Genomic DNA, 72,089 nt, shown 5'->3' with positions numbered 1-72,089 from the left:
CGCCGATGAGGATCTTGCACCTATCATCGCGCTAGCAGCCTAGTGCACTGAAGGAGTCCAGTTCAACTGGTCGGACTATCTTTGTGGAGAGTTCCTAGAAAACTGTCGCGAAGCATAGGACCTTAGCAAGATGTTCCACTATGCATGGCTTTTGTTGTCGATTGTGCTGGTAACATGGGAGCTGCCAAAGGACAGCCAATTCCCTTTGGTCACATCAGACCTATTAGAAGCAACAAAATATGCTTCACTGTGGGTGACCAAGGATGTGCAGTGAATCAAGGATAGCAAGATCTTTTGGATCTTGATGGAGATGAACATCTGCGTGGCCATCAATTGCAAACCATAGTTGTCGCCTATAATGTTTGCCAACCTGCAGGGCTACGTAGAGTTCAAAGCAGATTTTCACCATGTGGCCATCAGGGCGTGGAAGGACCTTATGTAGAAATGGTATGACTTGCCTTACCTGGCAACAAATGATGCCATTGATGCAGTACTTGATTTATGGCCAGTAGAGTGGCGCACCACAACAGACTTGGCAGTGGGAGGGAGCAAGTCCACTACACAGAGAAAGAAGGAGGAGACCAAGCTAAAGATGACGCGACTGGCTGAAAAGAGAAAGAAGGAGGCCGCTAACAAGGCCCGGGCGGAGCGTGATGTTTCTCAGCAAACAGAAAATCAAACAGGAGGAACAGAGCATGGCTCTGAAAAAGGCACAAGGTCGCCTTCACATGAGACAAAGGAGGAGATAGACGAGCAGACAGAATAGCACGACGCAGACCCACATGCAACGTCTGCCCATATCAAGCATCCAAGGGAGCAAGAGAAAGGAGGGTCTAGGAAGAAACCAAAGGCTACCAAAACATCACTAGACCCAATCACCCTCACCAAGGGTGATTTGCATGACATCGGTGACACGGTGCAGGATGTCACCACAGAGGCGCTACAACAGGTTGAGAAGCAGCAACAACTAGTATTGTGGGCTATCTAGACATGCCTGCAGGAGCTGTAGACTTGCGTGTCATAGGCTGGCATGGTGTCCACCAACCTTCCTATCGGCACTTCGGAAGTTGCTAAGATGCTACGTGTGAAGGCCTCCACCGCAATAGTGCTGCCTGATGGAGCACTGACCACAAAGAACGAAGCTGACAGGCCTAGTGTCAGCACCCTAAAGGGAGTAGGGCTGAATCTGGAAGTGCTCCCTGGTGAAGCACTCCACCTATTGCAGGATGGGGTGATTGCAAAATTGAGGGCCTTGGAGCACCATGCCTTACAGGTGATCAGCGAGTAGCGGATTAACAATGAGCAAATGGCACTATAGCGAGACTCTGCCATCGTCGTTGTGACCGAGGTGACTAACCAGAACAAGAGTATAACATAGGTTGTTGAGGAAGCATGTTGAATGGTCCTAGAGCTAGCCATTTCTAAGGAAGAACCAGTCGAGGTGCGCATCCACAAGCTAGCCATGGGGGTGTGTGACGCTCATACAAAAATGGAGAGGGTTCAGTTGGAGTTGAACTTGCAGATCACAGAGTTACAGTTGAAGGCCAAGTCTTCAACTCCACCAGAAGTAAAGGAGTAGTGGGCAACTGCTATCATAGAAGCAGTAGTGGCAGTTGACAGTGCAGTAGTAGACTACACGCAACTTCTTAAGCTATCGTTCATGGTCCTAACAAGCTTGCATGAGGACCCTAATGTACAACAGATGGAGACAGAAGCGTGTGAGCTACAAAAATGCTATGATGAGGCCAAAGACATAACACGAATTGTCGTGCTCACACAGAGATTGGCGAAGTTGCAGGAGGCCAAGTAGCTGAAGGAACATGTGGATGGAGCGTTGCATAAGGAAGCAGTACTGAAGGCTGACAGTTCTAGAGCAATGAATGAGATAATGGTGGAAGACATGAAGTAGGCGGCCGCACAATGCACGACCGAGATTGCGGTATAAGAGTTGAGCTGGGAAGTCTTCGTGCTAATATCTCCATTCTTGTCGAGTGAATCGAGGGCGAGTCACGATGTTTGTGTTGTGGGGATTTTGGGAACAAGATCCCCCAAGGATAGTTTTGGGGCTAAAAGCCCATGTTTTGAGTCGAATTTTGTAATAAAATTTTAAAGTCTCCGAATTTTGTGGTCGCAGAGCGTGAAGGTGTCATGAGTCATAAAGGTTTGTCCACCCTTAATTTTGTAAAGAAAATTCAGCTCTAAAGATCTAGCCATGGTCCATGGACCATGGGATTCTATAAAAAGAGCTAAGTAAACTCTAAGTAGTTCATATGAGTCATAAGTTGTAACGAGTCTTGAGCGATAAGGAGGAAAGTCTAAGTTTCGGGTCTTAGTGTAGGTAGAGGCTCAGCAACTGAGTGTGTGGAGGCCTAGGGTAGATGTCCACAGCTGAGTGTGCGGACCCCTGCAGCTATGTGCGTAGGGTGGATAGAGTCTGTAATGAACTGAAGATATCAATAAAGAGAAGTATTCTACAAATTCTGTGTCTTTGTTTCCTGTTAATTCACCTTGTCATACTGTGTATAAATTTCAATTATAATTCTTATGCGATGCGCGAATGTATGTAATTACGTTGGATAATTAAACACAATTAAGGATATCTGTTTATGTGGGGCTAACTGTGATTGTTTAATAAGATAAGTAAGACACTTAAGCTAGTTTGGGAATCTGTTCTATACGTTTCTTTAGCAGTGCAAAAGTGCCTAAACCACAGGTCAGGGCTGCGTGAAGGCCGATCGTACCACTTCGCGGAGGTATTGAAGGGCATAATAAAGGGTTAGACTGATAGAGCCCTAAAAATAAACAACCTGCATGAGAGAAGTAATAGAAGGAATAAACCCACATCATGACCATATCAGGGTGTGGAAACTTGTCTCCATCATCCCCCCATACTGCTTCGAGTGAGAATTCGGTTTGTGCTCCGTGGGCTGATGCCGAGAGGGCCAATAGTGTAGGGATTTTTTTGGCTAACTAATGCTGAACCTGAGTCAGGCCCCACCAAGCCAACACTAAATTAGACTAAGCTAGAGTAGTCTAAAGTATTCTAGACTAGAGTAGGCTAGGCAATAGTAGGGTCGGTTAGAGTAGGCTAGCCTATGTTAGAGTAGGCTAAACTAATGTAAGCTAGGCTAGGATAGAGCTGAAACTACAATAGCCTAGGTGCATACTAGGGTAGTATAAGGTAGTCTATATGTTGCAAGCCTAACTTACAATGCTTTTACAAGAATGAGCTACATCATGAAAAAACAAAAATCAAACATGAATAATGAGCAATAATGTTTTGGTAAGGAATTTCAATCGTTCGCTACAATGATTGGAGTGATTTTACTTTCTCTAATGAATCACTCATGCATTCACCTTTTAACCTTTATTACATACATTTACTCATATGAATATGATTACTTACATAGGCCTAAGAGGCCCCTCAACATATCCCCCACCCTCAACTCCTTTCTCATCCTAAGCAAGGATGCAACAATGTCTTGGACCTCTACTTGATGTAGAAGTATGCTATAGGGATTAATGCATGGGTGTTTGGTGATGTAGAAACCCTCAAGGATCTTCCTGGGATCCTCGGTAAATAGTCAGGTTAGCTACAACTATCACAAAGATGCATTCATATCTATGCTTAAAAAATTAATATCAAAGCGAGAAGGAATTATTACCTCAAGTCTTATTGTGGTTTTGCTGGAGAGTGCAATGTAGCTAGATGGAAGACCCCTGAGCCAGCTCTAGATCAAAACTACACATAGCAAAGACAAGCGTAATATCACAACATAAAACCTTGATAAACAATGCATGAACATATAAATATATCTAGTTGCATATATCTAAGCCACTCATTATAACAATGTTGCATAAACATATAAACAAGTTATACTACCAACATCGCGAAGTGGACAACACAATTGTAGTTCTATATTGATGTAGAAAAATCGATTACAGCCATAGGTTGTATCAGCCTTCCCTTACCCCTCTAGCTGCTCTCTCTCCCTCCCTTCTTAACCTCTTCTGATGCTTTAGTTTGAGACTTTGATCGACAGTCAAATAGGCAATCCTTTCAAATGGTTCGACCCTTTTCACAATGGCCCTAGCTTTGCATATATAGCATGTGATCATATGGTTGCCAAGTCCTTCATGAGCTCCATTAGGCAAAAGCAGTGATGTTTCCATGCCTTGTGCTCTTTCTCGTTTGCATACTCCATTAGGAATTAGTAATTACCCCAAACAGGTCGAGTTTTGATGTTTTCCTGCTTTTGTGAGCTAACATAGGAGAGAATCTTGCAATATTTCTCGGTCAACTCGTTCCCTTGACCCATAGAAACTCATTAGGGTTCCCTAACGCTCTTATCGAGGTAATAGATAGAGTTACCCTAGGCACTAACGCACCCTTACCCTTGCTAGGAAGCTTTATAAAGTAGGTTTCTAGTGTTTAAACAACATTAGCTTGACAACTGGGCTTGTGAACTTGGTCAGTCCTTCAGTCATCATGCCTTTCTCCTCTGAGCTGGTGAGGAGGCCATTTTCCTATACAAAATATGCCCCCTATGGTGTGAGATCAGAGGCTACGACGATGGCCAAAATACTTTATATTTAACTGTCCTTTTATTTGGAAGAAAGAGAGAGAGGATTGGAGCTTTGGGCGATACGAGAAACTTGATACAACACATATATATAAAACAACCAAAATCATGTCTTAAGTCGGGCATTCCCATGCTCAATAGCTATGTCAGAGTGATTTTCTCAGAAAAGAGATATGACGATGCTGGCTGTTGATAAGAATAATGCGAAACCTATGTCATAATAGGATCATTCTGATGAGCTCTCTCCAAAAAACAATAAACACAACTTGGGAGAGGAAACAAGGATGAGTGATGAAAGCCTTTACCCAAGGTCTTGATTTTTGCTTCACCAGAATAGCATATATCGATAGATTTGAATATAGGAATTGAGGCCGAACATGCACGAAATCGTTCGATTACCAGTCAGTAATGGAGACCATTAACAGACACGGGGATGGCCACCAATAATGGTGATGATCTCCAAGATGCACAATATAATCTAGCAAGTGTGAATAATGTTTTTGTTCTTGAACACTCGTACAATTATTTAACTAGGAGACAATAATGAAAACCCTTGACGAAAAACAAGGTGACCTGCCACTGATGTTTGCAAGTACCAAGGCACTGAAGTGTTTCTGGGTCTTCTTCCTAGATAGAGTGTTGAAGTCGATAGGAAGAAAGATGTCTAAAGGTAGGCAATAAGGTGTCCTACATCAGTTGACATGAAACAGGACAAGAATGATTGTCTTTTGAGGAATCTTTTGAGCATTGGGTCAAAGCGACAGAGGGCATGATGATAGGATACGCTTGATGGTTTGATGGAGGAAACAGAAGATAAAGGTTTTCCCATGAACAATAGAAGGTACGATAATGGTTTTAACCATGCAACACTAGACTCACGAACACCAAAAATTGTTTGGATACAGAGATGCAAGAACATCAGGGTATATAGACTAAACTCATAGGATGGTAAGATTCATATCTAGAGGCTATCACAAGGAAGGTTTATCTGAGGGAGTGCCATGTTCAAGGGAGCGAGTGCTACCAAAAAACGCTTTTCACAATACGGAGCACAAAGAGTTGTATTGTCCACTTTCCCCGTCTCATTAGTTTAGTAATTCTAGATGGGTAAACTCATCGATATTTTCATGTTTTAAGAGTTTGAAAAGGACTATAAAAAGAGCGACTCTATGCCCTATCTGATTAGTTTAATGGGTCCAAACAAGCAAACTCGTCGATCTTTTCATGTTTTAAGAGTCTGAAAAGGATCGTAAAAGAGAGACTCTATTCCTTGTCTGTGTAATTTAATGAGTCCACACGAGAAAACTTGGTGGTCTTTTGATATTTCGAGAGTCTGAGAAGATCATAAAAAATGACTCCAAGGTGGTCCCTTTGTCATAGTTTTTAACTTAGTGTGACAAAGGTTTAATAGTATACTTGGAACGGTTCCATTTTCGTAAGTTAATCTATTGAGTCTGAATAAAGAGAAACCTATGCTCAATAGATGTTTGCCTCATTTTGTTACGAGTATGAGGAGATGAAGTAAACTTGATATTCATCATGAAATTTTAATGAGTCACACGATGACAAACTCAATAGACCTTCATCAAATTTTAACGAGTCAAATGAAGAAAACTCGAGGTATCCTTTTTAAACTAGTGAGTGAGGAAAAAGAGGCAAAAGAACTGCTCATTCCTTCTTCGTAGATTTAACGAGCTCGAAGAAGGGGAAAGCTCGGGGATTTTTCGATTGAAGAGAAAGAAATAGTCCCAAAAAAGAAAGCATTCATATCATCGTCGTAGGGTTTTAACGAGGCCGATGATGAAAACTCAGGGTATTTTCGATTTAATGAATGAGAAAAGTTGCTAAAGAGAATGCTTAGATATTATTCATAAGTTTTTAACGAGCCTGAAGAAGGAACTCGGGGTTTTCTTGATTTTATGAGTGAGACAAAAGTCCCAAAAATGAATGCTCTGTCGATCTTTTTCAGTTTAGTGAGCTAGAAAAGGAGAGAAAAAGAGTTGCTTGAACCATCGCCATAAGTGTTTAATTAGCCCAACGATGAAAAAATCGAGAATTTTTCAGTTTTAGAGGCACAAATAATCCCATAAAATAAAGCGCTTATAGAGAATCAAACATTGTCATTTCTGTCGTTCAATTCTAAAAGTTATTTCATCAAAACATGAGCAATTTCTGTCAATATGGGGTCATGGCACATGATAAATATCATTGGAAATGGACTACTTCTACTTTAATGACTTCAACTAAGATAAGTCATGTGTCCAAAGTGACTATAAGGGAGTTGTTGAGCCTCCACTTTCACTATTTGTATCATTTGAGAGCCATGAGAGAGTTTTGCAGCTAAAGAGGAGTAGATTTTCCATAGACAATTGCAGGAGATTCGGGCAACCATTCAACGTACCGTCAGTCCCAAGTAGATGCCAAAACCATGATCTTTCATTATTCAACCTTTTTTAGGTATTTTTTGGGTGATGTTTTGGGGATCTGGAGAGCCCTAGATCATTAATTGAGCCTAACGCCCCCTTCCAGGAATGTAGGGAGAGTTAAACGCCTTTTACGACCTAGGGGAGGGCATTAATCCTCCCTGTTTATCACTAGGGTGGGTGTTAGTGCATGAGGGCGCACCACAAAACCCCAAACAATGATTTAATGAGCTTTTTTGCCCCATTTTCACTAATTTTTGGGTTGATTTGTGCAGGTTTAGAGCCGTTATGACTAGTCTATGGAGAGAACGGGCCCATGGCCGACAACAATTACTAATGCGAAATGATCCAACTTGCATACTTGCATTGCACCATTGTGGGTTGATGAAGTATGCACAGTTGGACTTGATGAAAGGTCAGGAGGACCTTTTGAGCTGGATTATTCAGTGCTGGGATGAACATGAACAAGTGTTCCGGATTGGGGACCATGAGTTGGCCATTGACCGAGATGATATATATTTAATAACATGTTTGTCATGAAGAGGAGCACGAGAAAATCTTACCAGTGGTAGGCCTGATCCCCAATCCACCCCAGAGCTGGTCCGAGTTTACAATATCCTTGAGAGTGGACTCACTAGCAATAGAGTCCCTATAGAGAGGATTAGATCCAGATCTATGAGGGCCATTTTATGGATGATTATGCACTTGGTGGGGTCAAAAAGTCCCCATGTTGCGACAAAGGCCCAACTATTACTTGCAGTTGATTATGTCCAGCCACAGATATTCAACTGGTGCGAGGCAGTGCTTCGTTAGTTCAAGGTAGATTTGACCACATGTAAGACCCAGACCCAAGAGAGCTTTGGGTATGGCACTCTCATTGTATCCTTCATACTTGAGAGGGTGCCAGTTATGCACCCGTGGATGAGCTTAGATCCCCTCGATCTGAGGGAGCCTAGAAAGAAGAGATGGGAATCACTTGATCCTTGCATAGGAGGAGGACCCATATGACATTTTCTCAAAGAATATTTCTTCGAATGGCTTAGTGGCCAGGTTGATGATCGACAACTATGCCTACGAGGGCATGGACTTCACAAGTGACCCTGACTTTATTTTTCCACCTGGTACAAACTGGGGGCCTCAAGGTAAGAAGGATTTTGAGAGTAATTAAAGTATTTTTAAGATTTTGAATGTTTATGTTATGTTTTTGTTGATTTTATGGGTGAACAAGTACTGACATGAAGCTTTTTGCTTGACACAGATGTGGCACTAGTGTGACTTGTAGGCGAGCCTCACCAGGTGAGGTAAGGAGGCCAACTACCTGAAGGTGGGGATGATGTTGAGAGTCTTCGCGAGGTTCTGAGGAACCTGGAGGGCTTGAGAATGGGTGTTCCCCCCTTCCTATGAGGGAGATCTCCGCTCATATGCAGTGACACACAGTTGGTGTGCCTGAGCGGTTTCTAGTTCCTCTTCGGAGGATAGCTATAACAATGTTATCTTTTCATGAGTAGTAGGCTCTATTAAAAGATGCATGGTATAGCTAGCGAGAGTTTAAAGCTAGGCTTAGTAGCCATTTTTTACTTAAAAACCACAACTTTTGGGAAATTTTCTGATGTAAAAGACTAGATTCAAAATATATATCTACAGATATTTTGGTATTTTATGATGTAAATGTTTTTTAATTGTTTTTGTAGATTTTTAACTATGTAAATATTTACTTTTATACATGTATCTATAATGAATGAGACAGATGCCAATCTAACACATAGTTTTTCAATGAATCAACAATTGTACTAAATTCTCTAGGAATGTGTTCATATGTGGTAACCTCAAATTTACTTTCCAAGAGTTGTACCCTTAAATAATGACGTAACAAGATTGGATTACGAACGTGCTAATGATTTTTCAATTGTATAACAACAAGCTTAGAGTCTAAATTGACCACCAAATTGGATATGTCCCTTGATGACGCCTCAATGAGAAGTGAAATTACGGACATGTACTCAACAATATTGTTGGTGGCAGTACCAAGAAAGACTCCCCTAGAACAAAACAACTCCAACTCAGGTGTGTAAATGACCCAAGTAGCTAATGCAATGTGCCGTGTGTGATGACTGTCACCGTCTACATATCCTACGCATGTTAAGGGTAATGAAGACATCTGCACAGCCAAAATTATGTATGAGACAAATACTTCAAGAAATACCAAAAAATGTAGTCACATTAAAAAGAAGAAAAACCTATAAATACATAAAATTACAAAGCACATGCCTAGTGCAGTACTAGGCATAATACTTTTTTAGATAGAGCCCATTTCGAGGATCGTTAAGTGGGACTCCTTCCCAGTCCTGAAGTTCATATGCCCCTTTTTATCGTAGAGTAAAACAAGATCTCCCTCTCGTTAAGAATGAGGCTTGACCTTTTTGTTGTACTAGGCTTTGACTCGGCGCTTGTGGGCTTCGAGTGCCAATTCGGCATCTCGACGGGTTTCATCCAGTTGATTTAGGTATAGCAGGCACTCTTCTTCGGTAGTGGTGCCGAGCAAGATTTCAATAGTGATTTGTAAGGAATCTGACACTCGATTGGTAAAATTTCTTCTAGGCCATAAGCTAGTTGAAAAGGTGTGAAGCCTGTAGCAGTTTTAACTGAAGTTCGGTATGCCCACAATGCAGGATATAACATTCGATGCCAGTGGGTTTTATGATTCCCTACTAACCTATAGATCATGGTCTTTAAGATGCCATTGACAACCTCTACTTGACCATTATCTTGGGGCTAGTAGGAGGATGATTAATCCTGGAGAAAATCGAGCAACGATGTTAAGTCAGACATCATGTGATTCTGAAAATGAGACCCATGGTCCGTAACGATTGTGCAGGGCACACCAAAGTGATAGATGACCTGATTAAATAGGAATAGCATAGCGGTTTCTCCATCGGCCCATAAGGTAGGAAGTGTTTTGTCCCATTTCGTGAAATAGTCCACAACTACAATAATATAGTTGTGTCTAGCAGAAGAAGCGGGGTTGCAAGTTACGAAGTCTATCCCCCATCTAGAAAAGGGGTCAACAGATATAACCGGGTGAAGTAGGGCCGCAGAGCACACATTTTCTTTGTAAACACTTGAAAAGGGTGGCACTGCCAGATAACCTTTATACAATCTTTGAACAAGGTTGGCTAGTAGTAGCCTTTGCGCAAAATTTTCTTAGAAATAGATATGCCAGAAAGATGACTGCCACATGCCCCAACATGGAAATCATTTAAAATGTGTTCCACCTCCTCATGAGTGAGGCAATGTTGAAGAACTATATTAGCACCACAACAATATAATCTATCGTTAAGCACTGAATAGTGCCGTGCTTGGTGGCGGATATGATGATGGTCACCTGACAATAGTTCAGGGTGGAAACGTTGTGCTTGGAGGTAGACACGAATGTCACCATACCAAGGGTCAGTAGACTCGATAAGATAGACAACTTCATCCAGAAGAGGATCATGGGCTATCACATGAGGATTGATAATGGGAAGATCAGACAAAAGTTCGGTGAAGACTAAGGAATTTTTCACCTTGGCAGTAGTGAAAACCAAATCAGTGGAGGATCACTATCCATTTGGAATATTTCCCTCCAATGACTTGATGAGAAAAAATGTGTCTCATGGGATTCTCCAACGTGATGATAGTAGTTTGTTGTAGCAGTATGTAATGTCGGAAGCGATTGATAGCAAAGACAACTGCCAATGACAGCTTTTCCACATGTGAATATCGGAGTTTAGGCCCAGTCAGGCCTTTTGACAGATAGTATATCACATGCTCACTTAGGTCATTGTGAGTTTGAACCAAGACCATTCATAGAGGGAATGGCGAGGTTGCCCAGTATAGAAGAAAGTTGCACCCATAGTTCAGAGTGCTAAGGAGTGGGTATGATATAAGCACCTTTTTCAAGGCACCAAATGATTGTTGAGCTTGATCATCCCACAGATACGACACTCCCTTCTTAAGTAGGCACATAAAGCCTTTTGTTAACTCAGCATAATTTACAATGAACCATCATAAGAAGTTTTCTTTCCCCTGCAAACATTGGAGCTGCAAAATGGATTGTGGTTTGGGTAATTGAGTAATTTCCTTTACCTTATTGAGATCAAACCTAATCTTGTACTTGGAGACAATGAATCCAATTAAGCGTCGGGAATCGACAAAGAAAACACATTTATGCAGATTTAGGCATATGTTATAGAACCGACACCTAAGAAGGATAGATCTTAAATGATCTAGGTGTTGCGCTCACTTCTTGGAATAGGCTAGAAGGTCATCCAAGTAAGCTTGAATGATATGTCTGATATCATGAAACGCATAGCCCATGGCCCTTTGAAATGTTGCTCCAACATTCTTTAATCCAAATGGGAGTTTTCGATAAGTAAATATTCCCCATGGAAAAATGAAGGTGGTTTTGTGCTGGTCTATTGGTTTTAGGGAAATCTGGTTGTAACCTGAGAAACCATCCATGAATTAGAATGGTTCACAACTGATAGAGTAGTCGACGACTTGGTCGATGAATGGTGTCGGATAATTATCCTTTGGACATGCGATGTTCAAGTCCCGATAGTCAACACATACGTATATGGTCCCTTGTTTCTTATCGACAGAAGCCAGATTGGAAACCCATTTTGTTAAGGGAATGGGGTAGATGAAACCACCATGTAACAACTTTTCCACCTCAGTCTTGATGGCTGCTGTTTTGTGGGGGTGGATTAGTCAAAGCCTTTGGTAGATAGGTTTAGCATTGTCGTATATCTTGATCTCATGCTCGACAATAGATGGATCTATGCCGGGCATTTCCTTGTAAGACGAAGCGAATACATCATGGAATTCCTTAAAAAGGCAGGTGAATCTTGCAATTTCCTAAGGAGTGCAATCTGCGCCAACCTGGATGTTTTCTACGATGCTTGTCCTGAAAAAAATATCGATGAGCAATGTTTTTGAAATATTGTCCATGTTTCCCTTTGAGTCCAAAGTTTGGATAGTCGTATAAGGTGAGGAAATTATTTCAGGTGCATAAAATGATAGGATTTGAAGAGGCATCTTTTCTGAATCAGATATCGAAACATGATGGTAAGATTCCTCCCATGTTCGCTCTTCTAAACACATGATCTCTCTAATAGCTTCATCCGAAGGTAGGACTTGATTGAGGATGTCAAAAGAAGGAGTTGTTATGGGAGGGGAGGTGGTACCATTGGCCGTGACTAATGTGTCCAGAGATTCAGATGCATATTGAATGGCCTGGTAGGCCAATTCAGCCCGTGACAGTGGCATTTGTTCTCCGTAAGTATCAATGTCTGAAGGGGCCAGGAGGATCCAAGAATCGGTCAGTTCGTGAGGAATGGATGAAACCATAGAGACCATTTGTGGAACCACAAGCGATATAAGAGGGAAACAACCCATCAAGGAAAATCCCTTCAATAGACTGGTACTGATACTAATTTAAGAGTGAGGTACACCACCCACTAAGGGTACAAAGACGGTGGGTAACACAGAATAATCAGGGGTGAAAAAGGATAGCTGGTCCACTGTGACTATCTTTCCATCCAATGGAAATAAGATGATTCCAAAGATAGTAGACACAATGGCAGTCATGGAATAAGTCTAACTGTGACGCAACAATAGATTATAGTCAAGCTTTCGATCTATGACTTTGATGTCCACCATTACCATTTTCCCATTCAAGGTGATGTGGTAGCTAGCTAGGTAACCTTTTGCGATGAAAGTGTGGTCGTCGAAAGCTTTAAGGGAATTCAACGACGGGGATAGGGTTGGAGAACCCAAAGCGAGCCAACATGAAGTTGACATGACCCCGGTTGAAGCACTTTCATCAATGACAATTCTATTTATCCTCACCCTTTTGAAAATATCTTGACCTGAAATGAAAGTTGGTGTGAAAGGGGAGGTTTACATTTGTCAATGTCAAAAATTTGTCTCATGGGATTCTTGAAGGTGATGATAGTAGTCTGTCGTAGCAGTATGTAATGTCAGAATTGGTTGAAATCAAAGACAACTACAAAGGACAACTTTTCCACATGTGAATATCGGAGTTCAGGCCCATCCAGGCCTTTCAACAGATAGTATATCACATGCTCACTTAGGTCATCGTGAGTTTGAACCAAGATCATTCCTAGAGGGGATGGTGAGGCTACCAGGTATAGAAGAAAGTCGTGCCATAGTTGGGAGAGCTAAGGAGTGAGGCTGATATAAGAGCCTTTTTCAAGGCATAAAATGATCGTTGAGCTTGAACATCCCACAGGTATGACACTCCCTTCTTGAGTAGGTGCATAAAGCCTTTCATCAACTCAACATAATTTACAATGAACCGTCGTAAGAAGTTTTCTTTCTGCTACAAACGTTGGAGCTAAAAAATGGATTGTGGTTCAAGCAATTAAGTAATTGCCTTTACCTTATCAGGATCAACCCTAATCCCATACTTGGAGAAAATGAATCTAAGTAAGTGTCGAGACTCAACAAAGAAGATGCATTTATGTAGATTTAAACGTATGTTATAGAACCAACACCTAAGAAAGATAGCTCTTAAATGATCTAGGTGCTATGCTCGCTTCTTGGAATGGGCTGGAAGGTCATCCAAGTAAGCTTGAATGATATGTCTGATATCGTGAAATGTGTATTTCATGGCCCTTTGAAATGTTGCTCCAACATTCTTTAATCCGAATAGGAGTTTTCGATAGGAAATGATTCCCCATGGGAAAATGAAGGCGGTTTTGTGCTGGTGTATTGGTTTTATGGCAATCTAGTCATAACCTAAGAAACCATCCATGAATGAAAATGATCCACAACCAGTAGATTCATCGATGATTTGGTCAATGAACAGTGTTGGATAATTATCCTTCAGACATGTGGCGGTCAAGTCCCAATAGTTGACACATACGTGGATGGTTCCTTATTTCTTATCGATAGGAACCAAATTGGAAACCCATTCCATTAAGGGAGAAAGGTAGTCGAAACCAACACGTAACAACTTTTCCACCTCATTCTTGATGGTTGCCATTTTGCAGGGGTGGACTGGTCGAAGCCTTTGGCAGATAGGTTTAGCATTGTTGTATATCTCGATCTCATGCTTGACAATAGATGGATCTATGTCACGTATTTCCTTGTAAGACCAAGTGAATACATCATGGAATTCATTAAAAAGGTAGGTGAAGCTTGCAATTTCCTCAGGAGTGTAATCTGCTCCAACCTGGATGTTTTCTACGATGCCTGTCATGAAAAAAATATCGATGAGAAATGTTTTTGAAATATTGCCCATGTTTCCCTCTGAATCCAAAGTTTGGATAGTCGTATAAGGTGAGGAAATGATTTTAGGTGCATCAAATGACAAGATTTGAAAAGGCATCCTATCCAAATCAGATATCGAAACACGATGGTGAGAGTCTTCCCATGGTCTCTCTTCTAAACACATGATCTCTCTAATAGCTTCTTCTGAAGGTAGGACTTGATTGAGGATATCGAAAGAAGGAGTTTTTATGGGAGGGGAGGTGGTACCGTTGGCCGTGACCAAAGTGATGAGAGATTTAGATGCAGATTGTATGGTCTGGTAGGCTAATTCAGCTAGTGGCACTGGCATTTGTTCTCCGTAAGTGTCAGTATCTGAAGTGGCCGGGAGGATCCAAGGATCGGCCAGTTCGTGAGGAATGGATGAAACCATAGAGACCGTCTGTGGAACTGTGTGCATCAAAAGAGGGAAACAACCCATCAAGGAATAGCCCTTCAATAGACCAGTACTGATACTGATGTAAGAGTGAGGTACACCACCCACTAAGGGTACAAAGCCACTACGTAATGGGGAATAATCAGGGGTGCAAAGGGACAGTTGGTCCACTGCGACTATCTTTCCATCCAATGGAAATAGGATGATGCGAAAGATAGTAGACACAATGGAAGTCATGGCATAAGTCCAACTGCTGCCCAACAAATAGATTATAGTCGAGCTTTATATCTACGACTTCAATGTCCACCATCATCGTTTTCCCATTCAAGGTGATGGGGTAGCTAGCTAGGTAATCTTTTGGGATGAAAGTGTGGCCATTGAAATCTTGAAGGGAATTCGATGGGAGGGATAGCATTGGAGAACCAAAAGTGAGCCAACATGAAGCCGACATGACGCAGGTTGAAGCACCTTCATCAATGACAGTGCTATGTATTCCTCACCCTTTCAAAAATATTTGCACCTGAAATGCAAGCTGGTGTGAAAGGGTAGGATTACATTTGTCCATGTTGAAAATTGCAAGCATGGAATCCTGACGGTCGATACCACCAATTGTAGAAAGAAGAGCTTTCCTTTGTGCTGGACATGTATGTAATACTTCGAGCACTAACATAGATGATGTCGCTTGTGCCAAATCTTTTACAATACTGTAGTTCTGTGCATCACATGCAGATGTATTATGCATTGTGTGATGAAGTGCCCCTTTTGGGGGATGAATCACAAGATCAGCAATTGGCCTTCCGATATGAAGATTGCTAGGTAGCGGTGGGTTTTGACTCGAGGAGGGTTCCTTAGCAGTAATGACTCGAGCTCCATAAGATTTGGCCCTCGTTTGTAGGTCTACCATTTCAAAGGTGTAAACAGTATATAGTCCTTCACTAGCTAAAGGATGATGTGAACTTCCATTACCCCCTTGTGGGGGTTGGGGTTGGTTTGCAGCAAGGTGTTTCTATTACTAAGTGAGGAAAGGATTATTTAGCACTACAGGGGTCGTGTTGGTCTCCTTTTTAGCGATGAAATTCATGCATTCCTGAAGACGCAAACAACGATATGTACTGTGGTCATCAAAACAGATTTTTTAAGGGAGCCGAGTGGGTTTTTCCTTTCCATTGTCAAAAGGTGCAACAACCTTCTGCTTTGGGTTTTACTGCTTTATTGACTGTTCTTCAGAAGGAATGGTATTTTTCTTATTCTTCTTGTTCTTACCACTGGGTTTTTGTGTAGACTGCATAAATTTTATCGCGGTGGTAGGAAGAGTAGTTGATTTGGTAGAGGGGTCAACTAACAACTGGGCAATGTGACTGCTGAGATGTTTTACAGCAGCCCTGTAGGTAGAGTCAATAATCCAATAGGCGTGCGCTTTGGGGTGTTGAATAGCAGGAGCATTGGAGTTGTGAGGGGCATTGGGAATGAAATTGTATAAAGTTCTAGACTGTGAATATATCAAATCTAAGTGATGGGCACGACGAATGGATTGGTCTTTCATAACCGCACCACCTAAGGTGGCATCTTTAGCGATTTGGGGGAGTAGAGACTTGCAGAACCAATCCACTAAAAGATAGTTTGGGAGGGGAAGCCTAACTAGGCTCCACTTACGTCTCCATTCATGTATATGATCGGAGATGTGGGTGGCGGTGTCTTGACGTAATGAAGTTAGAAGTTTCGTCTCAGTTTCATAGCAGATGGGTAGCTAGAAATGTTTTAAGAATTCCATCGCTAAAGCACCAAAGGTATTGATTGATGCGCATGGTATCTCGATGTACCACTTCGTTTCATTTCCAGTAAGGGTGCAAGGAAAGAGCTGTAGCCGGATACTATCATCCACCATAGATTTAGAAACACACCATAAATGATAGGTGGTGATGTGTGTACGTGGATCCTCCCCTTGTTTCCCTTCGAACTTCAGGATTTCTGTCGAGATTTTATGTAGGATTGGTGGCAAAAGTAAGTTGTGATAGATGGGGTCATTTGTGAATTTGTACAAGTCGGGGATATCAAGTGTTTCCAAGGAAGGCAAGGTGTTTGATTCCCCCAAATCGGACCAAGGTGATGACATATTACTTGAGGATCCTTGTGGTCCTCCCATCATGTTGTTTCCAATATTATACACACACTGCATGTTAGAGTAAGTGCCCTGGGGTATAGTTGTGTATTTTGGGTTTCCATAGGGGTTGTTAGGCTAGGGGTTGGAAGTGTCCCTAGGATAACGAGTGCCCCCTCGCCTCATTTGAGGTTGTGAGTAGGTTTCCCATATGGATTGGTTGAGACCTTGTTGAGGGTTCCCGTTAGCCACATAACTAACTATAGGTCCTTCACTAACATAAGGAGGGTTCGTGTCAATCACTGACTGACCCTGTAGAACTATAAACAGAGGGGAAACTGTTACATTCCTGGCTAGTATATGCATATTGGGAACTGTGCCCCGTGCATCTGAACCTGGGGATTAGAACTAAACAATGGATGCCAACCATAGGGGTGGTTGAGGGGACTCGTGCTAACCATGCTATATTGAGCATTATAAGGAGCGCTATATGTAGCACTTGTCGAAGGTCCAGGGGCTAACACAAAAGGGGCAGAACCCGGAATGTACTGGGTTCCACTTGTGGTGGGTGTCATGATAGGTTTTGAACCTAGGACAGATGGGATAGCAGGGTTTTCCATCAGAGGTGTGGTACTAACTGTCGACTGGGGGGGTGGTGGTGGATCAAAAGTGTCCAAAAAAGCCCATGACCCATTAGTCATCATTGGGATGGGTGGAAATGTTCCAACAGAAGACAAAGGAGGTACAAATGCAACGGGAATCAAGAGTGGTCCCAACGGATTCATGGCCGGAGGATTGTATGGAGGAAGGAATCCTTCAGTAAAGAAATCTTCCAGTAAGCTTGAATTGTGGGATGTCCAAACTGATTCTATGTTAGATCTCGGAGACTGATTCCCCGAAGACGGGGAATCCAGTTCACTGGGGCTTGGTGGATCCTCCACAATGAGTGCAGGAAGATGTAAAAACTATCTAGGTTGACAATGAGGGCCAGATGTAGCCATGGTGATTGAAAACTTTTATCAGTAGATTATATAGTGATATTTATTAAAGTTTCAGTGATAACAGTTTGGAATTAAAAAATAAAAAATATGCTAAGGAAATCAATCAACAAGTAGAGGGAAATGACCCTATCTGATAAGCACCGATCACTGGAGATGAAACCCAGTATCACAATGAATAACAGAGAGAGTTGGCCAAATGTATAGTTACGATTACTCTTGAGCTTCACCTGAACCTCAGATTAAGGGGTCAAGTACTCTCGTGAAGACGAGCACCCTCCCAAAAACCGAAGATAGAGTAGGTTCGTCTGTGTTAGGTACTAGGGTAGCCCACCCCAGTCACCTTGTGTTCATCCCTAAAAGTATGGCCACTAAGGATACCTCAAATCATAGACACTACTGGGGGGGACATAGTCGCAGACAATACATTGTGTGGGCAGGATACCGGAGTCCCCGACTCAGCTCTGATATCCACGAAGGGATCCCTGACACACAGAATACCCAAAGGAGATGTACAAAAAGGAAAGCTACCTTCACTTATATTCTAATGTTGTCTTGTATTTAGCTCTCCTTTTATTGGAGTGGTCCTGGATAATATGAGTGCAGAAGGATTTCTCTCTTTAATGACACTAGTTTCGGTGTATGATCTTGGGCAGTTAACTCACACTGCCTATCCCAAGATCGTAGCCTAAACTAATGTGTGTTTACTCTAAAAAGAGTTGCTGATTGATTTTATTAGGTAGATTCTAATTGTACTTCGTTAGAGTCTTCGATAGGGGTGTTGACGTATGAAGTTATATGGGACTCTAACTCAAATCATGCAAAAACAATGCTTGTAAATTTTCACTTTCGATGAATAAGCTGCTTCTACAAAGGGAGAGTCATTCATACATCAATATATATACCATGCATCCTATTCAGTAAAACACTAGCATAATCGACAAAACTTCAATGCTCATTAACAAACTTTGAAACCAAATAATGCAAATATAACGAGCTAAGCAAAATACAGTAATTTTTTTTGTATTTTTTCTTTAATGAAAACAAAAACTTTAAGTAAAGCTATTTTCTTAAAAAAATATTGTTCAGGACATAGATCAGTTAAACAAGTACAGTTGCAGATCCCTAATCAATCTACAAGCAGATTTCCCAACCCATGAGGTCACAGAGCAAGTTGTTTATCAAGAAATGGTTGGCTAACGCTCGGTACTAGAGGCTACAAAGAGTTAGTTTGAACACTAACACACTATTTGTGAGGACATAGTGCTTTATACAGCACTGTTTACACTAGTAGACAACCTTAGTGAGGATAAAGGCTCAAAAAATAGGTTGTGGGGATCAGATCTAGGGCTGAGCACTAAGAGAAGGGTGTTGTATAGGCCTAAATGGTCGGAAAGGGAATGAATAAGTACACGAAGGCTTGGAAGAAGGAGAGATCTAGGAACTTTTTGGGAAAATCAGGAACTAAGTGTAGTACCCACTCGAGTCGCCATTCTACTGTAGGGATTAATGCATGGGTGTTTGGTGATGTATAAACCCTTAAGGATCTTCTCGAAATCCTCAGAAGACAGTGAGATTAGCTGTAGCTGTCACAAAGATGCATGCATATCTATGCTTAACAAATGAATATCAAAGCGAGAAGGAATTATTACCTTGAGTCTTAGTGTGGTGTTGTTGGAGAGCGCAATGTAGCTAGGTCGAAGACCCCTGAGCCATCTCCAAATCAAAACCCGCACATAGCAAAGACAAGCGTAATATCACAACATAAAACCTTGATAAACAATGCATGAACATATAAAGATATATAGTTGCATATATCTAAGCCACTCATGCTAACAATGTTGCATAAAGACATAAACAAGTTATACTACCAACATCTCGAAGTGGAAAACACAATTGCAGTTCTATATTGATGTAGAAAGAGTGATTACAACCATCAGTTGTATCAACCTTCCCTTACCCCTCTAGCTCCTCTCTCTCTCTCCCTTCTTAACCTCTTCTGATGCCTTAGTCTAAGAATCTGCTTGACAGTCAAATAGGCAATCCTTTCAAATGATTTGACCTTTTTCACAATGGCCCTAGCCTTGCATATATAGCATGTGAGGACAGGGTTTCCAAGTCCTTCATGAGTTCCATTAGGCAAAAGCAGTGATGTTTCCATGCCTTTGTGCTATTTCCTATTTTCATACTCCATTAGGAATTAGTAATTCCCCCAAATAGGTCCAATTCTGATGTTTCCCAGCTTTTGTGAGGTGACATAGGAGATAATCTTGGGATATTTCTTTGTCAACTCGTTCCCTTGACCCATAGAAACTCATTAGGGTTCACTAACGTTCTTCCTGAGCTAACATACGAAGTTACCCTAGGCACTAACGCACCCTTAGGCTTGCCAGGAAACTTTATAAAGGAGGTTTCTAGTGTTTAGACAACGTTAGCTTGAAAAATTGCTAATTGGATAGGAAGATGCACAATTATAATCCATACTGTGACTTATACTTAGTGGTTATATTGCATATCTCAACTCTCAATCATTCTTTACAGTCTCTCTACCATACAAACTGCTTCTCTAATGAGGAACTATCGTGCAACTCCTCTATAGATGAGTCTAGGTCATCATTATCATTGCTGGGAGTTCATTCATACATTAAATTAGTGAAAATTCACACATCAATCATCCTACTCTTTGCCATTGTCACATCCTAAGAACCATTATGCAACTTCATACTAGGGGGGCAATAAATATATTCTCCTGTTGTCATAATTTTTTAACTTAAAATTTTTATGTGTTCTATGGTTATTTAACTTCTTTTTCTTGAATTTTTTCTTTGTTACAAACAATTCTATCAAAAAAATTAAAATTCTTGGTTGCTCTAACAATTTAAGTGCAAAATTTTGTATGTTGCACATTTAATATTCTTCCTAGTTGTAATAGATGCTCCGATGTTCTTTTCTTTTTGTTAATAGCTTTATTTTTATGGATGCCAAGTTAATGTTGTTGTGTTGTTGCATTATCAGATGTGTTGTATAATGAGTGAAGGGGTTGATTGTCTATTCCTTAGTACTAATTTCTTGGAGTCTAGAATTAATAAGACATACTAATTTTTGTTGACAATTGACCTTTCCCTAATAAGTGTCAATTTGAAATCAATGAATGTGAGCAAGAGGATGATCTCATCAATGAGACATTGATTTCAATTACAATGGTGGAGAAGAAAACATGCCTTAAACAAGGATCATATTTCACCCTCCCTTGAATTATGACTCCAATGATTGACTAAAAGACTCAGTCCAAATATAACTTGACTTATTTATCCTTCATGCGATTTTTTTGTTTACAAACTCTACCATCAATTATAAATTCATGGACTTATTAAAATTATAATGCATTGAGAGGATCATATGTTGAATTAATATTAGAAAATAAATAAGATCAACTCTATAAGAGTCTCATACTAAACATCATTGTCACTACCAACAAGCATATCCATTATCTACATTAGAATAGTAGTCAAATCATGGTTTTGTAGGTTTTGCATCAATTAGGTTTGATACTTTTGTCAACTACTTCTTTACACAGGGCTTCATCCAAGCTGAAATTTTCATTAGTTATTCTCTAGTCAAGTTGAAGTCAAAGCTGATTTTCCATATGGTAATGTTTGACCGAAGTATAATTAAGTCAATAAGGTCAACTAAGCTTGTTGATGCCAATGTCTAGCAACTCTCTTCAAGTAGAATTTCTCCCATTTTGTCATTTCATTTTGTATTATTATATCCGCATATAATTTTGCAACTTGACCATGTCACGAAAGTGCATTAATCAACCAAATCTATGAGTTTTGAATTATCCTCACTTACATGTTGTCATAATAAACAATTAAATTTCATATCTATAGTGCAGGTTTATTTTTCAACAATATTTACCATAACAAGTCTACTCTATTTATATATTAACATTGAATATGTAGCTACTTGAATGTTGGTGAAAACATTTTATGCTCAAAGATTTGAAAATAAATTGCAGACTTAAAGTAAATACACAAAACTAATTTCTCATGTCCCAAAGGATCCTTCGTTCCACATTTGGCCTTTGACTTCCTATATGTAGTGGAAATCCCGTACTAGTATTCTCTGTGATGAAAGTGTTATCAATTCATAATATTGTCGTATGTGAAAGGAAAACTTGGAGGTAGCATTGAACCAACCTTGGATATCGAATGTTGTCACTTCCAATCCAAAGAGGGCTCTCTTTATGACTCAACTATCAAATGTCACTTCAACATCTGCTCATGTAATCAACATAGTGGCTAGATCTTTGATAGGGTAAGGGTTTTATAGAGTGGTTGGAAAGAGAAAAAATCCATTGGGCATGGAGTAAGAAAACGAGAGTATAATTAGGAGGGTTTCCAAGATCTTGGTTAATGAACACTAAACTTACAAAGGAAACATAGAGAATATTTTCTTAGAAAATTAATTCATGAGAGGTATGGTGGTAGAATTAAGAAAAACAATCCATTAAAAGAAAACACAAAATGATGAATTCTATCTTGATTTGAGAGAGAAAATATTGAAAATATTTGAATCTAATGAAGGATAGAGCATCTAATGAATTCTGAACTCATAATATTTCATTCAACTATGAATAAATAAGAATAGTGAAAAACACAAAAGGAAAACATGCACTAGGAAACTGACTTGAAAATGATGTCACATGAATATTTGGATAAAATTACCAAGTACTTCTTCTTTGGAAACTATAATATATATTAAAAGTATCTCCTATACATACAAATATTTTTTTCTCTCAAAGTGAAAACCCCTAGACTTTCAAAACATTGAATAAATAGGAAAATTACAAGGCCTATTTACATGGTATAAATGTTTTTTCTCACAACTGAATAAAAAACAAGTCATCAAATTGATAACAAAATGCTAGAAAATAAAATGAAATCATAAACTAAAAATAAATCAAAATATTGAATTGGTTGCAAAAGGTCTTGAATGTTGGAACTGATTCCCTCATCTTTGGAGTTTCATTTGACTAATAATGATCCTTGAAGTGTTCTACTATAAGTGTCCCTTGAATGGTAGTTTTCTCCTTGAAATTTGGCAGAAATATTATACATATCTAGGTTCTACCATTTTTTATTTGATTGTTGAATATGTTCACGAGATACATCATCTTCCAGCTTATCTCTTTGATTGATTATTCTTCTCCCTCAAAATTTTTAATTGTGATCCGAAGACGCGATATATACTCGTTAAAATCTTGTAACTGTTGATGTTTCTCGTACAAATCTTGGATCCCTACCAATTTGGATATTTTTCAACAATATTTATTTGTTGAATGATATTTTATCCAAAAATATGTCACCTTCTAATTACTTCTTTCAAATTTGTATCTTGGTATCGTTATGGAAATAACTCCATACATATCTGCAGTTTTTACTTGACACCAGAGCACCTTTCTAGATGAAAATAAAAAAGCAACAAAAAACCTCCCAGAAATTTGTTTAGCATTTTCAATGCTTGATTGAGACATTGATGAAAGGAGTATCTGTTTTGTTTGAGCAACATGAGTAGAGGCAAGCTTGATGACACCCTTTATTAATTTAGACTCCTCAAATATACCTCCAAGCGCAAAGGATTGAAACCCTTGATGTAAGACTTCAAGAATATTATTCTAATCTACCAATTTCACAATATCATTGACGCGTTGTGCAAAATCAATGCCCCTCGTGGCCTACTCCCTTGGTTCTAGCTTGACGCTAGAGTTGGGCGTTGATCATTGGTGTTGTGTGATGGGTATTTGGCAGGGCATGACCCATGGCTTGGAGACTTGGCATGAAACATAAGTCTTGGAGATTGGGCCGTGAGCCCAATAATTTTTTTCAAAAAATTATACAAACTCTGCATATTAACCTTAGCAGGACCGAGAGCATATAAAGCCTTTAAAACGAAAATTGTTGCCCCAGGGTACAAACTTTACAAAATAATATAAAAATTGTAAGTGTAGGCACCATTCATTGCCTTTTTATTTGGTGGCAATTTTCACTTATATTGTTATGATGCGAACTGCCAAATTAAAAGGAAACATTAACTAAACTGACTGAATGATATTGTCTTAGGACCCGAGACTAAAATGTAAAACATAGGAGAATTAATTTCAATGAAATCTTACATGTGATATCATCTGGCTACAATGGGGATGTTGTCCTCCATGGGAGGCATCAAAGAACCTGTAGACCAAGTGCCCATCCATAGGGATATTCCCACCTCCAAATCCTACAACCTATTTTAATCCTCAAACTGAAACCATTCCAAGTTGAAAACCGAAACTATACATTACTGCGAACTGAAATCTAAATAGGAAAACAAGCAATAATGAAATCTAAATATGAAAACAAGCAATAATGCAATCTAAAGCACCCATGATGAAAAGGATACTCAAATCTTTGAGATTATTCACAAACACCCCTACCTACTGAATTAAGCCATGAGTTGTTCAATCAAGTGAAGTCAGAAACCCAGTGCAACCATGCAAGAATCTTCTTCACTAGTTGAGCTTCTTGCATGTTATTTTTCATGGGAGAAAAGAAAACCATGCTTAATAGAAACTCATTTAAAAACATGAAAAAAAACATTCATTAGTACAAAATCCGAAAACTTGAGCTTTCTTACTGACTTCAAAAAGACTGCAAATGGATCCTTAAAATAATGAAAATTGATGTGACTTTGTATGATCCCCTAACTTCTCTCTTGATTTCACGAAATTCCAAACTGTTGGCTGTCATAAAAAGGCTGAAAATATTCAGGAAATTGTTACAATAGAACAACATGTAATAAAAAATAAATAGTTGATTGTGACAATAATTCATCATCATCTTCATTTTCATACACATATTTGACCTATGGCTGAAAATTTTGATTGATAAAACCCTTCATATAACTAGTTACAAGATCAAAAAATTCATAGAAGACTGTAGTTGATTTATGATGTTGTCATGTTTTTCCTGTGACTTTCCTTATTTTCTGTGTTGTAACTGTGATATTTGGGCTTACTGATTTCAGTAGATTGTTGAAACTGAACACTTTTTTATGAAGAAAAAGTTGCTAATTATTCTGGGAAATTAGCATCATTATATTCATCAGGTGAATCAAAAAGCTCTTGAATATCTTCAGCAATGAAATTTGAGACAACGAGTTGCTCTTCAACAAGCTAATTATTGCTCTAGGCAAAAACATTATCATTCAGATTTTCAAGAAAATGTATGATATTATCACTCCTCTGCTCATAATGAAATGGATCACGATACAAATCAACTCTCTCTTGAACGCGCTCATTCTCTTGTTTATATGCAGGTGAATATTCATCCAAAACCTGATATGAGAGCTTTTCACATGCTTAAATATTATCATCTATTCCCTAAGCATTAATGAACATTTGTTGCAAGGTCACAAACCTCCTCTCCGTGAGAAGGAAAGTTGGATATGGACGAAAGGTTGTGGCATAATGCAACATGGTTGAAGCTTGAGAAGGTTGAATGAATCTAGGAATCTTGTGATAAAAACTCAAAAAAGTCCTATTGAATATAGAGACAGTTTCATCCTCCTGTTTTTTTTATGACATGAAATTTTTTAATGTTTCATGTCGACCCAAAATTTCAAAAAGAGATCACTTAGGTCCTATCATGAACCAACTGATTTAGGATCCAAATGCCTAAACCACTCCTTAGCATCCCCTTGCAAATAGTGAGAAAAAGCTCTCATGTAAACATCATCATGCTCAAGTTTCAAAAGCTCTGTGAAATGCTTAAAGGCCTCTATGTCTTTTTTAGTTGTAAGGTTATCAAGTTCCCCATCAAACTTGGGAAGGTATTTGTAATTCTTTAGAGGTAAATCATAGAAGGTATTTGGAAATATTAAGGGTCTATATCTCTCTTGAATCTTGGAGGGAATAAGATTATGTAAATGAGGTGTAACATCAACCTTATCACATGAGGCTCACAATATTGGTCATGGACATCATATGAAAAATACTGGTCAAGATAAACAATGCAAGAATAAGGTATATCTACAATTTTTAAAGAAGGATATACACCTGTAGATTTATGGTAATGATTTAAATGGAGAAAGTAATAGAATATTCTTTTGATATGTTCTAGAAAGGACAAGAATTAATTGACAGTAAATAATATTACATCTCGGAGAAAACTGGAGTTTTGATACATGGTTTTCCATAGTCTCCTTTCATGTCTCTATCAATAAGGCTCATCCTCTAATGGATTCTTTTAATTTTAATTGAAGCTTAATTGGAGTCGCTAGGTGAATCATGGAGAGACTGATTAAGTTTGATCCTTCATGAGCAATGACGAGATATGTACCTTTGTAGTTTCTCTTAAGGAAAAAATCACCTTTGTTCCCTAGAAACCGTGCCAAAATGTTATCACCCTATAATTTTCTGAGCTATGAAAGGAAAACTACGAGGTAACATTGAACCAATAATGGAGATCAGAAGTTAGCCCTTCCAATCTAGAGAGGGATCTCTCTTTGACTCAACTATAAGGTGTCACTTCAATAGTTAGTCATGCAATAGACACATTGACCACATCTTTGGTAGGGTAAGGGTTTTACAGAGTGGTTGGATAGAGTGAACATCCATTGGGAATGGAGTGCGAAAATGGGAGTATAAATCAAAGGGTTTCTAAGATCATGGTTAATGACTACTAAAATGAAGAACTATGAAGAACTAACAATAGTGAAAAAACTAGAAGGAAAACATGCACTAGGAAACTAACTGGAAAATGTTGTCACGTGAATCTTTGGATAAAATGACCAAGTACTTCTACCTTGGAAACACTAGAGACTATATTAAAAATATATCATGTACACACAAATGGTTTTTTCTCTCAAATTATGAACCCCTAGACTATTACAAAACATTGAATAAATAGGAAAATTAAAAGGCTTATTTACACAGTGTAAATGTTTTTTCTTAGAAATAAATAGAAAACATAAGTTATCAAAATGATAACAAAATGATAACAAAATGATAGGAAATAAAATTATATCCTAAACAAAAAATAAATCAAAATCTAGATTTGCTTGCAAAAGGTCTTGAATGTTGGAATTGATTCCTTCATATCTAGAAGTTCATTTGACTGCTAGAGGGAACATCCATTGGGAATGGAGTCATAAAATGGGATTATAAATTAGAGGGTTTCTAAGATCATGGTTAATAAACACTAAAATGAAGAACTATGGAGAGCTAACAATAGTGAAAAACATAGAAGGAAGAGATGCACTTGGAAACTAACTGGAAAATGTTATCACATGAATCTTTGGATAAAATGACCAAGTACTTCTACCTTTCTAACTGGAAAATGTTATCACATGAATCTTTGGATAAAATGACCAAGTACTTCTACCTTGGAAACTCTAGAAACTATATTAAAAATATATCATGTACATACAAATGGTTATTTCTCTCAAATTATGAACCCTTGGACTATTACAAAATATTGAATAAATAGGCAAATTACAAGGCTTATTTACATACTGTAAATGTTTTTTCTCATAAATAAATAGGAAACATAAGTCATCAAAATGAGAACAAAATGATAGGAAATAAAATTAAATCATAAACTAAAAATAAATAAAAATCTAGAATTGGTTGCAAAAGGTCTCGAATGTTTGAATTGATTCCTTCATATCTAGAAGGTCTCGAATGTTTGAATTGATTCCTTCATATCTAGAAGTTCATTTGACTGATAATCATTCCTTGAACTATTCTGCTACAAGTGTTCCTGGAATGATAATTTTTCCTCTTTGAAATTTGGAAGAAATCTTCTAAATATTGAGCTTTCGCCATTTTGTATTTTACTCTTGAATATGTTGATGAGATGCCTAATCTTCCAGCTAATCTCTTTGAGTGTTGATTCTTCTCCATTAAAATCTTCAATTGTGATCTAAAGACCTGACATATACTCCTAAAATCCTGTAACTGCTGATATCTCTCCCACAAATCTTGGATCCTTACCAATTTAGATATTTGTCAACAATATTTATTTGTTGATTGATATTTTGTCGAAGAATCTGTCACCCTCTAATTCTTATTCGCAAATTTGTAACTTGGTATCGTTACGGAAATAGCTAAATGCATCTCTGTAGTTTATACTTGCACCATAACACCTTTCCATCTGAAAATGATAAAGGAACCAAACTAATTCCTCAATTTTTTTTAGAATTGTTAGGACCCTTCTTGACTGACACATTGATGAAATGAGTAGATTTTTTTGGTTGAGCAATATGAGCAGAGGCAAGCTTGATGACGCCCTTTATTAATTTTTGACTCCGCAAACACACCTCTAAGCGCAAAGGATTTAAACCCTTGATATAAGGCATCAAGAAGATTATTTTAATTTGTCAGAGACAATATCATTAACGTGTTGTGCAAAATAAATGCCCCTCGTCGGCTCCTCCCTTGGTCATAGCTTGACTCTAGAGCTGGGCACATTATATTTGGTGTTGTGTGATGGTTTTTTGGTAATGCATGGCTATTGGTTGGGATGTTTGGCATGAAACATAAGACTCGCAGATTTGAATGTGAGCCCAGTAACTTTTTGGAAAAAAAATATAAAAAGTCAACATATTAATATGAGCAGTACCTAGAGCATACAGAGCCTTTAAAACCAAAAGCTTTTCCCCAGCATACAATTCTTACAATTTTTTTTTTTATAAAAACTTATAAAAACATTATAAGTGAAGGCACCATTCACTTCCTTTTGATTTGGCAACAATTTTTACTTATATCGTTACGATGAGTGATACCAAATTAAAAGGAATTGATAACTAAACTGTTTGAATGGTGCTGTTTTAGGACCTTAGACTGAAATGTAAAACTTAGGAGAACCGTTCTCAAAAAAATCTCACATTTAATAAAAGAAAGCACATATCATGTCTTTCTAAGTGGAAATCATTTTTTCCCATAGAAGTTTTAAAATGTACATGTAGTCAATTTAATTGACAAGTGACCAATATCAACTACTGAGGCATAGTGAACCAACTCCATAGTAAATTTGAGGTAGGTCCATCAACACTCATATTATGCACATGGGGGTGGATTTATTTTCACATGCATGAATAATATTCGCTTAACCATTATGTACTTGATTGTTTTGATAGATTCAGGTATTTCTTTCATGGATACACCTTCATATTAATATTTAGGATCAATAATGAGTTTAATAAATTATTACATCCCTAAACTAAGAAATTAATCATACATTCATTACACCCTTGGATTTCAATGGTTCCTTCACAACCTTGTTATTTATATTTTGTCTATCCTTTACCTCTTCTTGATTAATATCCATATGAAAGAAAAATGCATGGAATTTTTTTTTATAACACTTAAGAAAACCATTGCATCTAAATGATTTCTCATACAATATCCATTATCAAATATACTCATTGAATGATGTATTATTACTACCCATATATATCTATCCTTGCTTTAGATGAGGAGTACATTTATGATACCAAGATTATTAATTGGCATCACATTTGTCCAATTATTTAAAATAGAGTCCCCTTACCTTAGATTATTAGTCATGTAATAAATACTTATTTCATTGATGTATTTAGTTGATATGGTCTATGAAAAAAAAAGATGATTTGTAATGATCCATAATCATGCTCACCCTATCATCCACTTTATCAACCTTTCATTATAAAGATTCAACTCTATATGTCATGGTATTGAATTGTGGAATATGCAGTAAGAAAGTCTCAATTTTGATTTTTCCTTCGTCAAATTGAGTAAATTTGAAATCCCACATCCATAGATAGCTTGGATGAGTTAACTAAGGTGACATGATTGTTGTCACTTAGCTAGCTTAGTTAATTCTAGTTATGGGCATGAAGTTCAGTTGTGTGTAGTGATTGCTACATTTGAGGAGCCTAACTTGACTTAATTTCAATTGTAGAAATTTAATTGAGTTAAATTGAGTTATAGTGAGTTAAACTAGTTCTAACTATTGGAGGAACTAGTGGAAGTTCAAGTTGTGGAAGTCTGAAGTCAATATTCGATGAATGGGAGGGAGAAACTATCGATTTGGGAGCGCTTATTGTCTTATCTAGTACTGGAGAAAATAAGGTGGAATACCATAGATGGGACCTCATCCAAAGAAGACGAAGAAGAATTTGTATTAGTCAGCAAGGAAATGAAGGTCAAGAGAAAGAAGTCCCAAGGTGAGGTTGAATCTATCCAGGGAGTAAGAATAAATACTTGTCCAAAATTAAGTGTTTCAATTGTCATGAATATGGGCACTATGCCATGAAGTATCCACATAAGAAGGAAAGCAAGAAGGAGCATGCAGTAGCAGCAATGGGTGAAGCCTTAGATTCACATTTTGAGCTTGAATTCACTCTCATCACATGCATGAAAAGCACAGTGATGGGGAGTGTGTGGTACTTGCACAGTGGTGCCTTGTTCCACATGACGAGGAATAGAAAAAATTTCATTGACTTGGAGGAGAAAGATCTTCAGATGAACATTGAGTTTGGAGATGATAGAAGGTATAACTAGACCATAATTGGTACAGTCACGTTTCAGAGGGAGTTGAGCTCCCCTCTCAGACTCAAGGATGTCATATTCATTCCAGGACTAAAGAAAAATATCATCTTTGTTGCAGTTTTGGCAGACTATGGTTATGATGTGATCTTCGGGAAAGGAAAGGAATTCCTGAGACAAATAGCCATAGGGCAGGTGAAATAGATCGGTGGTCTAATCAAGAACATGTATGCACTTGAGGTAGAAGATGCATGCAAATCCTTGAGGAGCAAGGCAAGGGTTAGAGATATGGTGGTTGAGAGGGAGCATGTTAGACCTCTCAACATGCATCCTTAGAAGGAGCCTCCGGAAGTTGTGGAGCAACCATAAATGGAAAGGTAGAGAGGAGGAAATGTGGAAAAATCCACTAAAGAAAATACCTCTAGTAAGGGGAAAGTTTGAGCAAATAGGGAATAAGGAGCTCAAGCAACTATACCTCCAAGAGTGAGGTGGTGCAATGTATATCCTTATTCCAAGAGTTGGAGAAATTTGGGCAAGGTCCATGGAGGCATTCTCCTCATGGATTCTTACCTTGTTACAGGGGCCCACAGTATTCAAGAGTAGGAGGATCATTTTTAGTCAAATACTGAGGAGTGTAGAGGAGTGTTGACAATAGAGCAGGATGCTTAGTAGCAGAGTTAGCAGTAGCATAGTTTTCCTAGTAGACAATTGTAGAAACAATTGATTTTCTTTTTTGGGTGCTTCCCAGTTGTAGGTATTGTAGGAGTGAGAAAAACAGTGAGAGGTGTTGCATGAAGTGCATTCCACAGTTGTGGGATAGGGGTGGTTGATAGTCCCTTTCTTGCTAAGAGGGAGTGTTGAAAATGCAACAAGAAATTCTCAATTTTGATTTTGCCTTAGTCAAATTGAGAAAATTTGAAATTCCACATAAACAGAGAACTTGGATGAGTTAAATGAGGTGACATGGATGTTGTCACTTAGTTAGATTAGTTAATTTGGTTTAGGGGCATGAATTTTAGTTGCGTGCAATGATTACTAAATTTGAGGAGCCTAGGTTGATTTAATTTTAGTTGTAGCAATTTAATTAAGTTAAATAGAGTTATGGTCAGTTATACTAGTTCTAACTGTTGGAGGAACTAGTGGAAGGTCAATTTGTGGAAGTGTGACTTCAACCGCACTCAATGATCATCCAAATAACTAATCAATCATCCTAAATCAGCTCATGCATGCAGATAATTTGTGTTACCCAGTTGAGATGGAGATTGTTGGGATGGGGTCCCCTAGAGTCAATTTTTGGTCAAAAGCCGAAGTTCTGTTGTATAAAATGTAAAGTCTCTACAAGTTGTGGTCGTGGAGTGCGTAGATAGTTAAAGTGTCATAAAGGGCTTTTCCCTTATTTTATGTAAGTTGAGTCAGCTTTTGAAGATCTACCGATGGTCCGCGGACCATGGGATTGTATAAATAGGTGTGTCTTAGGATGTCTAAGGCAAGTATTGATGATGAAGATGAATATAATGGGTCAGTGGAGTAAGAGCGAAGAAGTCTTAGAGTAGAAGGAAGGCTCTGCATCTGTGTGCACATAGGCCTAGAGTAGAGTCTGCAGTTGAGTGCGCAGACCCCTGCAGCTGAGTGCACAGGGAAGTCTTGAGTCTGTAAGATTGAATTGATTATCAATAGAGAAGATTGTTGCATATATACTTGTGTTATGTCTTTACTTTTGTTATATGAATGTGCCTTATCTTATAATGGGTTTATGAAATAATGATGTATTGATGCGCGTCTTTACCTGATTTATATTAATACATGAACATAATTACTGTTAACTATTTACGCGAAGAATATCTTGTTGTATGTTGAAGTTATTGAACACCTAAGCCGATCAGAGGAATTACTAGGCTATAAGTCATCTTTGATGTGCGTAAGTATTTGATCCACCTATTCAGGGTCTGTGAAGGACAATCATAATTGTTTGCGGAGGTATAGAAACTCATTAAAGGGTGTTACATCGATAAGACTTAAAGGCTTATCTATCTGTGCAAAATCAGATTTAGGGCATAGAATGATATCCCACTCATCTCTGGGTGCTCAAACATGGTTCCAGCATACCCCATCCTCCTTTGGGTGAGACTTAAGTTTGCGCTCTATGGATTGATGCTGAAAGGGCAAGTAGTGTAGGGATTTGTTTGGAAAAGCTAACTTTGAAAGTAGGTCAGGACCCACTAAGCCAACAAGTGGTTCAGTTGTGAGGACTGGGACCTGCATAAAGAGATGTGTGATATCGCATCACTAGAATCCAACAAAAAAAGAAATTGAGAAGTGGTTGTATAGAAACATCCACGAACTCGCGGCACAAGAAAAGAGAAATTCGCACCTGACGAAAGAATAGTTGTTGGACAGTTACCTATACATAGAGATACATGAAATATTCTTTTGCGCCTTCCCGATTGAAATATACGAGTGGATCACTAAATTGGCAGGCAGCCAAGGATGGTGGAGGCTTGACGGTCCGATAGTGTAGACCCCAGAGCTACTGCAAATATTGGAAGCTTCTGAAGATAAAATCGCACACGTTATTAATCAATGGCTTGATCGAGTCAGAGGAGGATTTGTGACAGAATTCGTGTTTAGTACATCGGTCAGCTACAGCGAAGTAGAGAGACGCTTCTTCAAGGGACCATGAGGTAAGTATTTATGATCTTTGAATACTTGGATTAAAATTCTCTTGTGTGAAAATTGGGTTATGTCATTACCTTGATGTTTGGAGCTACACGAAGTGGAAAGTTCTTAAGGGTTAGAGGGACAACAAGCCCTGAATATAGCCTGCTGATTGAGCCTCCTTTCAGTGACGACAAAGGAGCAGTACACGCTTCACCGCAGAGCGATGTTCAGTTGATAAGGCAAGGGTTCCCGCGAATACCTCATCTATCCACATCACCTCCACCTTCACCTCCACATCATACACCTTCGCCCTCACCACCACCATCCCCGCCACCATTCAATATGTCGAATACGATGAAGTTTCCCATTTTCAAGGTCTTGGGAGATGAGGACCCATACTAGTTTTGGTTTGTTGCAAAGGCCACGTGGACATCATAGAATATTACAGATGATCATATGAAGAAAGCATAGTTGGTTACTGCCTTACAAGATCATGCAGTGACATGGTACATTAAGTACTGCATTGATAACTCGGTGGAGTCATTAGCGGACGCTCAAACTGATCTGAACAAGGAGTTCCATAGGCCTGAGTATGAAACGCAATCAGTAGTGGGATTCAAGGAAATTGCGATGAGGATTGGCGAAACACCTTGGGAATTGGATCAGAGACTGAAGTGCGGAATTTGCGAAGCTAATATGAATCTCAGAGATAATCAGCACTAGGATTGTTTTATAGCCGCACTCCTGCCCCACTTAAGAATTGCTTTGTCACAGCAAAATATAGGGTCTCAGGTGGAAGAGATAGAAATAGCAATGAGATTATAGGAGACACCTATCCAGGATGCGACATTGGGAGTTCGACAGATTCATGCAGAGTTGAAGAATCTATACTTAGAATTTGAAAGCTTGAAAAAGGAGAAAGTGGCTTGGCGAGAGGTGCGCGAAGAAGTTTGGTGCCTCAAGTGTAAGAACCAGGGGCATGATAAGGATCACTTCCTTGTTTTCGCAAATTATATGGAAGGAGGAGGGCCAATGCCCCTGAGGTAGGAAGATTAGGTTGGACCAAGTATAGGGCCCACATTGTGGTGCTCTATCTATCAAGTAGCAAGAAAACATGTAGCAGACAATTGCCACTTACTGCAAAATTTTTTGCAAACACTACAACAATTATTCTGCAATTTCTATAAATCAGTAGGCCACGATGAGTGTAACTGCCATAGCAGTTAATTGATGATGGAACAAAAACCCGCTTATCGGATGAAAATAGAAGCTCGGCCTCTCGATCAAGGTGCTGGTGGAGCATGGGGAGGATATCAGGGTTGCAGATGAGGTCAAGGAGGAGGAGGACCTCGTAGAGGAGGAGAACCTCGTCGATGTCGAGGGAAAGTTATTTCATATAATTGGGGAGTGCCAGGAGACTACGTGTGGGAGTGCACAAGCCAGACATGACTATCATGTCGGTATTGTACTCAGTTTGACCACGCGATAGAGGAATGCCCTATACTGATAGCTAAGATGTAGGAGAAGAAGGCGTAGCCTCAACAACCTACCTAGTTCTACAGATGATGAGGGCTGAGCCCCCCGAAGAAGATCCCAATGTCAATATTGTGCTGCGAAGTGGGATGATGACCAGTGATGATAAAGGGAAGCAACCTGAAGAAAGTAAGTGGGTTCACGAGGCTCTATAAAAGGAGGCGGGATTTGGTCTGGGGCACGCAAGGGAAACATTCATGGAAGTGAAGAAAAGCTTCACTGAGGCCTCAACCTCAAGGAGTCAGGATAATTTATCAGAAGAAGTTGACCCCTCTATACTCACCACCTTTTTTGAGGCTTGTATGAAGCTATTGTATGAAAAAAGGGATGTGAAAGGGTTACAAGAACTGATAAATAGGTGTGTTGGTAAGGAAACTACTCCTGAAGGGCACCACACAGTCAGAAATATAGGCAAACACAAGATGACAACAAGGCATGAGATGAGGCTCACTACGCAAATAGGAGAGTATGAAATAGATGAGTTCATTCTGGATCTGGGGTCAGATGTTAATTTTTTGCCTAAACATACATGGGGAGGAATGAGGAGACCTGCATTGCAGTGGTCTCCGATTCAATTAAGAATGGGAAACCAAGAGAAGATTATTGCTATGGGAAGATTGCATGGAGTAACAATAGACATAGAAGGCACAAGCACGTTGGTCAATTTCGAAGTGATAGAGATTGTTGATGACAACAATACATACCTCGTGATCCTTGGAATTGATTGAGCTATTGACATGAATGGGGTAATCAATCTAAAGAAGTGGACAATTTCATTTGAGAAGAAATTGCTCCGCGTTGTAGTACCTTTGGACCATGCAGAAGGGCTGTGCTATACTAAACTGCTCTAGGATTATGAGGAAAGCGACGATGATTTAGACCAAATCTACAAAATAATAGTGCGAGATCAAGATTGGGTTAATCCGACCGCTGATGGACGCATTACATGGGACTGTAAAAGTTCCTGTACATCAGATTCATATGAGGAATTGGAACACTAGCAGAATAGATTACACGAAATATCCACACTGCGATGTAATATGATGACTAATTCATTGTGTTGTGTATCATCAAAGGTAATAAGAAGTTTGGCTTATTATGATCGTCTAACTGATGTAGATAAATTTTTGGATGCATTTGAAAGGGAAATACCTAAGAAGCATCACTTCCAAGCACTAGATTTGGCGTTGTGCGCTACACCTGCAAGATGGTGGGGTACGCATAAAGATAGTTTTGATGGGTGGTGCGAGTACAAAAAATTGATGAGATTGCGGTTTGGTTGCCCAAAAGTTCGATTAACACAGAAATATGATGGAAGGAATGATCCGTGCAATCATTTAGAAAAATGGACTAGCGTTTATCGAACAAAGCCACAACCTTAGTGGGTGCATTTATTCTATCACACTTTGGATGTAATACCAATGAATTGGTACCTGGAAACAAAGCTCCACCATGACACCAAAGAATGGGACATTTTGAGACAGGGATTCTTGCTGGCATTCATCTTTGAGGATGGGTTCAAATGCATTGATGAGGCGTTGTAGAAGGTTAAGGCAGCGATCTTCAGAATACTACAGGATCCTTTGGACTTGATTCAACCAGATTGGAGCACCCAGCTGCGCCATGCACTGGAGTGCTATAATGTGACTGCCAAAGATGAAGAGGAGGATCCAAGGAACATTAATATCCTAGAGGCAGAAGTCCATCGCGAAGTAGAGGGACCGCAGATATAGAATCCAAATATCACCATGCCACTAAAAACTAGACAGGTAAACATTGGTACAGAGGTGGAACTGAAGTTTGTGAAGATAGGGGACTACTGGGACAATGCTACGATGGACAAGGTCGCTAAGTTGCTCTGTGAATATTAGGATTTGTTTCCCAGAAAATTTTTAGACTTGAAAGGCATCATAGGCGATTTGGGAGTGATGAAAATAAATTTGAAACTGGACGAAAAACTTGTTAAGTAGAGGCCATATCACCTTAATCCCAAATACAAGGAGAAGGTCTGCCTAGAGTTGGATAAGATGCTTGTAGCGGGTATTATTGAACCAATGGAGGAATCATATTGGGTGAGTCTAATGGCCGTTTAGGAAAAGAAGCAAAAGGATGAAATGAGGATTTGTGTAGATCTCAAGAAGCTCAATGATGCTTGCGTTCATGATTCTTTTCCAACTTTGTTCACAGATGAGGTATTGGATAATGTTGGCGGGTAGGAGGCCTATTCATTCATTGATCGATTCTTTGGATACCACGAGATAAATATCGCGCCAGAAGATAGGAGTAAGACTACCTTCGCGACTGAGTGGGGATGCTTTCAGTATATGATAATGCCATTTGGACTTAAAAATGCACCAGAAATATTCTCGCGCGTAGTCACGGCTGCATTCAAAGAGTTCATTCACAAATATTTGGAGGAATATTTTGACGATTGGACAATGGTTGGACTGGTAAAGCACCATGACGCCAGCTTACTCGTGATGTTGGATACATGCTGAAGGTATCAAATCATGCTAAACATGAAAAAAAGCTTATTTTGTGTGCCCTTTGGAATTTTGTTTGGTCATGTGGTATGTAGGCAAGGATTAATGGTAGACCCTACTAAAATCATGTTATTATCAATTTGGAGGCACCAAGGAGTGTTAAATAGCTGCGTGCAACACTGGGTCATACTGGATGCTACCGGAAGTTCATGAAAAGTTATGATCAGATTACCGTGCCTACAGAAAAGGTACTAAAAAATGACGCTACATTTTGTTGGAGAAAAGAATGTTAGTGGAGCTTGGATGTATTAAAGGAAAAAATGGTCACTGCGTTTATCCTAGTCTTCCTAGATTGGAAGACGGAATTTCATGTGAATGTGGATGCGTCATGTATTGCACTAGGAGCAGTGCCAACACAGGTTCGTGAAGGAGAACTAGATGACCCTATAGCGTTTGCAAGCAGGAAGTTGAAAATAATTATTCAACAATAGAGCACAAAGTATTGGCTATGGTGTACGTACTCTAGAATTTATGACATTACCTGCTAGGTGGACATTTTAAAATGTACATAGACCATTCTGCATTGAAATATTTAGTCAATATGCCTGTGTTGGGGGTGGGGGGGGGGGGAATATGCAGATGGCTTTTGTTGTTTCAGGAGTATGATTTTGAGGTGATTGTGAAGCTAGGAAGGTTGAATGTAGGGCCAGATCATCTGTCGTGCATTGAAACAGGATAAGAGCCCACTAGTTTGGAGGAGGGGTTGCCTGACGTGCAACTCTTCAAGTTGCTCATAGTGGATAATTACTTTGCAGACATTATCCACTTCCGGACTACAGGGATGACACCAGAGGGATACACAAGTCAACAGAAGAAATAATTGGTAGTGCGTGTGACATACTTTTCATTTATTGCACGACATTTGTACAAGATGGGGTTGGATGAAATACTACAACATTATGTGCCTAATTTTGAATGAAATAGTATCCTCGTTGAAGCTCATGGAGGAGCTATGAGAGGCCATTATGCAGGAAAAGTCACAATGAAGAAGATTTTACACGTTGGCTTGTGGTGGCCGACAATGCATAAGGATTCCAAATCATATTGTAGGGCATGCAATGTATGTTAGAGAATGAGAAGGTCATCGTGAAGGGATGAGATGCCTCTGGATCCGCAAGTGTCATTGCGGCCATTTGAGAAGTGTGCAATTGATTTCATAGGGCCAATTTAGCCTCCAGACAAGAAGACAGGTGTGTGGTATATCATCACCACGACCAAATATTTGACCTCATGGGTGAAGGCACAACCTGTGAAGGATTGTATCAGGGCAACAATAGTGAAATTCTTGTTTGAATATGTGTTGACTAGGTTTGGTTTCCCAAAGATTTTGATGAGTGATCGCAGTACGCATTTTCTCAATGAAATGATCAGCTCGCTGACAAAGGAGTTCTGAGTTTATCATCAGAAGAGTATGCCATATCGTCCTCAGGCCAATGGGACGATTGAGACGTTTAATAACATATTGGAGAATGCGCAGAGGAATGATTGGGACGTGTGCGTACCAACAGTGTCATGGGCTTATAGAACTACCTCTAGGAAACTTACTGGTCAAACACCTTTTAGGTTGGTCTATGGCATAGAAGCTGTAATGCCTATGGAGTACATTGTGGCCTAGTCTATGCACAACGGATTTCATAGGAATGTTGGACTGCAGAGCTTTAGAAGAGAGGCTCACGCAACTGACAAAGCTCGAGGAAGAGATTTTTTTGGTTGGATTCCATCAACAAGTACAGAAGGAATGTGAAAAAGCTTGGCACGATCGGCACATCAAACTGCACACCTTCAAGGTAAATGATTTAGTTTTATTGTATGACAGTAATTTTCTAAGTTTCCAAGAAAATTTTAGATGCACTGGCTGGGGCCATATGTTATCAAAGAGATTATAGATGGTGGAGTAATTCAGCTCGTGAAGTTGAATGGAGATCCATTTCCAGGAAGGGTAAATGGAAGCCGATTGAAGCCATACATTGGGGATTTGGCCCAATGACTACATGGTGGTAGCACAATCCTAGCACTCCAAGTAGCCGCAAGGAGGTGCGGGACTATAAAATACACTTCCTAGTTTGTAGAGTTGTGCGGTAGGGTATCTACATGAAATAGGATGCTGTCACGGTACGAGAAGAAGCGCGAAGAGAGTTGCACTGTAGGGGGAGAAACTACACAACACACCCAGAAAGTGAACATTATCATCACTATTCATGATTTGACAGTGAGGATATGGTTAAGAGGAGCAGGGGGATGGCATTTAAGGCTGAATTTAAGAGTGAAATATTTGGAAATTTGCTGCCAATCTAGCATTTATGGACATATTTTGGGGAGAACGGTCGAATTTGAATTTGAATTCACCTCTAAATTACGTGTGGCCATCTAGCAAAAAACACTTTGCACCCTTATAATTTTTGTGTTGTGTTGTCTGGTGCACATGAATCACGAGTATTTTGAAGCTCTGATTGCAAGCCCTGCATTCGACAAGTTTCCTGAGTTAGATCGAAAACTCATCTCTGACATCATGTTAGGACCAGGTCCCGTCGAAACCGCTAGTACTGGAGGAACTATTGCCTCTGAGGGAGTTGCTCCATAGGTGATGAGCAAGGATGTTCCAGCTACAGTGCCTATGGCACCGAGGTTTCCTAGGCCGAAGCCTATGCCTGTAAGGGTGGTCCCCAAACCAAATAAAGATAAGCAAAAGAAGTCGGTGTCATTGCGTGAGTCGTTGAGGAAGCATGCCACTACACAGGCCCAGAGAAAATAAAAGCTGAGCGCAAAAGAGAAGGGGAAAGTGGTGGATCTAGAGGGTGAGGAGGGTGCAAAAGATATAAACACCGAGGGGGTGGACCCTATATCTAAGTTCTCAGAGTATATCCCTCTGCGCAAGGGAAACATGAAGGTCCCTAAGGACCTAGATGTAGGCAATTCCTCCTCAACACACCCTTCTGACTAGAGAACCTAATCTTTTAAGGTCCGCACTTGGTGAAAATCCCTCATTTGAAGCTAGAAGATTGGGATTTGGCAGACCACTAGTGGTTCCCCCACCTTGGTACAAAGACCTACATGAAGAGGGTCTTCTACAAAGAGTTTGGTGTCACCGCGCTGGATCCTATGGAGTGGATTCATGGAGTGAACCAGTCGGGGTTGTTGAACCGGTTGTGGGTGCCCCACTACCACCACTCCAACATAAACCTGATTGTCATTAAGCAATTACTGTGCCTGGTGCATAATAGGTGCTTGTGGTTGAATGCGTCGATCCCCGTCACTGATATGCTAATCCATTGGATCATGCTATTACCACACTCAGGGTTAAATCCGGCTAAAGAGTTTGGTGGAAGTAAGAGCGAGTGTGACCTCGTTGAGAAGATGAAGGACAGGTTCAAACTTGTGAAGAAGCTGCGCGGGTACTCAGCAAAGGTTTCCACGCAGATTTTGGCTTGCAAGGTTATGAGAAAATTCTGTGCAAATGAGGTTACGATGCCAATGGTTTCTTTGGCTGCAAAATGCACGGAGGGCATGCAGTTCAACTGGGTTTTCTCCATGTGTAGTGAGTTCCTCATGAACTTTAGAGAGGCATAGGATGAGAGTAAAACATTCCACTATTCGGGGTTGTTGCTCTTGATTGTGCTAGTTTCCTGGGATTTGGTGGAGGAAAGACAGTTCCTCTCGTAGAGAAAGATTTGCTAGAGGCTGCAAAATTTACATCTCTATGGGCCACAAAAGATGTAGCACAAGTCACATAGACCAAAGTCTTTTGGGTGCTAATGGAGGTGAGCATTCGCATAGCCATCAACCAAAAGCTGTGGTTGTCACCAACCGTGTTTGAACAACTTTCGGGATACACGGAGTTCAAAGCTAACTTCCAATGCATATACATCTGGGCGTGGAAGGATCTGCATCAAAAGTGGTTCGACCTACCCTACCTCACTATAGATGATGCTATCGAGCAGGTCATTAAGCACTGCCCAATAGATTGGCATTCTCCTTTCACTCTGGCCGTAGACACTTGCAAGTCCATGGAGAAAAAATAGAAGGACACATCCAAACAAAAGGTTTAGTTGTTGGTCTAGAAGTGGAAGAAATAGGTTAAGGAGAAGGCCTGGATGGAAGTGGAGTGCACCGCGAAGAAGCAGGCTGAATAGGAAGAGCACGAATTCAAGCTCAGTGCAAAGTCTCCTTCACCCCAAACAGAGGAGGAGGAACAATCTAGGCAGGGTGGCGGTGGTCAAGAGGAGCAGGAGAGCACTCCCTTCTGGACCAAGAGATATAGAGACCAAGGGAAGGAAGGATCGCGGAAGAAGTCAAAGGTGACAAAGTCGTTGCTAGACCCAATTACTTTAACTGACGGTGACCTAGACGAAATAGGTGATAAGGCACGGGATACTAGCATAGAACTACTACAACAGTTTGAGTAGCAGCAACAACAGGCACTGAGCACCATTTAGAAGGATTTGCATGAGCTACAGATTCAAATGACTAGAATCTTGGCTGATGTAGGACAGAGCAGCGCTGCATCAACAAGTTTAACACCAGGGACCACTCAAGTAGCAGAGATGGTTCGGTCACTGGATCTTCGAGCAGTCATGTTGCCAGATATATATCTAAGCGTGGAGGCCACCACTGACAAGGCTATTGTCAGCTCTCTGAAGAATATTGGCCTTGGTCTGGCCATGCTCCCGAGCGAGTTTCTTCACACACTACAAGCAGGTGGGATACGAGAGGTTAAGGCCTAGGAGTAGCGCGCAATGAGCCTTATCAGTGAGTACAGAGTCAAAAACGAACAAATGTTTTTTGAGAAATCAGTGGCACTGGAGGTACAGAAAAAACTTTAGGCATAAAACGCCCAGCTTGAAGTCGCAGTAGCAGAAGCCTACAGAAAAGTTCTCAAACTGCATATACCAGAGGAAACGTCATTGGAAGTGAAGATCAAGAAGCTGGCTGCAGGTGTACATGAGGCGAAGACAGAAATGGCTAGAGTTAAGTTTGAGCTGAACTTGAAGATCACAGAGTTAGAATTGAAGTCACAGCCTTCAACTCCGCCACAGATCATGGAACAAAACGATGCCGCTATGAAGGATGGATTTTCCACAGTGGATGCCATGGTGGGAGACTGCATTGCTCTCTTTGAGCAAGCAATGGAGGTAGTCACGACTCTTTTGGAAGATCCCACCCTGCAAGCCTTGAATTCAGTAGCTCGTGAACTCCAGCAATAGTGCGATGAAGTAAGGGAAACGAAGCACACCGTTTCTACTACACAATGCCTTGCTAAGATGCAGGAGGCGAGGCAGATGCATCTACAGGTGGAAGTAATGCAGAAGAAAGAGGTAGTCCTCAAGGCCAGATTGGGGCCTTGGCTAGATGAGGCCTACATTATCTTCACCAATATTCAAGAGAAGAAGGCAAGCCTCCAGAACATGCAGCAAAAAATCACGGAGGATAGTGCAAGACCGACAACAGAGTAGCTAGTGGAGTAGATCAAATAGGTAGCCATGCAGAGCGCGGTTGAAGTGGCACTGGAACAAGTATAGTTGGGAGGTCTTCACAGTAATATCTCCGCACTAGCAGAGTGACTTGAGGGCGAGTCACGATCTTTGTGTTGGCACCCTGTTGGGATGGGGTCTCCTAGGGTCAATTTGGGGCAAAAGCCCAAGTTTTGGGGAAAAATCCCAAGTTCAGTTGTATAAAATGTAAAGTCTCCACAAGCTGTGGTTGCAGAGCTCGTAGATAGTTAAAGTGTCATAAAGGGTTTTACCCTTATTTTATGTAATTTGAGTCGACTTTTGAAGATCTACCGATGGTTCACGGACCATGGGATTGTATAAATAGGTGTGCCTTAGGATGTCTAAGGCAAGTACTGATGATGGAGACAAATATAATGGTTCATTAGAGTAAGAGTGAAGAAGTCTTAGAGTAGAAGGAAGGTTCTACAACTGTGTGCGCAGAAGCCTAGAGTAGAGTCCGCAGCTGAATGCGTGGACCCCTGCAGCTGAGTGCGTCGAGAAGTCTTGAGTCTATAAGATTGAACTGATTATCAATAGAGAAGATTGTTGCAAAAATACTTGTGTTATCTCTTTACTTCTGTTATATGAATGAGTCTTTTATTATAATGGGTTTATGAAATAATGATGTATTGATGTGTGACTTTACCTAATTTATATTAATACATGAAATCAATTATTGTAAACTATTTACACGAAGAATATCTTGTTGTATGTTGAAGTTATTGAACACCTAAGCTGATCAGAGGAATTACTGGGCTATAAGTCATCTTTAATGCACGTAAGTATTTGATCCACCTATTCAAGGTCCGCAAAGGACAGTGGTAACTGTTTGCGGAGGTATAGAAACTCATTAAAGGGAGTACATCGATAAGCCTTAAAGGCTTATCGATCTGTGCGAAAGCAGATTTAGGGCATAAAACAACATCTCGCTCATCTCTGGGTGCGAAACTTGGTTCCAGCATCCCCTCATACTCCTTTGGGTGAGACTTCAGTGCGCCCTCCGTGGATTGATTCCGAAAGGGCCAATAGTGTATGGATGCGTTTGGCAAAACTAACTCTGAACATGGGTCAGGACCTACTAAACCAACAAAGATTCTAAGGTAGTGTACTTTGAGTGGTAGACTATTATAATGTTTACATTTGGTGCATGTAGTTAGAGGCATAGACTAGAGGAATTGCGCAATCCAATTGAGGGAATTTCTTAATTAATAGGGGCTTAATTCCTCAAGGAAAAACAAAAGGAAATAGGAGCTTGGAGGGATTGAAAATTGACTAAATGTTGGCTAGAGTTAGTTAGTCATGTCGAGAGATAGACTATGCACTCGTAGGTTGTGCTCAGGCTTAAGCAAGCATATGTATTCATCTATATTCTTTAATTAATGAAATACAAATAGGAATGGGTTTTGAGTAGTTTCTTTCCCCTAGATAAATATTTGCGCATGTGTGATCTTTGTTTTTGCATGTCTATGATTTGTGTTCGAGATTCTGAATTAATGTCCGTAGAGTAGTAGAGTATCTCCAAGTCTTGTGATTTAGTAAATTTCATGAGAAATTTTGAATCTACAATATAATTTCTACAGAAATAACAATGGGTGGATTCAAATTCTTCAATTTAATAAGGAGTCCTCACCAACAAATTAGGGAATTCGTATTTATCCTTTAGTGGAGTCACAAAGTGGTCTATGTTATTCTAAAGAATTTTCATCCACATTGTGTTAATTAGCTTGGGTTACTCTTCTAGGTTACCAATTTTTTTCCTTAACAATAAAACCAAAATGGTGTCAACTACATTATCAATATTTAATAATGGTGTTCCATCATTACCTCCTTTATTGAAGCATCAAAAAAAGGTCAAATGTCACTATGAATTTCATCAATACCTCCTTGATTGAAACATCAGTAGAAAGGTCAACTGACACCACCAAGTTCTTCTCACTTTAGGATTGTAATTTATAATTTAGGGGTATGCATAAATGTACAATACGTTTATTTCTAGTTAGGCTCCATACAAAGTCGTTCGCATTTCGATTTTCGCGGAAAAAAATTGATGGTGGAGAGAGCGTTGAAATCGAAAGATGCCATGAGAGTTTATTATTTTGTAGGGATTCGAACGGTATGTATATGTGCATATGAGTCCTATTCAGATGAGCATTGGCTTTTTTTATGTAGCTTAATCAAATATCTCTATAGATCTAGTGGAGTCACATGATCCATATAATAATCTAATCGATATGGAATATCATCCTATATATCTGCCATATTTTTCTCTTATCCCTGCTAAAATGTGAAAACTAGGGGTTATATCTCAAAAACCGAACGATTGTGAGAGCTTTCAAAAGGAACTTGACATGGGAGTATCTTTGCAATTTTTTGTTTAAACCCAAGATGGGAAGTCATCCTTTGTAAGGGCTAGGGTAGAGGATTTTGTGCAAGATCTGAAGGAGATGGTTCGAGATAAGCTGGGATTCCCGCAGAAGTTACAAAGCATGATCTATGTGGGGAAAGTTCAAGATTCTCTTTGAATGTGAGAATATTTTATCGAAAAGGATTCATATATCGTCTTAAATTTGAGTTTACCACGAGGTCTTCCCGAAACAAGCTTTTCGAAGGGATCAATACCATTTAAGGAAGTCGTCAAAAGAAAAGATGAGACACAAAACAAATATGGTCAAATTCTTAATTTTGGAGGCCCCTATATCGTGGAACAGATGAATCACATGTTGGAAATGACAATCGAACTTTAAGAGGCCAAAACCAGTGGATTTGTTTCAGTGGAAGTTTTATATTTGGACACTGAAGTGAGATAGATTTTTCATAGTAAAATATGGAGGGCCCATCGTTTTGGGGCAATATGAGAGGTTTTAAACGATTTCATGTATCTAACAAAATCAGTTAGAAATTGTAAGTTCCACTCCAAATGAAGGATGCTCATGGAAAGTAGAAAATAAAAAAGGAAGGAAAGGGTAGCTCGGTGACTTCTTCCTTTAGTCCCAACTTGTAATTTTTTATTGTTTTTTTTTTTTTTGATAGTTGGTGATATGAGCACCAATTTTTGGTCACCTAGGGCTTTGGGGCAGTATGAGAGGTTTTAAACGATCCCATGTATTTGACCAAATCAGTTAGAAATTGTAACTTCTACTTCAAATGAAGTATGCTCATCGAAAGTAGAAAATAAAAAAGGAAGGAAAGTGTTGCTAAGTGACTTCTTCATTTAGTCCCAACTTGTAACTTTTTATTGTTTTTATTTTTGATAGGTGGTGGTATGAGCACCAATTTTTGGTCTGATATGACCGAATTCCTTTGAGAATATGCAAAATGTAATTTTGTTTTATAAATAAAATTATGACTTTTTTTCTTCTCAAAAAAATTATAATAAAAATAATAATTTATTTATTTATTTATTTATAAAAAAATGATATTATGACCAAATCCCTGTGGAAATAGGCAAAATATAATTTTGTTTTATAAATAAAATTATGACTCTTTTATTATTTATAATAAAAAATGATATTTTGATAAAGAAATCTAGTAAAGCAATTAACATCTAAAATATTATAATAAACTAAATATTACCATATTGCAGTAAACTAAATATTACCATATTGTAGTAAGGAAAAGAAATTTTATAATAAATTATAATTTACTAAAAAAATCATAAATTTAGAAAAATCAACCAAATCGAAAATTTATCAATTTCCATATTCCAAATTGATTAAATATATTAAAATAAGAAAAATCCGCCATTAGTGAATGTCATTCGCAGAGAGGCATGAGGAATATCATATACTTACATTAACTGCTATCTAGTTACATCTTTTGTTGAGGATGATGTTAATAAAGAATAATAAATAATGTTAATATTTTAGTATTATTAATTGTAGTTTTAATGTAGTATATAAAATGTAAAATTACAAAAAAAAAAAAAAAAAAAAAGTAGAGGGTATAAATTATTCTTAATATATATAATTTTAAATATAGTATTACTTTTGTTTCATGTAAATTTTAATTTTAAATAGTACTATCAAAGGTTTGAATCAATTATTTAGAGAAATACACATTAATTCTATTCCATAATTTAAAGAAGTGCCTATTTTATATTAATTATATTTAATAATTTTAACTAAAAATTAATTTTCTTAATTTTCTTTATATTCAATGTTTTTCATGTTAAATATATCATGCTATCAAAAATTCCAACCAACTATTTAAAGAGATAAAAACTCTCATGAGAGAAAATATCACCAAATATTCCAGCTATTGTATTTCAAAGAAACATTTGGAGGTTTTTTCATATAATTGTTTCTCCTCCAAAAGTTTGAGCACCCTGTCAATATGTTGAACATGATCCTTCCAAGACTTGATGTAGATTAGTATATCATCAAAAATACTAAAATAAAATTTCCAAGGGTTTGAAAATGGAATTCATCAGACCTTGAAATGTCGAAGGTGCATTAGTAAGGCCAAAAGGCATGACCAAAAATTCATAATGACCCTCATGAATTTTGAATGTTGTTTTCAAAATGTCTTCAGTCTTCATTCTAATTTAATGATATCCTAAATGAAGACCCAACTTGGTTAAGTAAATTTCTCTAGGTAATTCATCGAACAATTCATCAATGACAGGAATAGATTTATCTTTAATAGTGAGCTTGTTGACTTCCCTATAATCTAGACACATACACCATGATCCATCCTTCTTGTGCACCAATACCATTAGAGCAGAGAAAGAACTTTGAATAGGTTTCATTATACTAGCCTCTAACATTTTCGCAATGATACATTCAACTTCACTTTTAGGCATACGGATATCTGTAAGGTCTGATGTTTTGAGGCACACTTATCAGAGTCGAATGAATAGCATGATCATGATCATGAATAGGTAGGAGGCCTATGGGAGTCTCAAATACCTTGGAATGATTGTTGAAGACTTTTTCTATATGTGGAGAAATAGATGATTTCAATGATCGAACCTCTAGTGAGCATAGTTGTGCAATTATGCCCCCTTATTATTTCTTCATAATTTTTGTCATGTCGTTAGAGTTTATTATCTTTCCTAGTTTTCCTGTGATACCCCTTAATTCAACTTCCTTTACTTCCCAAAATAATTTCAAGAAAAGTTATTGAAAATTAAAATCTATCGTCTCCAAAGATTGTAACCATTGGACTCCTAGTACAACATGAGCACCATGCATTGGAATGGAAACCATTGGACTATTCAATATATATTCCCCGATGGTTAGCTTGATATTATGGCACTTTCAAGAGAAATTTATAGTTCCTCCATTTACAACCATCACTTGACACTCTGGTGTTGGATATAGGAAGCAATTCAATTCCCTGGTCATCTTACAATGAATAAAATTATGGGTACTACCCGAATCAATCAAAATTATTGCCTTTTTCTTCTTGATATATCCTTCTATCTTGATATTTTGAGGAGTGGAAATTCTTGTCAATGCACTACAAGATATGTTCAGATTCGTTTCTTATTTCTCTGGGGTTGGTTCCTAGTGTATATCCTCTTCTTTTGATATTTCTTATTCCTTTTCTTCTTCCTTGTCAATATATGTAGAATAATTTCTTCCCAACACACTTATGACCTTTAGTTTATTTTATATCACAACTGTAACAAATCCCTTTTTCTCCTTTTTGCTCCAATTGTTGTGGCGTCAACCTTGTAGGTCGTGGCAGTATAGGAGTAGAAATATTTCCATATTTATAGTTGTGATTGGTATACTTCCTTATTTCAATAATGTTTCTTTCAACTTTTCTTTCAACTTTTCTTGAATCTTGGAGGGAATAAGATTATGTAAATGAGGTGTAACATCAACCTTGATCACTTGAGGCTCACAATATTGGTCATGGACATCATATGAAAAATACTGGTCAAGATAAACAATGTAAGAATAAGGTATATCTACAATTTTTAAAGAAGGATATACACCTGTGTTATAGATATTTTTGGGCACTGCAACCCCAATCATAAATGTCCATAAACCAAGGGCTCCTAAGTCCCTAAAAGTGTTGTTCCAACCCCTAAAAGAACAAGGTCAATTGATTACAGCATCTCCTAGAAGTTCTCCACGAAAAACTACACAGAACTTGTCAAAACTGGACCATCTCACCTGCTCCATGGTCAAAGTGTGCTGCATCCCACCTAAATGCACATGGGAGGTGCGATGCATACTGAAAAGCCATTCTATGGGGTGCGATGGGCGAGAGTGGACAAATGGCAGGGTCAATTTGCGAGGTGGAAGATCATGGAATCTTCCAGAAACTTCTCCTGTGACACTTTCCTCTCTGCATTCGCCCAGGGATGAGTAAGAGATCATCAATCTCCAAGTGGAATCAAGAACTATCAGAGAGAGGACACTAATCAAATCTCAAAAGCTGACTCACCCCCCTTGCAAACATCTATATATGGATCCCTCATCCCAGAGATCGAGAGGCTAGAATTTTGTATCTTGTAAGGAAGTGCTGCTGGTTTCTTGGTGTAACATCATAGTGTTGGGTGATCTAAGCTTTTCATGAGGTGAAAAAGGGCTTTCTTGCTGAGAGGATGATGCTGGGTCAGAACAATTGGTTGTAATCCTCTTTGTTATTTTTGATTATTAATAAAGCTATTCAAGTTTTCCTCCACATTCTTGTATGATTGATGATATATGCATTTGTGTGGTCAATATATATCTGGTCCTATATTGTTTATGATAGTAGATCTCTGTTCTTGGATAGTGTTATGCCGTTTTAATTCTACAAGTGCTCTTTGAAGCTGGGTAGACGAGGAAGCGAGTGGCAAAGATCTACCAGAAGGGAGAGGAATCAAGCAAGGAACCAAGCGCAAGACAGAGGTTGGTCTCCTTTGTTCCCGTCTTATCTACTTCTTATAAAGGAAAATGAAAGTGGTTTTAGTTTGTTTGTTTCTAAGGTAGCTACCAGCCTTAGTGGGACTAGCAGCTCTAAATGGACACTAGATTTCCCGATAAGAAAATGGCGACTCCGCTGGGGAGCGAATAGATTGTTTGTTTGTCTATATTTGTTTGCTTTATAAACTTACAGACATAGCTTGAAGTCAAGCCAGCTAGCCTTCGAACTGCGTTTTCTATGCAAGTGCAAAGTAGATCAATGCTGCTTCAGTCTATCTCCAGGTTTTGTTTATGAACTGAACAATCGATTTACAAACTCTCGAATTGCCCTTGTGGTGGCTCTAGTAACCTCCTTAGATCTACCCCTGTGATTTAATTACTAATTACCACTTGCTCGGCCTAAATCCCTGAACTGTGCTGCAAAGTGTGATCAAGAACTGGATCAAAAGTCTCGCACTGTACCATCGCACCCTCTCTTCAAGGATATCAGTATGCATCACACTTGCCGTGTGTTGTAGGTGGGATGCATACTGGAATCCCTGTGTAACAGGTGCGCTGATCAGAAAGGGCTAATTTTGCCTCCAGACTTTGGTTTTTTCACTCTTTTTAGCTCTATTCAGGAGTTTTTCTATCTGTAGTCAGTATACATCTATTGGAAACCCCCTTCCTTGCCATTATTCCGCCTCCATTGTGAAAATAACTGTAAATGTTTTTATGTATTGTGATCCATTTTCGTTTCTCTTTTACAAATAAGTAGCGTAATTGAACTATCGTTTCTTGATTTGGAAGTGTTGCAAGTGTCGTTTTCAATCATAGAAGAGAATTTGATTGTTCTTGATAGTCGATTGCACTGTTACTATTGTATTTGATTTGAATTAGTAGTTTTTCAAGTCTCGAAAGCAAGTTTTCAATTCCAAATAACAAAGTGTCGTCATTGTCTTCATTTTGTTTTGAAAAGAAGCTTGTTAGTAATGTCGCTTTGAAAAATAGTTCAGATTTGCACTTAGCTTTCTTTTTATCATTCACACATTAAGAAGGCTGAAAAGCAAATACATGCATGTGCATTTGCATTTAGACTATTTGTTAGTTTGATTTAGGACAATGCATATAGTGTGTGCTCTCTACTCTATGTTGAAAGAATATCGTCTTTCTTTCCTTAGTAGCTAGGATTTTCATTGCAAAAAGAATATTAAACGATTGTTTATCATCTTAGATTGCATTTTAGGAATTGTATATCTACATCACGCGGTGGACCTGAAAGGAAAATTTCTTATGCAAGATCAACTGTAAAATAAATTTAATTAATTTAAAAATGCTTTGGAACCTAACGCACAACATTTAGAAGTCTAGGCTAGAGATGTATTCCAGCGTTGTAAAGCCTGGTAATTGTTGTTTTCATTACTGGTTGGGTGATTCCTCCACTTTGAGACGATAAGTGCTAGTACGGATTTGTGCTCCCATGTACCATCATTCCCATCTTCCGGATTGTCAAGAAGATACTCCTGATGACCTTCATCATCCTTCAGTTTTTGATTTCCTATCAAATACTGTAAACACGGTGGATTCCGAGTGAAACTTGTCCAATATTGAAGAGACTATCGACATAAATATCTCTACCAAAACAGATGTTGTAGAGAATATTTATGTTGGCAAATGTTGTTCTCCTTCAGAACTGGAAATATACAAAGTTCTTTTTCGTGAATTTAGAGATGTCTTTGCTTGGTCATATGATGAAATGCCAGGCATTGACTCGAGTATAGTTGAACACAAAATAAAGATGTATCAAGATGTCAAACCAGTACGACAACGGCTACGGTAGGTGCACCCCAAGAAAGCTGCTGCCATCAAGGAAGAAGTTGAAAAACTTCTCCATTCTGGTTTTATTTACCCGATTCCTCTAACCGATTGGGTATCGAACATTGTTCCTGTAATGAAAAAACAAGGAACGATTAGAGTGTGCGTCGATTATAGGGATGTAAATCAAGCTTGTCCAAAAGACAACTACCCTACACCCTTTATTGACTAGATAATTGATGAATGCACCGAATGTGAAATCTTTTCATTTATGGATGGATTCTCTGGGTATAATCAAATAAATATCCACCCACAGGACCAGTCAAAGACTACATTTATTTGTCCGTGGGACACATTTGCATATCGCAAGTTACCCTTTGGTTTAAAGAACGCAGGGGCAACATTTCAGAGGGCAATAAATTATGCCTTCCATGACATCAAAAACATCGTTCAACCATATCTCGACGATCTTCTGGCTCATTCGCGAAAGCGGACCGATCATCCGCAACATTTAAGAGCGATATTTGTACATTGCTGACACTACAAGATAAGACTCAATCCACACAAATGTGTGTTCTGTGTCAGTTTTGGTCGTTTACTTGACTTTGTAGTCTCAAAGGACGGGATTCGTCTCGACCCATGTAAGGTTCAGGCAATCATAAATTTGCCTCCACCTTCAAATTTGCTTCAGATTCAGAAACTCCAAGGGAAAGAAAACTTTCTGAGGAGGTTCATCCCAAATTACGCCGAACTTGCTAAAGGTTATACACGTCTATTGAAAAAAGAAGTACCCTTCGTCCGGGATCATGTCGCGCAAGCTTTGATGCTTTAAAAGAATCCCTAATGAAAGCATCATTAATGTATGCTCCTGATTATCAAAAAGACTTTAACCTGTATCTAGCTGCAGTGGATACAACCATCGCAATGGTTTTAGTTCAAGAAGACAACGGAATTGAACATCCTATATATTATTTGAGTAGAAACTTAAATGATACAGAAAGAAAGTATTCCTATGTTGAAAAGCTGGCTCTCGCAGCTGTTCAAGCGATACAGATATTTCAACACTATGTCCTCTTTCGAAAAACTACCATTTTGTCAGATTGCAACCCCATGACTTATATATTGTCGCGACAATTACTGGGGGGAAAATATTCAAAATGGATAGCAATTCTTCAAGAGTTTGATCTGGAATTTGTAAAATCCAAATCGAAGAAATCCCTAGTTTTCGCGGAATTACTATGCGATCTCCCATCGTCGTCCAACGATGACACATCCGAAGAAACCATCGTGGATGAATCTTTGTTTATGATATCTTCAAGAAATATGTGGTATGGTGATATAATCATCTATCTCCAAACCCAAAAATATAGGTCTAATACCTCTCGCTCGGAAAAAAAACGTATTTGATACGAATCAAAAGACTACATGATCATCGGTGATACGCTTTACAGTCATGGTGTCGATATAGTTTTGAAGAGGTGCCTCACCCATGAGGAGGCCGAAAAAGTCCTGAATGATTGCCACTGAGGCGCGTGTGGGGGGCATCAATCTGGTTATGCTATGGCGCAAAAATTTTTATGAGCAGGATACTTCTGGCCAACAATGTTCAAAGATTGCATAACCGCAGTTAGAAGTTGCCATGCATGTCAAATTTTCGATAGCAAAACCAGAAGACCACCCGCACCCCTGCAGCCAATAGTTGTTGTTGGGCCATTCACCAAATGGGGCATAGATTTCATGACATGTAACCCCACCTCGACCAGGGGGCATGGGTATATCATAGTCGTGGTAGACTATTTTACCAAATGGGCCGAGGCGATGCCTACATTAAACAACACTGGCGAAACGGCTGCCCTTTTCTTTTTCAATCATGTAGTCACCAGATTCGGTGTTCCACAGGCCATAGTCACAGATCATGGATCACATTTTCACAATCACATGATGGTTGAATTGGCTGCCAAATTTGGGTTGTCCCACGACAACTCTAGTCCATATTACCTGCAGGCCAACAGACAAGTTGAAGCAATCAACAAGGTCCTAAAGCAAATGCTACAAAGGATGATTGGAGTCCACAAAAGGAGTTGGCACCTGATCCTGTACTTAGCCTTGTGGGCATACCGAACATCGGTAAGGAATGCAACCAGGTTTATACTCTTTCAACTGGTGTATGGCCTAGAAGCAATCTTACCAGTTCAGTGTGAAATCTCGTCCCTCAAACTCGCAGTCGACCTTCTCCCTGGAATGTCAGAAGAGGAGGCTCGTTTCTTGGAACTAATCTAATTGGATGAAACCCGTCGTGATGCCACTTTGGCTAACGAAGCCCATAAGAAATGAGTCAAGGCACAGTTCGACAAGAATGTCAAACCCCGTGTCTTCTCAAAAGGTGACTTGGTCTTACTTTACGACCAAGAATCCAATAAATTGGGAGCAGGTAAATTCAAGTCTTTGTGGATGGGCCCCTATATTGTTAAACGTGCATTAGCAAAAGGAGCCTACAAGTTAATGGATTATGATGGGATTCCACTGGCGCAACCCCATAATAGGTTGTACCTTAAGCGTTACTACGCATGATTCAGTGTAGTAACCCATATGCTTTTGTTACATTTTTGTTTTCACTAAGGGTAATTGTTTTGGTCAAGTAATCCACTTTTTACATTTGTTGCAGATGTTGAACCTATTGGAACCATTTGTTGGATATGCCAACGAACCGAGTCATAGTTCGCGGAACCTATCTTCTGTGGCCTGGGCCATTTTTTATCCAAGCGGTGAGTTAGTAAGTTTTAGAGGGGTACGTATTGGTCGGTCAACAAATAACATCGCTGAATATAGTGCGTTGATAGAACTTCTCTCTGATTCCATCACATATGGCATAAGCCGACTTGTCGTCAGGCTAGACTCACAACTCGCCATCCTACAACTCAATGGTATCTACTCCATCCGAAATCCAGCTATCTATCACATGTTCCTAAGGGTCAAGATTTTGGAAAGGCAATTTGATTTTATTCAATATTAGCATATTTCCAGAAACTTAAACACATTAACAGACTCACTGGCAAATTATGTGTTAGATATACATTTGCAACATTTATAAAAAGAAGCATTTCATCAATATTTGCCTCAGGATCATGTAACTTAACCAAAATAAAATTCCGAAAATCAAATAGATATATATATATAACTGTTTATGGTTTACACATAATGTTCTGTAACAAAGACAAAATTGGTCAGATGACCCAAAACTCAAAACGCTAGGGGGCACCCTAGTCTAATGATGCTGGTGATAACAAGTCACCACCTGTGCAATCATGTGTAAAAGCCTAGTCCATCGACTCGGCACGCCAGTAGTATGTCGCTACAACCTCAGAGGCAGCTCGTCAATCCTCACATCCGGAATACCAAGAGTGAGGCCTTCGACCTGATCCTGCAATGCTGAAAGAGTCTCAGCCACATCAAGGTCGCAAAGGATAGCCCTTCCCACAGCTTCTCCTGCTGGAGCAGCAACTGGCACTCTCAGGCGTACTACTGGCCGAACTGGTCCAACATCTGCATGAGCACATGAGTTTTGATTAGTCCTGATAGAAGAAAGCACAAGAACATTAGAAAAGAAATGATAAACAGAGATATTGTCAGAGAATTTACCGATGACACCCCACTGCTCGCCAGCCAGCAATACCAAATCTGGATCACCCCGGAAATCCATACCAACATATGGATACTTGAAAAAAACCATCTCCTGATGGTTGAACCACTCGAAGAAGGTGTCAGAAAAGGAAACCTGGGACTGGCTAGCATGTATGGCCATAAGGTCGACCCATCTCTGCATCTGTGGCTCAGTCGATGGAGGTAAACCAAGTGAAACATACCGCGGCTGCATCAGCGGAATCTTTTCCAAGGCAAAAGCGGTCAAAATAGAACCATATCCAAAGTTCTTCAATCTTCTATTTTTCACCTTGGTCAGTTGTTCTTTCATCACAGAGAGTACTGCATCACACCAGTTGAACACCTTTGGTTCAAGGCATTCCAAGGCATACTGCATATAAGACCTGTTGGCCACAGGAAGAGCCGCACTACCAGCCAGTCTAGCAAAAGTGAACAGAGTGGTCCTTAAGGACCTGTCAGTGACATCTCGGATATTGATATTGCCATCCTTAATCGGCTGAGATCCCTCTCTGCAATACCTGCGAATGTAATCTCTCACGGATTCACCCCCACGGGCCAAATCTAATAATGAGATAGGGGCACCCCGCCTCGATAAGCCGGTCAAAAAATAGATGTCCACGATAGTCAAAGGGATAGATTTTCCCCTAATCTGGAACACCTCGCTGGTACGATCCCATGCATCGAGAAAATATTGCAACAAGTTGATTTGTTGCCTCATGCTAGAGATGCGGAAAAACTTGAACAGGCCACAATTCCGCAATGCATTTACCGTAACCGGATCATGTAAAGCAAGCATGTCCTCTTCTTCATGCTCACGTTCTCGCCATGTAACAGACGTTTTGCTCCAATGAATCTTTGAAAACAAACAAGAGGAGAGTTAGGATCCTGATTTGGTGAAAAACAGGCAAAAATTTCCATGAAAAACTGTGCACAAATTTCCCTCCTTGTGCCCATCACACCCCTAGCAATGTTCTGGGTAGGATGCATGCTGACTGGCCAATGGCTAAGCCAGCATGCATCACACCTTTTGATATAGAAAAGGTACGATGGAGCCACGGCAAGTTTTTCAAACCTCAGAGGCTCAAAGAAACCAGAAAACATGCTCAGAATTCAAAAAGGAAAGAATGAAATTGAAGAGCTCAGGTTTAGCTCCTACCTAGTCTAGACGGTAGCAAGAATCGTCCACAGAATCTCCCAGAATCAGCTGGTGAAAATCAAGGGGGAAAACACCTCCAAAGCTCCAACAAACCAAAGTTCAAATGAAATGGTAAAATGAGAGGTAAAAACCACTTTTAAATTACTTTTCACGCAATTCAAGTAAAATATTAGTGTTTGACTCATTTTTCAAGCATATATTATTCGTTTCTAACTAGTTTGATGAAGCAATTGAAGAGGCAGTACAACCTTTGAAGGAACAAAGTTGTCAATGGTAAAATCAAAGTAATAAATGACCATTATATCGAGCAATTTTAATGCGGAATTCAAGCTCGTTAAAAAATAAACATAAGCAATGAGCAAACATTCCCCCAGAGTTTATGCTCATTAAAAAATGAACCAAATTCTTGTAAATAACCATCGTGAATGTACTATCATCAGCCTTTGAAGCCTTGGTCGTGTTCTCATCATCACCTCCACTCTATATTGGCCGATCATTCACCTCCATTTGATTGTTTAACCTTTTTGAGGAACAGTTGCGAAGAGTGATCCTTTTTGAGGAAAATTCCAAACCTTACCTAGAATTAGTTGCTACCCGAATTTATCACTGCTTCCTCGAAAAATGAGTCTCCTTTAAGCTCTTTTCATCTGACTCGTAAAATATGAAAATATTGCCGAGTAATTGGCCTCTCCAGCTCATTAAAATGACTGGAAGTGCTATGATCCCTCCTTTAGATTTTAATCTTTTTGGACCTGAGGGATTATTACACAAAACCATTTAGCGCTTGTTTTGTTCGGCTAGTTAAAATTATCGAAAATTCATCCCTTTTGTAATATTTTATACTTTTTCAGACTTAAGGGATTATATGGCAAAAAAGGATTTTTGGAGTTTTCTTTACGTCCCTTTCAGACTCTCTAAAATTGAAAAGGACCGAGTTATCTTTGTCGTTAAACTCGTTAAAACCGAATAGCGACAAACTTGTCCATATAGACAAGAATGAGTTTCATTATCGCTAGGCTCATTAAAACATAGCGATGGGTTTGCCCGAAGGGCAAATTATAGAACAAGCATATGTTATCCTCCTCAAGCTTGACAAAAATAAAGAGGTACTGGTCAGCAATGACTGGGGAAAAATTGGGAAGAAAACTTGAAGAAACTTTATTGGTAGCAAGTCGCTCTTGAAAATGACACTTTCGCTCCACATCCGAGTCGGGTTGGGTTGTTCCATTCACTAGTCATATCACCATTGGTCCATCACACCATCCACATTTGGGGTTAACACTACCAATCCATCATGTCAGTGTCGTCGATATGTTAAAGAGAAGTCGCTTAGAGAATTCACCTGTGTCTCATCCACTGCAATACATTTACGCTCCATTCTTTCATGACCGCCACCCTGAACCTTATGTCATCAGATTGTTTTCACCTCCATTAAAATCATTTGCTCCATTCCGTGTCATTGATGTGGGGTTCACTAAGGCCCTCCTATGACAGATCGTTTCTTGTTGACATCAGCTCATTATCCAGGAAGTCGATCTAGGAACAACCCTTTTTGTACTTTGAAGCTTGCATGCCTCAATGGCAAGTTTCTCACTTTCGGTGACATGTTTACATCAATGGCCTTCGATCGAAAGATTTTGCGTGGTGTTCAATGCCAAGTCCCTTATTCACACCATGTGAATTGTACTGTAGTACCTTGAGGGTCATCATCATTATCGGTGATTCCTCTCGCGCCTGTTAACAACTTACATCATTGGCTGGTAATCAGGCAATGTATTTCCATGTTCAACTCCAGAACATCTCTCACGTGGATTGACTTGTACTTTGAGTGAGGATCGAACGAGATTGAAGACCCTAGATCTAGTTTCATCCATCCGGGTTGCGATATATATATTCAGGAAAATAAAGACATCAAATGTACATCATTACTGCACAGATAATCATCCAATCCAAGGGATGATGGCTCTACCAGAATCATGAGTCTGCACTCAGACGATTGTCTGTCTTATGTACATGAAAATGAATTTATAAAGTTGAGCATGGGAATGCCCACCTCAGCTAGATCATGAAAATATTATGAAGATAATGTATTGTATTGTATCTTATTATAGGTCGCCTTCCAGCTTGAAAAAACTTCGGATCCTCATGATAAAGCATTTCACCCAACATCAAAAGATTAACGACCTCATGCTTTAGGGAGAAATTGTTATAGACATTTTTGGGCACTGCAACCCCAATCATAAATGTCCATAAACCAAGGGCTCCTAAGTCCCTAAAAGTGTTGTTCCAACCCCTAAAAGAACAAGGTCAACTGATTACAGCATCTCCCAGAAGTTCTCCATGAAAAACTACTCAGAACTGGTCAAAACTAGACCATCTCACCTGCTCCATGGTCAAAATGCACTGCATCCCACATAAATGCACACGGGAGGTGCGATGCATATTGAAAAGCCCTTCTATGGGGTGCGATGGGCGAGAGTGGATAAATGGCAGGGTCAATTTGCGAGGTGGAAGATCATGGAATCTTCCAGAAACTTCTCCTGTGACACTTGCCTCTCTGCATTCGCCCAGGGATGAGTAAGAGATCATCAATCTCCAAGTGGAATCAAGAACTATCAGAGAGAGGACACTAATCAAATCTCAAAAGCTGACTCACCCCCTTGCAAACATCTGTATATGGATCCCTCATCCCAGAGATCCAGAGGCTGGAATTTTTTATCTTGTAAGGAAGTGCTGCTGGTTTCTTGGTGTAACAACATAGTGTTGGGTGATCTAAGCTTTTCATGAGGTGAAGAAGGGCTTTCTTGCTGAGAGGATGACGCTGGGTCAGAACAATTGGATGTAATCCTCTTTGTTGTTCTTGATTATTAACAAAGCTATTCAAGTTTTCCTCCACATTCTTGTATGATTGATGATATATGCATTTGTGTGGTCAATATATATCTGGTCCTATATTGTTTATGATAGTAGATCTCTGTTCTTGGATAGTGTTATGCTACTTTGATTCTATAGGTGCTCTTTGAAGCTGGGTAGACAAGGAAGCGAGTGGCAAAGATCTACGAGAAGGGAGAGGAATCAAGCAAGGAACCAAGCGCAAGAGAGAGGTTGGTCTCCTTTGTTCCCCTCTTCTCTACTTCTTATAAAGGAAAACGCAAGTGGTTCTAGTTTGTTTGTTTCTAAGGTAGCTACCAGCCTTAGTGGGACTAGCAGCCCTGCATAGACACTAGATTTCCCGATAACAACTTGCAGATTTATGCTAATGATTTAAATGGAGAAAGTAATGGAATATTGTTTTGATATGCTCTAGAAAGGACAAGAATTAATTGACAATAAATAATATTACATCTTGGAGAAAACTGGAGTTTTGATACATGGTTTTCCATAGTCTCCTTTCATGTCTCTATCAATAAAGCTCATCCTCTAATGGAGTCTTTTAATTTTAATTGAAGCTTAATTGGAGTCGCTAGGTGAATCATGGAGAGACTCATTATGTTTGATCCTTGTTCATGAGAAATGGCGAGATATGTACTTTTGTAGTTTCTCTTAGGGAACAAATCACCTTTGTTCCCTGGAAACCGTGCAAAAATTGTTGGACACAGATTGTCGTTGATGTCAATATGACAATATTCAAGAGGAGGAGACAGAGCCACATAGGAGCAGACGGAGCCAAGAGGAGCCAGAGGAGCGACATTGGAGCAAAGAGGAGCTATAGGAGGAGCCACATATATATATTTATATATATATATATATATATATATATATATATGCCACAGATAACAGATATCGGGAGCATACACAGCCATCGGGAGCCTATCGGGAGCAGAACTCATATAGATATGTCATCGGGCTTGTAAAACCCATGTGTGATGGCGATCAAATGAACTACTAATATATATATGCAATATGGCAGAACTGTGTTTAAAGCCCAGACTTTCCATCAGAACGACGAGAGCATACATAGGAGTCGTTTGATCTTCCAGATCAACAGTCCAGATGAAGTCGCAGAGGAGCAGAGAATCTTTGTTGCACCAGCGAGAACCTTGGATGTTATCGGAACTAACCAAGGAGCAATTGCCATGGGAATAGTGCGATGAGCTGTGAGCCGTCCGATCACTAATCCGGATCGACGGTCCCGATCTAATCGGCGATCGGGCAGTCGGCAGTCGGAGAATGGAGCAACAGTGCAGCGGACGCGAAATATTATTAAGATTGGTCCAGACCCATATCGGGTCCGAAACCAATATCGCATCGGAGAGGGTCTTTGTAACTGCGGAATGTTTAAGCCCCGATACATCGGAGCCGAAATATTATAAATTGCCGCATATAACGGTTTCGGGTCCGGAATGAACCTTCAACCTTGCGAAGTGGGAGAGCGACTGACCGGAGCCGAAACAATATCGAGAATAGCTTAATGGGTCGTCGGGTCCGCAGACCCATGACATTACAGAACCGCCGACGAAGAACCACCGATAGGCGGACCCGAAATCATTATAAAAGGGAGCATAAAGTAATGTCGGGTCCGCGAGGGCGTCGGAGGTTGGAGTTAAGGGATTTATTGTGATCGCCGAAATCCAGACCCGCCGATAATTATAAAGGCGGGCGGATAAGATTTGAAATCCGCAAATGTTCATTTGAGCGGGATTACATGGGTTCCCGTGTATTAATGTATATGTGACCGAAGGTTCAAAGGGGGTTTTATAATGTTTCTCATATATTATATGTGGCTGCAGGTTTAAGCCTTAAGGCATATATTGTAATGCGTGTGTTGGGTGTATGTGTGAACGTGGTTGGGTGGTGGCTTCCGATAGTTATAAAATGACCGATAAAAGGGTGGCTCCGATTCTATAGTAAGTCCATGATTTAAAGGCTTCATGCCTAAAAACGCTTCCAATTACGATTGGGACATGGCTGTTCGTTAAGCCATGACAATGTGTGTATGCGGCCTCTCTTTCACTTGAACGTGTCTTGTGAATATTGAAACGCCTGGATAGACAGAGGAAGCCATGGATTGGGAAGCTGAAGTGTCAAGCGAGCATAGAAGACCAAGCGAGTCAGAGGAAACAATAGCCACTGAGGAAGAAACCAAAGAGCCAGTGTGTAAGAGGAAACGAATGGACATAGGCATGGATTGTATAAAAGTAGCAAAAATAGAGAACTGAAGTTGTTGTTGGTGTATGGTGTAACCTGAGTATGAGATAGTGAAAGCAGGAGAGGCAAAGGGGGCAGAAGAAGCAGTGGAAGCTGAAAAGAGTGCAACAGCACACCAGTGTATACCAAAGAGGTTGGAGCCTCAGAATTGAACAGGATTGAAGTCCTTGGGAGTTGGTGCTCCTAAGTCCAAGATTGGTGTCTTGGCAAAACAGAGTTGGTGTTCTTGAGGTTGGAGCCTCACTGAAGTCCAAGTTGGAGCTTGGAAACTGTTCACAATTAGATATATATTAATAAAGTATTTATTTCATTGCACTGTTTTTGCATTTCTTTAATAAAAGCATTAATTCCAGCTGTTGATTTCTGTGGTTTGTGTATACATATACAAATACATATATGCTTTTGGGAATCACTAGAACAATTAAAAATTATTGAAAGAAACACTGATTCACCCCCCCCCCCCCCCCCCCTTAGTATTTCCAAGAATTGGTATCAGAGAAGGCTTCTTCATACTAGCCTAAGAGCTTGAAGAAGGATCAGCAGCCATGATGAGAAATCATGAAGCATCAGGAAAACCTCCTCTGTTCGATGGCACTAACTTTGGTTTTTGGCAGAAAAGAATGACTTACTATTTAATGTCCCTTGGGCCTGAAGTCTGGCATTTTTGTCAAACTGAATACCAAGCGACTTCCACTCGTCCAACAGAACAAGATGAGAGGAAAGCCTACATTTCAAATGCAAAAGCCATGAACTCTATCACTAGTGGAATCACTGATTCCGAGTTTACAAAAATCATGCACTGTAACTCTGCCAAAGAAATGTGGGAGAAGCTAGTTGGCTTGTACGATGGAGACTCAAAAGTCAAAAAGGAAAAGCTTCAAACTCACAGAAGACAATTTGAAAGTTTGAAGATGGAAGATGAAGAAGACATTGCAGCATACCTCCTCCGAGTAGCTGAAGTGCTAAATTCCCTGAAAGGATTGGATGAAAAAGTTAAAGAAAGTACCATTGATAAGGTCTCTTCCAGACAGATTTGACTCCAAAATAAGTGCTATAGAAGAATCAAAGGATCTTGACACCCTCAAAATGGATGAACTCCATGGAATTCTCACTGCCTATGAAATGAGGAAAGGTGGTCCTAGCTCCAAAGATGTAGCATTCAAGGCCTCAAAGTCAAAGGAATGGAAAGAAAGAAATTTGACTGTAGTGATGAGTCAGATGTGGAATCCGAATTAGCTCAATATGTACGAAAGCTGAAGAGAGGATCTAAGCTTAAAGGAAAGTATCCTCTTATCTATTTTAAATGTGGTAAAATAGGTCATTATGCAGCAAAATGTCCTCATAAACATGACAGTGATGATGAAGGAAATTCTAAAAGAATGGCACATAAAAAGAAAGGATTCAATAAGAAAAACTTCTTCTCCAAGCAAGATGAGTCTGATGAGGATGAGTTTATGGTCATCAAAAGGAAATCAGATGAGGAAAGTGATCATGATGAAAGCCAAGAAGCATTATTCATGGCACTCGTAGATGATGATGACTCGGGCCTAGAAGGGAATGTAGATGAACTATTAATAAGCGCCATTGAAGAAAACGAGAAACTACGGAACAAAATCATTTCTCTCAAAGTGGAAAACGAGGAAACAAGAAGGAGAGAAGATCTCTTGGAAGCAAAGCTTAAAGAAAAAGAAGAGACTTGTGAAGAATGCAAGGCCGAAGTAGTATCTCTGAAAAAGGAGTTGGAGCGAATTAAAAAGGGTTGTAAAAGCTCTCAAATACTTGAGACTATTCTGAAAAATCAAAAACCTCAACATGATAAGTCTGGAATAGGTTTCAAAGGGGAATCCTCAAGCACTAAGAATAGTGCGAAAAGCTATGCTGATGCACTTTCCAGCAACCCAAAAGATGAAAAGGTATGTTATCAAAAGTGCATCCCAGATTCCAAGAATGAAGAAAGAATTACTCCAAAGAAGAATGTGGAGTCGAATCATGGACACTACAGCAAATACAAACCTGTACTCCACCAAGGGCCCATCAAAAATTCAAAGGATGAGGGAGGAGTAATTCCCAAGAAGGAAATCGACTTAAACCGTGGTTTCTTCAAAACCATCTTTCTTGGACACTGTTTTCACTGTAAAAACTTCGGTCACCAAGCTAGACACTGTATGGCTCGCAGAAGTGAAAAGACAGCGCAAAGGGACCGAGTAATCAACTCATATGCCCCCAAAAGATAGGGACAAATCAAAACCTTCAATTCATTTGATCCCTTGACTGAATTTGATCTGACTTGCTCTTTTTGCTACAATAATGGACACTATGAACAAGACTACCCACTCAAAGGAAGAAAGACGAGTAGCAAGAACTGTGACATGGACAAATGCGGCCTGGCTCTATTTGCGCAAAATAATGGAAACCAGTGGTTTGTGGATCGTGGGTGCTCCAGACACATGACAAGAGATAGAAGTAAATTTATCTCACTGAGCAAAAAGGAAGGGAATGTGTCCTTTGGAAGAGGAACTGGAAAAATCGCAGGAAGAGGAACAATTACTCTGATCAATGAAAGAGGAAAAGCTCAAGATGCTCTGTTGGTTGACGGACTCAAACAAAACCTTCTGAGTGTCAGCCAAATTTGTGATCAAGTACATAAGGTTGTTTTCAGCAACAAAGACTGTGAAATAAGGAACTCTGCCTCAGGGAAACTTGTGGAAAAAGGGGTGAGAACACCAAACAATATTTACATTCTGAACATGATTCGGGAAAATAAATGCTACTTGAGTTAGACAGATGAGAGTTGGCTGTGGCACAAGCGACTTGGACATACCAGCGTCGAAAATCTGATGAATATCAGCAAGATCAAAGTTGTACAAGGCATCCCAAGGTTGTTCAAACCAAATCAAGTAGTGTGTGGTCCATGTCAAAATGGAAAGCAGACCAGAACCAGCCACAAGACAAAGGAACACTGTACATCAAAGCCCTTGGAGATCATCCATGCTGATGTGTGTGGGCCAACTAGAAATCAAGCACTCCAAGGAGAAAGGTACTTTGTGTTATTTGTTGATGATTATACTAGAATGATGTGGATATATTTCATAAAGTATAAATCTGAAACCTTTGAGTGTTTTAAGAATCTAAAAGCCCTTGTAGAAAATGAAAAAGATTCAAAAATTAAGTGCCTCAAAACAGACAGAGGAGGAGAATTCACATCAAACGAGTTCAGTAAGTTTTGTAATATTCATGGAATTAAAAGGGAATTCTCGACTTCCAGAACACCTCAGCAAAATGGGGTAGTTGAAAGACGAAACCGAACAGTCCAAGAGATGGTAAGAACCATGCTATTAGCAGCAGACCTACAGCCTAAATTCTGGAGGGAAGCAGTAGGGACAACAGTCTATACACTGAATCGGACTCAATTAAGACCAAATTGTGACAAAACTCCTTATGAGATATGGAAAGGAAGACCTGCTTCGTTGAAGTACTTCAAGATATTTGGAAGTAAGTGCTTCATAAAAATAAATGATGGCTCACCTGGAAAGTTTGATTCTCTGGTTGATGAGGGGTTATTTCTTGGATACTCTCCACGGAGCAAGGCTTACAAGTGCTACAATTTTCGACTGAAGAAAATAGTGGAAATCATTGATGTAAAGGTTGATGAAGATCTTCCAGAAAAGGAAATTGAAGAACATGAAGATGACTTTCTCCTTGAAGAAGAAGAACCTAAAGAAGAAAAGATAGATGATGAAGAAGAAGAAGAGAAAAGAGAACCACCTCATACCCCTTCAAAGATGAAGTATATTGAAAGATATCATCCAGAAGAGCAGATCATTGGTGATAAAGATGAAGGTGTGCAGACTTGAAGAAGAATATCAATTACACCCAAGAGAAAAGTCATTGCCCTCCTATCTATGATAGAACCAGAAACATTTGCAAAGAAAGTAAGGATCCTCACTGGGTAAAAGCAATGGAAGAAGAAATGTCCCAAATTGAGAAGAACAAGACATGGGAGCTGGTACCTCATCCAAAGGACAAAAACATAATAGGAACCAAATGGGTGTTCAAAAATAAAATGAATGAGGAAGGACAGGTTATCAGAAACAAGGCAAGACTTGTCTACAAAGGCTATTCACAAATTGAAGGAGTTGAATTTGAAGAGACATTTGCACTCGTGGCCTGTATGGAAGCTATCAGGATGTTCTTGGCATTTTCTTGCTCAAAAGGATTCAAGATCTATCAAATGGATGTGAAATCAGCATCTCTAAATGGGGAACTCAAGGAGGAAGTCTACATGGAGCAGCCAGAAGGTTTTGATCTGACAGGAAAGGACCTAGTATGTAAGTTGAAAAAGGCTTTGTATGGATTGAAACAAGCTCCTAGAGCTTGGTATGCAAGACTGGATAACTATCTCCAACAACAAGGCTTCAAAAAGGGAGTGGCTGGAAGCAATCTATACATAAAGACAGATCAAGGTAAGTTACTAGTTGCTCTTGTTTATGTCGATGATCTGATTTTTGCTAGTAATAATGATGAAATGAGCCATCAATTTTCTCAAAAAATGGCAAAAGAGTTTGAGATTTCAATGATAGGAAAGTTGTCCCACTTCCTTGGACTTCAAGTATCTCAAACCAGAGCAGGATTGTGTATATCTCAAGCCAAATATCTAAAAGACATGCTCAAAATATATGGAACGGAGGACTGTGCACCTGTGAGTACACCTATGACCACAAACTTCAAATTGAGAAAAGATGATGACTCCCCTCTAGTAGATGCAACTCATTACAGGTCAATGATTGGATACCTTCTATACTTAACAGCTACACGACTAGACATAATGCAAGTAGTTGGAATGGTGGGAAGATTTCAATCTGCTCCCAAACAATCTCGTTTATTAGCTGTAAAAAGAATTCTCAGATATTTGAAGGGAACTTCTAATTTCGGTCTTTGGTACCCAAAGGACTCAACACTGATGGTAACTACATACACCGATGCTGATTGGGTTGGAGTATAGATGATCAGAAGAGCACTAGTGGAAATGCATTCTTCCTACGAGACTGTTTAGTATCTTGGCTCAGCAAAAAACAGTCATCCATATCATTATCCACAGCCGAAGCCGAGTATATTGCTGCAGCAGACTGTTGTTCTCAGATACTATGGATGAAGGAAGCTCTAAAAGATCTCGACATATGTACATATCAACCGATTACCGTCTATTGTGACAACACAAGCGCTATCAGTCTCAGCAAAAATCCAGTGATGCACTCAAGAACCAAACACATACCAATCAAGTATCATTTCCTCCGTGAGAAAGTAGCTGAACAAAACATCGCTCTGGAATATATCAGTACTAAGGAGCAGATAGCTGATATTTTCACAAAACCTCTTCCTCGAGAAGCATTCGAACATCTGCATCAAAAGATGGGGGTTATTTCTTTATCATCACTCAAGTTCATTCATAAATACGCAGCAAGACAGGGGGAGAAGTTTGACAGGGGGAGTTCGTATGCATTCCTTTTCCATTGATGTCAAAGGGGGAGCGAGTAGAAGAATATTGCCATCAATAACAAAGGGGGAGATTGTTGGAAACAGATTGTCATTGATGTCAATATAGCAATATTCAAGAGGAGGAGACAGAGCCACATAGGAGCAGACGAAGCCAAGAGGAGCCAAAGGAGCCACATTGGATCAAAGAGGAGCTATAGGAGGAGCCACATATATATATGCCACAGATAATAGATATCGGGACCATACACAACCATCGGGAGCCATCGGGAGCCTATCAGGAGCAAAACTCATATAGATATGTCATCGGGCTTGTAAAACCCATGTGTGATGGTGATCAAATGAACTACTAATATATATATGCAATATGGCAGAACTGTGTTTAAAGCCCAGACTTTCCATCAGAACGACGAGAGCATACACAGGAGCCGTTTGATCTTCCAGATCAATGGTCCAGATGAAGTCGCAAAGGAGCGGAGAATCTTTGTTGCACCAGTGAGAACCTTGGATGTTATTGGAACTAACCAAGGAGCAATTGCCATGGGAATAGTGTGATGAGCTGTGAGCCGTCCGATCACTAATCCGAATCGACGGTCCCGATCTAATCGGCGATCAGGCAGTCGACAGTCGGAGAACGGAGCAACAGTGCAGCAGACGTGAAATATTATTAAGGTTAGTCCAGACCCATATCGGGTCCGAAACCAATATCGCATCGGAGAGGGTCTTTGTAACTGCGGAATGTTGAAGCCCCGATATATTAGAGACGAAATATTATAAATTTCCGCATATAACGGTTTCGGGTTTGGAATGAACCTTCAACCTTGCGAAATGGAAGAGCGACTTACCGGAGCCGAAACAATGTCGAGAACAGCTTAATGGGTCATTGGGTCCGCAGACCCATGACCTTACAGAACTGCCAATGAAGAACCGCCGATAGGCAGACCCGAAATCATTATAAAAGGGAGCATAAAGCAATTTCGGGTCCGCGAGGGTGTAGAAGGTTGGAGTTAAGGGATTTATTGTGATCGCCGAAATACAGACCCGCCGATAATTATAAAGCCGAGCGGATAAGATTTGAAATCCGCAAATGTTCATTTGAGCGGGATTACATGGGTTCTCGTGTATTAATGTATATGTGACCAAAGGTTCAAAGGGGGTTTTATAATGTTTGTCATATATTATATGTGGCTGCGAGTTTAAGCCTTAAGGCATATATTGTAATGCGTGTGTTCGGTGTATGTGTGAACGCGGTTGGGCGGTGGCTTCCGATAGTTATAAAAGGACCAATAAAAGGGTGGCTCTGATTCTACAGTAAGTCCATGATTTAAAGGCTTCATGCCTAAAAACGCTTCCGATTACGATTGGGACGTGGCTGTTCATTAAGCCATGTCAATGTGTGTATGCGGCCTCTCTTTCCCTTGAACGTGTCTTGTGAATATTGAAACGCCCGGATAGACAGAGGAAGCCATGGATTGGGAAGCTGAAGTGTCAAGTGAGCATAGAAGACCAAGCGAGTCAGAGGAAACGATAGCCACTGAGGAAGAAGCCAAAGAACCAGTGTGTAAGAGGAAACGAATGGACAGAGGCATGGAATATATAAAAGTAGCAAAAATAGAGAACTGAAGTTGTTGTTGGTGTATGGTGTAACCTGAGTATGAGATAGTGAAAGAAGGAGAGGCAAAGGGGGCAGTAGAAGCAGTGGAACCTGAAAAGAGTGCAGCAGCACACTAGTGTATACCAAAGAGGTTGGAGCCTCAGAATTTAACAGGATTGAAGTCCTTGGGAGTTGGTGCTCCTAAGTCCAAGATTGGTGTCTTGGAAAAACAGAGTTGGTGCTCTTGAGGTTGGAGCCTCACTGAAGTCCAAGTTGGAGCTTGGCAACTGTTCACAATTAGATATATATTAATACTGTATTTATTTCATTGCACTGTTTTTGCGTTTCTTTAATAAAAGCATTAATTCCAGATGTTGATTTTTGTGGTCTGTGTATACATATACAAATATATATATGCTTTTGGGAGTCACTAGAACAATTAAAAATTATTGAAAGAAAAACTGATTCACCCCCCCCCCCCCTTCAGTATTTCCAACAAAAATGTTATCACTCTATAATTTTCCAAGCTATGAAAGGAAAACTATGAGGTAACATTGAACCAATATTGGATATCAGAAGTTAGCCCTTGCAATCTAGAGAGGGATCTCTCTTTGAATCAACTATAAGGTGTCACTTCAATAGTTAGTCATGCAATAAACACAGTGACCACATCTTTGTTAGGGTAAGGGTTTTACAGAGTGGTTGGATAGAGTGAACATCCATTGGGAATGGAGTGCTAAAATGGGAGTATAAATTAGAGTGTTTCTAAGATCATGGTTAATGACTACTAAAATGAAGAACTATGAAGAACTAACAATAGTGAAAAAAATATTAGGAAAACATGCACTAGGATACTAACTGGAAAATGTTGTCACATGAATCTTTGGATAAAATGACCAAGTACTTCTACCTTGGAAACACTAGAAACTATATTAAAAATATATCATGTACATACAAATGTTTTTTTTCTCTCAAATTATGAACCCCTAGACTATTACAAAACATTGAATGAATAGGAAAATTAAAAGGATTCTTTACACAGTGTAAATGTTTCTTCTTAGAAATAAATAGAAAACATAAGTTATCAAAATGATAACAAAAGGATAGGAAATAAAATTAAATCGTAAACTAAAAATAAATCAAAATCTAGAATTGGTTGCAAAAGGTCTTGAATGTTGGAATTGATTCCTTCATATCTAGAAGTTCATTTGACTGATAGAGCGAACATCCATTGGGAATGGAGTCATAAAATGGGATTATAAATCATAGGGTTTCTAAGATCATGGTTAATAAACACTAAAATGAAGAACTATGGAGAGCTAACAATAGTGAAAAACATAGAAGGAAGAGATGCACTAGGAAACTAAGTGGAAAATGGTATCACATGAATCTTTGGATAAAATGACCAAGTACTTCTACCTTGGAAACTATAGAAACTATATTAAAAATATATCATGTACATACAAATGGTTTTTTCTCTCAAATTATGAACCCTTAGACTATTACAAAATATTGAATAAATAGGCAAATTACAAGGCTTATTTACATAGTGTAAATGGTTTTTCTCATAAATAAATAGAAAACATAAGTCATCAAAATGAGAACAAAATGATAGGAAATAAAATTAAATCATAAACTAAAATAAATAAAAATCTAGAATTGGTTGCAAAAGTTCTTGAATGTTTGAACTGATTCCTTTATATTTAGAAGTTCGTTTGACTGATAATCATTCCTTGAACTATTCTGTTACAAGTGTCCCTTGAATGATAATTTTTCCTCCTTGAAATTTTGAAGAAATCTTCTAAATATTGAGCTTTTGCCATTTTGCATTTTACTGTTGAATATGTTGATGAGATACCTAATCTTCCAGCTAATCTCTTTGAGTGTTGATTCTTCTCCATCAAAATGTTCAATTGTGATCTAAAGACCTGAAATATACTCCTAAAATCTTGTAACTGTTGATATCTCTCCTACAAATCTTGGATCCTTACCAATTTCGATATTTGTCAACAATATTTATTTGTTGATTGATATTTTGTCCAAGAATCTGTCACCTTCTAATTATTATTTGCAAATTTGTAACTTGGTATCATTACGGAAATAGCTAAATGCATCTTTGTAGTTTATACTTGGCACCATAACGCCTTTCCATCTGAAAATGATAAAGGAACAAAACTAATTCCTCAATTTTTTTAGAATTGTTAGGACCCTTCTTGACTGACACATTGATGAAATGAGTAGATTTTTTTGGCTGAGAAATATGTCTAGAGGCAAGCTTGATGATGCCCTTTATTAATTTTTGACTCCTCAATGACACCTCTAAGCGCAAAGGATTTAAACCCTTGATGTAAGACATCAAGAAGATTATTTTATTGTCAAAGACAATATCATCAATGTGTTGTGCAAAATCAATGCCCCTCGTCGGCTCCTCCCTTGGTCATACCTTGACTCTAGAGGTGGGCACTGGTGTTTGGCGTCAAGTGATGGTTTTTTGGCAATGCATGGCTAGTGGTTGGGATGTTTGGCATGAAACATAAGACTTGCAAATTTGAATGTGAGCCGAATAACTTTTTCCAAAAAAATATAAAATGTCAAGATATTAATATGAGCAGGACCTAGAGCATACAGAACCTTTAAAACCAAAAGTTTTTCCCCAAGATACAACTCTTACAAAAAATTATAAAACATTATAAGTGAAGGCACCATTCACATCCTTTTGATTTGGCAACAATTTTTACTTATATAGTTATGATAAGTGATACCAAATTAAAAGGAATTGATAACTAAACTACTTGAATGATGTTGTTTTTGGACCTTAGACTAAAATTTAAAGCTTAGGAGAACCGTTCTAAAAAAAAATCTCGCATTTAATAACAGAAAGCACATATCATGTCTTTCTAAGTGGAAATCATGTTTTCCCATAGAAGTTTTAAAATGTACATGTAGTCAATTTAATCGACAAGTGACCAATATCAACTACCGAGACATACTGAACCAACTCCATAGTAGATTTGAGGTAGGTCCATCAACACTCATATTATGCACATGGGGGTGGATTTATTTTCACATGCATGAATAATATTCCCTTAATCATTATGTACTTGATTGTTTTGATAGATTCAGGTATTTCTTTCATGGATACACCTTCATATTAATTTTTAGGATCAATAATGAATTTAATAAATTATTACATCCCTAAACTAAGAAATTAATCATACATTCATTACACCCTTGGGTTTCAAGGGTTCCTTCACAACCTTGTTATCTCAGTAGATGAAAAGTCAAAATGATCATTATTTATATTTTGTCAATCCTTTATCTCTTCTTGATTCATATCCATATGAAAGAAAAATGCATGGAATTTTTTTTTATAACACTTAAGAAAACCATTGCATCTAAATGATTTCTCATACAATAATCATTATCAAATATACCCATTGAATGATGTATTATTACTACCCATATATATCTATCCTTGCTTTAGATGAGGAGTACATTTATGATACCAAGATTATTAATTGGCATCACATTTGTCCAATTTTTTAAAATGGAGTCCCCTTACCTTAGATCATTAGTCATGCAATAAATACTTATTTCATTGATGTTATTTAGTTGATATGGTCTATGAAAAAAAAAGATGATTTGTACTGATCCATAATCATGCTCACCCTGTCATCCACTTTATCAACCTTTCATTAAAAAAATTCAATTCCATATTTCATGGTATTGAATTGTGGAATATGCAGCAAGAAAGTCTCAATTTTGATTTTGCCTTAG

Source organism: Pinus tabuliformis, chromosome 1_2 (genome assembly GCF_031772625.1).
Source record: "Pinus tabuliformis cultivar Carrire ecotype Pingquan chromosome 1_2, CPIR1, whole genome shotgun sequence".
NCBI lineage: Eukaryota > Viridiplantae > Streptophyta > Pinopsida > Pinales > Pinaceae > Pinus > Pinus tabuliformis.
The sequence above is the reverse complement of the archived record's forward strand: the minus strand, read 5'-3'. Positions refer to the sequence as shown.